Consider the following 67,354-nt stretch of genomic DNA (forward strand, 5'->3'; position numbering starts at 1 on the left):
TTCTTTTACACTCCTCTCTTTCTTTGATCTGGACACAAGGAAGGCAGGATGCTTCAAAAGTTGATGCACTTTCTCTGACCACTTCAGTGGAGTGCACGTCTATGTTTCTCTGCTAGTCCAGCTACAATGCATTTCTTTGCCCATGGGGGAATGCTGACTCCACAATGATCTGGTCTCTAACTGTCAAAATATCTTGTCTGTCCCTAAAATGTGTGGGTTTCCTCTGGTATCAGCAGGGAGGAAGCAGCCTGTCAAAGCAATCATTAGCATATCAGGGTGACAGTTAGCATGTCAGACAGTGTGCTGCAGTTATTAAAGCATGGGGTCTGCTAATAATGATCAGATTAAATCTTGTAGCTCTGATGTCATACCTGTAGTCTGAGTGCTTCTTGGTAGCTAAGTGCAGTCTCTCTCTTCAGCTTGGACTTGTCTGCATTTTGATATCCAACATCCAGGGGAGACCCTTGATCAGTTGCTCTAGAAGCAGACAGTTAGAGTGTTAAATAATGAGGAGGCCTGTGTAAAGGGGGGTACTGACAGTCACACAGTTATTTTGCAGTGGGAGCCCTCTTCTGGAAGAAAAACAAAACCATCTACTAATCTAAAAGCTTTCACACTCTGCAAATGGATTTTCAGTGTAAAGAATAGGGAAAAAAATGTTTGAAGTTGTGTACACTGAATTTATCATCTGGATAAATGAACTACAATTGTAAAAATGGACACTTACTCAGTGCGGCCACTGGGTCTGAGAGGAGGTGGTCTTTGAGGAGGACTGTGGAAATTCCCAGACTGCTGCACCCCTCCAGGCAGGTCATCTAATAAAGGAAATACAAACATACAAGATAATAAATACAAACAGATTTCAGTTTCATTAGCTATCTGCTGCTACCGTCTGCCAGCTCTTTTTTCCAACATTAAAATGTTTGAGAGCCAAGAGCAGGGCAGAAATTTGGCTGCTAAATTAAAATGGAAAGACAATAAATGTAACCAAACACATCAGCTGGATGAAGTGAGATCCATCTGGATCTGCTGAACTCATATCCAATAAACTGTATATCCCCTCAGTAATAAAATCAGTTCTGCTGTAAAATGAGATTTATGAATTGCTATGCCAAGTCCTCTTGGCTATTGATATGGCGATAAAATGGCTCCATAATAAATGGCAATAGTTCTCTACAGAGAGGTCTGGGAGTTTATTTAAGCCAATGTGAACTACTCCCATCTAAGGAAAAACTGCCAGATCCCACAAGTCACTTCATGACTGTGAAGACACTAGACACAAATATGCATATTTTATATTACTGCTGACCCTTTTCCAAAGCCTTATGTATTATTTTAGATTTGTTATGGTTTTCCTACCTCCGAACAGCCACTGGTTTCCATTCACTTCCATACAATATGAAAATCCACTTGCAGAGAGTTGAACCTTTCTTAAGATGCAGTAAATTATCCATAACATAACAGTGAACATCATGACTGCTTTTACACACAATGTGACAATGTTCATACCACACTGAAATGAATGCAAAGCAGTGTCCGTTTGATATGTGGGAAAAACACAATGCAAAAACACTACTGCCAAAAATGGATCGCAGTAATGCAAAGTATATTGATATGATTTAAAATAAAAGACAAAGAGGCAAAAACAACATAAAGATAGTTGAAATACTGTACTCTGATTGTAAGGAAGATTAGGATGTAATGGATTCCTGGTTCCATAGTAGTAATAAGCTGCATCATATGGAGTTTTGTAATTATTAGTCACAGTGTGAAGAACAGGAGGAGGAACACCAGCAACCCTGAACAAACAAAATCACAGAAACTACAATGAATTTACAGCAGAGTTGTTAATGTCATTCATGTATAGGAACACAAAGCAACAGTGAGCTACCTCGGGTTGGCCACCTCTCCTAGGATGTTTGAGAAGTCCCTGTGGTAGTCCTCATTAAAGTAGTCCAGCGGGGGGACACCTTGTGCTGCTCTCACTCCAGACCAAGGCATTGTCTTCCCTGTCAGCTGACTGTAGTCCACATGGGACTGTCCTGGGGGGCCTCTCTGTTCTGTGTCTTCAGTGTGTTTGTCATTAATTCGCCTTGTATTTGGGTCCTTCCCCAGATCTATGCCGGGCTTGTAGGGGACATCTTGTCTCCAGTTGTTATATTGCTGATGTACAGCCCCAAACTGCTTAATTCCATCAGGTTGGAAGAGGTGATGCAGAAATCAGGCAACATATATTGAAAACAACTCAAAAGGTGCCCAAAGGTGTTGCTCAAGGCATCATATCAACATAATATAATCATCATCTATGATAGTTTGTGACATATATATGTTAATTGTGCTGTTGAGGAATACTTTATCCAGATACAGCAACAAATGTAGGACTGATACAATTGCTGAGTGATGGTTGGGTTAAAGTAAGATGGGATCTTTAGACAATCACATCATGGAAGATGTTTCTAAAAACTGTATCAATTTTAGCCAGTTCTTGCCATTCTGCTGTACCTGTTTCTCAAGGTCTCTGACTCCGGGGGTAGCAACCCTCAGCTCAAGCTTCTTCTCTCTGAAATGTAAATCATCCCATCATTTGTGTCTTGTTGACTAACAGGCATGTGCCAGCAGAAACAACTCTAAAGAGTATGTTGATTCAGTGAATAAATACTCACCTGATCTTGTTTCTCTTCTGTTCAGCAATTTGTTTCAGCAGCTCTTGCTTATACTTTTCTTTCCTCATCTGAGAGGCCCCCTGCTCTTCTACTGCTCCTGCATGACAACAGAGATCCATTAACATACAAGTGCTGTCACCTATGATGCTAAAAAAAAGGATTTTAAATTACATCTGCAATCCCACAGACGTCAATATGTGTCTAGTGCATCAAGCAATAAGAATGGTATTTACCGATCATTAGTCCAGTAGCAAACTCTGCTTTATCCTTGCTGGTAGCAGGTCTAGATCTTGCAGCCATCATCATGCTGTCTGGCATTTGCCGACTATTAAACACAGATACACAGACAGAACCAGACACTCCACAAGAGCCATCCAACTACTGACAGCGTATAAGTTAACAGCACAGCAATCAGTTTCCATCTGAGCCACACTCAGCTACCATTTTACACTGCGTCACAGTTTGCCTGCAGAGCTTTCTGGTCTCAGAGAAAGGGAGTGAAGCCTTATTCTCCAATCAATCCAGCTCCTCTTATAGAACTGGGGGTGAGTAATTGTTTGCCTGGAGCTGAGCCAAGGGTCACTCCATCACCGCCCTGCATGTTCACAGCTTACTGAGAGGGGCTCAACTTAATGGCAAAAACGGAAACAGTGAAAGGCAATGGCATGTAAGAGAAGTGCTGGAGAGCAATAACTGAGTATGGCAGCAATGATCTATACCTGTCTTCTGTTACAGTTACCCTGTGTTGGCTCATTCAATCAGATGATTTTATTGATTAAGAAAATGTATGTGACTTTCCAGGAGGATATCATTGGCTGTCTAGCTCTTCATTGGAACACTGTTGTTATCTAGAATAATTCTGTTTCAGCATTACAAATCTCATTACTGCAGTCGACTAGAACTGTACAGAGAAATGAATCTTGCTTACTCTGACTTCCAATCCCCTTCATTGTTGTTCTGATCATGAAGACCAGGTGCCTCCATCTCCTTTATGTCCTGAGGAGCTCTGCCATAGAGACAGAAAAGACAGGTGAAGAGAAATGATATCATCATACCTGCTCTTCTGTCTATGATTTATATGTAACAGAGGAAAATAGCTCAAAATCATACTACAGAAAAAAAGCTACACCTGTTGACAGCTCTGCGTTCTCTGGTTCTCCTCTCCTCTTTGTACTCCGGCTCTGGAGTGTGTCTGTCTTGTCGCCTCCTGTGTCTGAACTCAAACTCTTCATCTTTGTCTGTGATTGGCTCCTCCTCAGAGCTAAATGGCTCTTTTTGTCTATGGAGTTGCCAACGCCTTCGTCTCCGATGGCCTGGACCCCAAGTCCCTATGCTTTTTCCATTATCCACTGTCTCAGTCAGAGTGGCAGCATCTCTCCTGGATGCAGGGCGCTCCCTGGGAGGACGGTGTGTGTTTGTATGGGTGTTGAGGATGGGCCGCGGAGAAGCTGGAGAAGAAATGTACACAGCATCTGAAGCTTGAATCTGTCCAGGCTGAAAATAAAAATGTGAAGAAAACTGAATATGAAAACCATTTACTTTATATCTGGGTGCTTTAACAGCACATAACAACAATCCTCTAATACAAACTAAGTATTTTGTTTAAGTTAAAGCAGAATTGTTATTATTTTTGCAAAAATGGAACTATCAATGTGTTTATTCATTATTCACATTACCTTTGAAATAACAGGAGGTGCTCCCCTCTTTAACCTTCCAATTTGAGCTTTTTCTTGTAGGAAGAGGTTGTATTCTTTTTTTCTATCCTCTCTTAGTTTTTCCTGTGAGAGTAACAAATTTAGAGTCATGTCTCTGAAACAGCCATTTTATTCAGATAGGGCACCAGCTAGATAATTTTAATGCTGTGTTTGAATCTGACTAATTAATAGCAATATAACGCTTCCTCCATACAACGTTGCATATATTAATTTGACAGACGTCGGTCTCACAGAGCAATGCATTTCCCACCACAACATTGCAAGGGACTGTTAATTTTTTGTAAATTTAACGACCCAGGTGGGACTTGAACCCACAATCCCCAGCTCCGGAGGCTGATGCCTTATCCATTAGGCCACTGGGCCACTTGTTTACCTCTGACACCCTCTTACACTTTGTTAGTGAGTAAGCACTTGTACACAAAAGCAGTTGCCATGGGACACAAAGCCCTTTACAAACAACAATACACTGCACTGCAGTATATCAATTCCATTAGTGTTGTGAGCAAGTTATGTCCACCCCAAAAAAGTCCCACTTTGAATACCATTGACAGCTACCTGTTACGTCACACAGAAACACACACACACACACACACACACACACACACACACACACACACACCTGAACTGATATTCTGTCATCAATAGGTAGGGAGAAACCCTGGGGTTGTGGATGAGGTTCACTAGTTTTCAGATCCTTTTTCTGGAGGAAGAACATGACAACAAAGGACAGGATGGTGAGGAAACACAGTGAAACATTTCTTAATGATTGTTTTCATATCATCATACCTTGGCAACATAATGTTTGTAGTCCAGTTGAAGCTCCTCCTTAAGTTTCTTCTTCTTCCTTTCATAGTCATTTCCCAGCAGGAAACTTAAGCCCAAACCTGGAAAATATCAAATATATAACACATAAAGTGTATGACACAAACCTATACTCAAAAAATGTTATCTGTTCAGTATCAGTAAGACTTGCACAATACCTCTGTCTGGATTGGGGGATATTATTTGTGCTGCTGATGCTGGAGGCATATCCACACTGTGTTGTTTATGTTACCAGCTATTGACTTAAAGAAGGTTACGAAGGTTAACACATTACTTAGAACATTCCGGAATTATTTGCGTTTTAAAACAACGTGGTAATCATCAGAGCACTGATATTTCACATAACGTTACCTCGATGTGCAAGTAGCTAGTGTATCACACTTCAGTGACGATGATACATACTGTATATCTTTGGATGTTTCCTCTTCATGCTCCTCGAAAAACTTCCCATCTTCCCTCCATTAATTACTTTGTACATCAAAGCTCAGCTGAAACAGAGGTCAAACGTAATATTATAACATTATTTGGATTTACAATATTTGCATTTACAGACCATACAGTGGCAAATGCTCTTGTCTAGCTTGTAAGCAAGGCGCAAAGCATCATTCCGTTGCTATAAGCAACCATGACACAAAAGGTTTTCCGACTAGAGGCTAACTAACTTAGCTAACACAAGGCGCTATAACAGAAAATATACCTAATACCCGTTGTTTGATAGTTGTTACATTAGAGACAGATAGATTCTTAAAATGCCTTAGCCCTCACCAAAAGTGAAGTGCCAAAGAACTGAAAGCAATAACCTCAATGGGGGATTCTGCTTCTCTGAAAAGCGCCACTAGATGTCAGTGCGTCCCCGACGGTTGGTTGTGAGTCTTCCCAGGACTAAACCATGCATGCTGGCAGAGGGGTAATTACGATTTAATATGACTGATAGATACGGTAACAATAGCTTCAGGTGAAATGTTATTTTTTATATTTATAGTTCCCTTTTAGTGTTAAAAATGTCATGTAACGTTACCATACAAACATATCAACGTCATGTTTGAGTAACATTATGACAAACGTCCCCTCCGATTGAACTTTGGTATATTGGTATCATTCACTGTCATGGCTACCTGAGCAAGTGGACGTTTAGCTTAGCCCTGTTACGGTATCAACATCTTTGGAGAAAAATACAATTTCTTCACTTATTGGGGGCAGTAATAGTGGTTTTAACGACTATTTGGTTGGCTTAGATAATTCATCATGGCGGGGAGTAGCACAGCTCAGAAAACATGGGAGCTATCTAACAGCATGCAGGAAGTTCAGAGCATAGACGAAATTTACAAATATGACAAAAAGCAACAACAAGAAATCCTCGCTGCGAAGCCATGGACAAAGGAGTAAGTACACAACAGTAAGGTGGTATTTAGCTTAGCTAGCTAAGTGTTTAAGTCATTCTTGATCTAAATGTCGGGATCGTAACGTTATGTTGTGTCACGGTAGTTATTAGAACACATGATAGCTTGGCTACAAACTAGCATTAGCTTGTTTGTCAACAGCGGTACGGCTAACATTGACTGTGTGGTGTGTATTTGCAAATGTATCTACTCCTTAACATTATCCCTAATATGCTTAATATATCTGATGTTGATTGTGTGTCTTTCTTTGACTCGTAGTCATCACTATTTCAAGTACTGCAAGATCTCAGCCTTGGCCCTGTTGAAGATGGTGATGCATGCCAGGTCTGGAGGAAACCTGGAGGTGATGGGCCTAATGCTGGGGAAGGTGGATGGTGAAACCATGATGATTATGGACAGCTTTGCCTTGCCCGTAGAGGGCACAGAAACTCGAGTCAACGCCCAGGCTGCAGCATATGAATACATGGCTGCCTACATTGAAAATGCCAAACAGGTCAGGCACTGTCTTCCATTAAAGGGCATCTCACAGATTTCATGTTTGAAATATGTGTTGGTCAGTCTGTCTGCTTGACAATCCCATTTTGCAGCAATAAAATGGAAGTGAGATGAACAGACAGAAATATATATTTTTAGATAAAACAGATGTTGATAAAATTGTCCTTTGGGGACATCATTTGAAATTGGGAAACATTTGAAGTTGGAAAAAAGGTAGTACATTGCAATATATCGCAGAATATTGCAATATGTCTAAAATCGCAATAATATCGTATCGTGACATAAGTATCGTGATGATATCGTATCATGAGGCCTCTGGTGATTCCCACCCCTATTGATTGCTACCATGTTTTTAATTTCGGGACTTGGGTTCATTTTGATTCAGTTGTTCAAGAAAACCTTTTATATTTGTAATACGGTCTATAACATCCACATTCTAGTCATATGATGAGATATATATATATATATATCAGATTATATACATTTGATTTGTCTGCCGTTAAATATGGTAGCCATTGCTTTATTATCCTTTGTTGTATTAGCCCATTATGGGCACTGTTGCAAAGCAATACGCAAGAATACTGTATGGTAATGTTGGAACTATTATTATTTTTTGCATCAATGTGAAAGATGATGTACCTTGATGTGTAGGGGAATAATTTACTGGTTTAGTCATAACCAAACATTCCTGTCTAATTATTTTATCTATGAACTGTTTCTCAATTGATTTTTAAATGTCCTATGTATATCGATATTGCATTATGAAATTATATATACTGTGAAAAAATGTAGTTATCCACATCTCACCCGTATCGTCCAATACTGTTATTAATTTCTAACAAGGCTACTACAAAATGGATATGAGTTTTTCTTCTAAAACCCCCCATCATACTTTAATTCTGTTGCCACATTGTCAGTTGTTTGAAGTAGCATATTCATAAAAAAAATGCAAATTATACCCTATACAATGCAGTGATCATACATTTGATCGATATTTTCATACTATCTATATTTTGTCACTATCTGTGGTGTTCTTGTATAATGGTGCGGTTATACCCTGAATAATAACCTACATCTATCCTATAATCTCTCAGGTTGGCCGGCTGGAGAATGCTATCGGCTGGTACCACAGTCACCCGGGCTATGGATGCTGGCTCTCAGGCATAGATGTCAGCACTCAGATGCTCAACCAGCAGTTTCAGGAGCCTTTCGTGGCCGTTGTGGTAAGACTGAGGAAATAGTAATACTTTTTATATCATACTAAAAGCTTCGTTCACCGTGATTTCTAATTGCACCCCATGAAAGTGATATTCAGGAAAGAAAGATTTTTTTTTTTTCTTTCTGAGTTTGACAATAATGCATGTGTAACTGAGAAGGTGGTGAGATTGTTGATGCATGAGTTGTAGGTTTCCATGTAGTACTGATGAATATTTTGCAATTGCAACCATATATGCTATTTACACTTCATTTGGTTTAGCAGTGCCTAAATGCCATGGGCATCATATAATTAAGTGTGTATTTTCAGCACACTGACAGCCATAGTAAAAGGCTCCTGGTGGCCGGATTTGAGTGGTCCCTGGAGGTTTGTGTGACCCCTGACTTAGTTTTCCTGTTCTACTGTATCTTGCGTTCTACAGATCGACCCCACTCGGACTATTTCTGCAGGGAAAGTCAACCTTGGCGCCTTCAGGACCTACCCAAAGGTAGAGCAACGACTGTTTATAGTGGCAATTCTCCTGAGGCTAGAATTCTAATAGTAATAAAATAATTTGCTGTTAATTATTATTTAATTATTATTATTATTTGCTGTACTATATAAACTAGAATGCATGATCATTTAATTGCTTGTCTATCTCATTACTTAAATCCGTATTAGTGTTATAATTATCTGGCTATGGTACAGAAAGTCTATTTTGTTTGTTACTATTTCTCAGCATTTCCTCTGTGGATTTTTAGGGTTACAAACCTCCTGATGAGGGACCCTCAGAATACCAAACAATCCCCTTGAACAAGATTGAAGACTTTGGTGTTCACTGTAAACAGTGAGTATTGATTTATATCACAGTGTTGTCACCATATTACAGATATGGATAGCAATACTTCTAACATATCATGTAAATTATATTTTTTTATTTTACCTTAATTGCAGTATTTTTAGAGAGTGTACTCTTTACTGTATACGTGGCTCATGTTATTTCTTTGATTTGTTTTATTTAGGTATTACGCCCTGGAAGTTACTTACTTTAAGTCCTCCCTTGATAGAAAGCTTCTGGAACTCCTTTGGAACAAATATTGGGTCAATACCTTAAGTTCCTCAAGTCTCCTCACGGTATGTAGGCAACTTCAAAAAACTAAATGTTCCCTAATTGTTTGACGTTTTGATTTATGGTTAATTATTACACTATAACTCATTGAGACATGTGGTCACCCGCTTGTGATGTCATGATTTATTGCTGCTGAGTAACCAAGAGTCCCTGTTTATTGATTTTAGTAATAAGCTTAATTTAAACTTTTTAACAAGAGATAAGTTGTAAAGTTGGACCCAACTCCAGTGATATAGATGTTGTCCTGGTTCACCGTGGATCCTCTGCTTTCGCCCCGCAGTTCATTCTAAAGATTGAAAGCCCCTCATGTGAATTCCCATTGTGGATGCAGTCACTCTGTCCCGAGCTTGACTAAACAGTCTAAATAGGCACCAGGCTTATCCAAACAGTTAGCTCTTTGGCAATCTGGATGAAGATGAATTGACTAGATGTCAAAGATGTGCTGCTTCTTGGGTGACAGGCTTTGTCAGTTGCTACAATGTCACCCTAGTCAGGGGCCCCTGTGTCATTGTGTTTTAATTACCTTTTCCACTAAAAACACGGCCTCACCTTAAGCAAACTTTTCACTGTCTTCTTTTCATTCACCACAACACACAACGTGTTCCTTCAGCTTGTTGGACTGATTTGTTGCTACTTTGCAAAATTCTTCTTCTTTTGGAAAATCTGTTATGTAGCTTTTGTTAATTGTGCACAAATTGGTTTGGGTGTTTATGTGTGCGTTTGTTGGATGGTCAGAACTCGGACTACACCACAGGCCAGGTGTTTGACCTGTCGGAGAAGCTGGAGCAGTCTGAGGCCCAGCTGGGCAGAGGCAGCTTCATGCTCGGGTTGGACACGCATGACAGGAAGTCTGAGGACAAACTGGCCAAAGCAACACGAGATAGGTAAATCATGTTCTTAGAAGAAAAAGGCTGCAAATGTTAATGTTAACTTATTTTATATTGGGCACTATGATTTTGGTGTTTCCTGTTTCTTACTGTATTAAAAGAAAAGTGGTTGATATTATTACTTTTAATCCATTTCATCATATTTGTTACTGTGTCATATACAGTATTTGTTGATTATACATTATTGTTGATTATACATTATTGTCCTTATGTAATAGAATGTTTGTGTCCATTTCAACCTTAAAATGATGTTACATGTTTAATTTAGGGCTACAACCAACATTGTTTTTTATCACTGATTAATCGACAAATTATGTTCTCAATCAATACATCTTGTTTCTATAATTAAGAATGCCCATCAGTTTCCCAAAAGATAACTTTTCAACTGTCCAAAACCCAAAGAGTTGCAGTTAGAATGATATAAATTTGTTTTTCAAAAAGAGTGATTCAAAAGATTAATAGATTATACAAATAGCTGATCAATTTTCTGTCAATCGATTAATTGACTTAGAATTAAACTAATGTATTGATCTGTATTAGATGTGTGATTTAAGAACAGAAAAAGACAAATATAAACTATTACATTTTTCCATAATTTTATAATAATCAATTAATTAAATATGTTTGTGATTCAAACTAACCAAAAGAGCATCAAAACTAAGCCGATTTAATCTGTTTATTAATACTGGTTTCATTAATATCTGATACAGAGATCGAGACACCTTCACTATGTATTGCTCCTGATAGTCTACTGATACCAGTGTATGTGTTACACCTCTTTATGTTGTGCCTGTTTTGCCGGGGTAATAGAGCTAATCTCCATTTTTCACTGTGGTTTGTTTTAGCTGCAAGACAACCATAGAGGCGATTCATGGTCTGATGTCTCAAGTCATCAAGGACAAACTCTTCAATCAGATCAACACATCTGGCAATTAAACCTGAACTACGAGCCAATTTGAATTTCACCTGGAGGTCTTGTGCATGTGTAGCACTTATTGGTTTATGGTTTATGTTTCACTGCTAAGGGTAGGATTATCTGTGAATTCTCTTGGGGGTGTTTTTAAAAATAAATTAAAAAGAAATAAAAATTAAGTTTCTTTTTTTTTTTCCTCCTAGAAGTATTTTAAGGATTATACAGTCAGACTCATGCAAAAAATAAAACATAAAACGTGCAACTTCTGCATGTTGGTATTTCATGCTAAACAACATTATATGGTTTTATTTCACTTTATATTATGCAACATTAAGCTGGGAAATTAAACAAATTCACGGGTGTATAAGGTGGACATTTGATTTCATATATTCAGTCATGTAAATATGGTACAGTGTTCTTAAGGTGTGAGGCAGTGCAGCATTGTTTCTCTTTCCCTTCATGCTTTGGCCGTTACTAAAAATCTTTTTGCATGTAGGGCCTGTGTTCTTCTGCAGCCCAACATTTCAACACGCACCATGGTTGTGTTTAACGCTCAGCCTAACCTAGCACTAGTCAGTCATTCAAGTGTAGCAGTGTCACAGCATTACATAATGGAACAACAAACTCAAGCTTCTGCATAGGCTCAAAGGGAATCGGCTGCCATGTGTGGGATGTCTCTGCGGAGTCACTCCCAGCACAGTTTGGCTTTCGGTGGTACACACTCCGGCAGAGTGGCCAGTTCGTCAGGTCGTGGTGTGGCAGTGATGCAGCGCAGAAACAGAAGCCGTACACACTGGAGTCTATTCACCCAATGCGTCTGCTCTCCATCGAAGCAGACACTCCCAAAGTCTGCCTTTTTTAACAGACAGCCCCTTTGGCCTGGGTTCGTGTCATGTCTTTTTTTATGGTATTGTAATGGCTAAATGTATATTTTTTTATGTCATGTATCGCAGAGAAGACAATCCCAGTGGGGCAGTGGAGGTGTCTGTTTTTTCTCATGCGCATGAGCTTTGGCACCTTCTTATAATGATTTTCTTTTACCATTATTTTTGCCTTGTCCTAAATTGGAGGGTGTTCAGTATAGCGGTTTAGGAAGAGGAAACTTATTAGATTATATTTAATGCAATTTAGGAATTTGAAATAGTTAAATGGGTTTTCTGCACACACACTGAATAGCTCATGTTTTTGCCAGATATTTAAATGTATTACATGGATGACTGTCACAGTGCTGAGAAAGTATTCAGAGTATGCACTTCTAAAATAATTTCACCTAATGTTTGGTCTTCCATGGTGATTTAAGAATCAGTGAAACATATTGAACTTGTTGGACATGTAAATATTGTGATTATCACCAGATGGACATTTGTATGCATGACTAAATGTGGAAAAGGAAAATGTATGTAAATTCTAATCAAGTCAAATTGTGGGCAGCCAAAAATCCACCACCAGTGAATTTTACCTTACTCTTTTAACATTTAGCAATGTTCTAATTCCAAAGTATGTTCCCCATTAATGTAAAAAAAAAAAAAAAAGATTTCACAGATTGCAGAGGAATGCCTTCTCTTTTGAACAACTGGGTGATTTGGCAATGTCTGATATGAGAGCAGAAGATTAATAAGACTCATGATTCATAGCTATGGGTAGCTACAGTATAGATCTAATGACCCCACTACAATCTGGAGATGTTATGTTTTGTTTGGCTCTCAGAGGAATTAACCCCACAAGCATGATCCTGTGTGTGAAGAAGTTGATCCCAGCTCAGAAAGCTGGAGGTGCTACACTTCCTCTCTGCCATGTGCTCCTGCATAAGTGGAGACAAGTCACTCCCTTACAGGAAACCCAGGTCTTGGCATTATAGATTAACACTGCAGGGGTCACTGGGAGAAGTTGACTGTGGTCCTGATTTGGTATGTGGCCTTGAAAGATGGACACTGCAAAGTCAGAAAATATGAACTGCATAAGCTTTAGTATACATTTAGTTAAAGTAAAGTGATTTGTTTTAATATATGTGTGATAAGGCAGCTGACTGACAAGACTTACAACCTACACTGCAAAATAGTTTGTAACATTCCTGTTAAATTCCAAACAAATGGTAACCAATTCATTTTTTTTAAAGCTATCAATGGATTGTAGAATAAAAAAGTAGAATTTAGTTTGTCAGTCCCTTTTGTCAAAACGATAAGTTATGTATAACCATTCTCTTGCTTTTATTTGCAATTATACAATTAAAATAAATAACAGAAATATATCATTGCTTACTTCCGCTTCGCCGGTGTTTTGTGAACCATCAGATTTTGTGACAATGCGTTGCTTCCGTGGTTTCCATAGCAACGTAATATTCTCAAACAAAACCGCCTCGCGGTTCGCTTTATCCCTACAACCTCTTTAAAACAGTTTAGCTAGCTCACATTTCCAAATTTTCTGAAGACCACAAGAGGTAGGAGAGTTGAGTTAATATTTTACATATGTCCAAATTCACCACAATAGGGAATGTTATGCTAAATGCAGTTATAGAGAATACGCTAACGTTACAGTGTTAGAATAGTTTTTAAGATAGCTAGCTAACTATGAATTAGCCATCGCTTTCTAAATAATCCGGGCCCATTTTAAATTCATAATACTACTGACATTTCTCTGGGCCTTTTCCAGGTGTGTTAACATCTTCGCCACCTTTCACTGGCTATCACTTTAGTGGATATTTCCTGTCCCTCACGTACTGCATCCGGACATGAGGACTATGTGGACTAGCTATATGAGTGTCGCACTTTGTTTGACAGTGACAAACTGCGGTCCCCGAGTCCCTGGAGAGGAGAGGTCCATGGGTGTATACGTTCAGTTAGCCTTTAGCTTCTGTTCAGCTCTGGTTTATTGATAAGTGCCTCTTGTCTCCTATAACTTCGGCCTGATGCCGTGTATAAAATACATGCTATCACATGTCTCTGCATTTCTCTACCTTCCACCATATTTTAGCTACACACACTGACTGCTGTATAATTAGCAGGTGGAAAGGCGATACATAATAACACCTATTTGCAAAGTAAAATCAAAGTGCAAGTTTCACATCTCAATGTCATGTCAAGCTAATAAACAAGCCCCATGGGTACTGAGTGAAAGGAAGTAGTAGAAGCTCAGCTCAGCCTGCTGGGGGAATTGACCACTCTAATTACAACATAAATTGAGTGGTCACCCAACCTTTGGCCTCTTAGCAAGTTTCCTGGAGAGTAGTGATCTTTTTTCCCCCATCAATTATCCCTAATTGTGAATTGGCAGTTAAGGTTTTAAGCCATTTAAAGTTCAGTACAAGGTTAATCTTTGCCTGTCATTTGTGATTACAAATGCTGAAGTAATGGGGCATTATGAAATAGTTATTCTGAGGAACATTTGTTTTGCTGCTAAGGTGTTTTTGTCCATTTTTCCCCGAAACAGACAGCTCTAGTCACTGTTGTGGGCTGAATGCTTGGCTGAAGCTGAAAAGATCCTCTCTAAAGCAGCGTCTGTGACGAGCTACCATGGTACGCCTCACCATAGATCTGATTGCTAAATCTAGAAACCACTTCAAAAAGAAAAGGGGGCTCTCCTTCCAAGACTACCTCAAGACACTCACCCACCTCCACTTTTTCAGCAGGAGTATAGAAGATATCGTAAGTAGCCCTTATGAAAACTGACATTTTAATTCTGTGTTTTTCTTCCTCTTATATGCCTAATTTTTTTTTTTTTCAGGGTGATCTTTCCATGTGTAGAAACCTCACTGTTCTTTACCTGTATGATAATCAGATCACACACATTTGCAACCTTGGCTTTGCCTCCAACCTCACCCATCTGTATATGCAGAACAACAACATCACTCGTATAGAGAATCTATCCAATCTGCGGAGGCTCTCCAAGCTGTGAGTAGACAAGTTTAACTGATTGTTGTCCTGTGCTGTGGTAATCATTTAAAGTCTAAGGTATGTCTGAACATGTGTTTGGTTTTCCTGCTGTGTAGGTATCTGGGTGGAAACATGATTGCAGTGGTGGAGGGGTTAGAAACTCTCTGTGAGCTCAAGGAGCTTCATCTGGAGAGTCAGAGGCTGGCACCAGGGGAAAAGTTGCTCCTTGACCCCATGAATCTCCTCTCACTGGCTGTATGACCTATTTTTTACACTGCTCAGTACAGAGATAATTTGAGAACAGAAGGATGATCCACACTCACTGAATAATATGGGCTCTCTTCATTTAAAATTATATATTTTTTAAGTAATTAAAAGGTCAGACGAAAGCCTAATTTCCTCTTTTTATACACAAGGATATGTGTGGTGTATCAACCTGGTAGGTTATCACATCAAGTTTAAAAGATCTCAGATTTCTCAGAGGCCAGTGATTCATGTAAAAGCAGTATTGTACTGGGTTTGATGATGTCAAAGAGACCTCTGTTGCTCTCTGGTCTGACAAATCAGTTAGGTCTGTTTACTTCGTTTACTGGCCAGGCCATGGATAAACACACCAAAAGTCTCAGCTTCTTGTTTGTTTTGATAATTAAAGAAATTGCTGTGCAAATTTAAAGAGTCCCAGCTTTTTATAAATGTGCCATTATAGAACTTCAAACCAAGATGAATATTTAGCAACAGCACTATCTAGAGTCTGATTTGGACACGATCCCGGTAGATCAGGCATATAAAGAGAACACATCTAAATGCCTAATCCAAATGGATCACAAGTGAAGAAAGATGAAAATACTGTAAAAAAAAAAAAGAAATTTGGCCACATAAAATAGTAATACAGTTAAAAAAAATTTAAAAATAAATATCTTTTGTGTGCTGGGTTTTCTCCTTTAGGACCACTATGTAATATTTATTTGTAATATTCATTGTATTAACTGTAAAATGAACACTTTATAAATCTGAATTCTCTGCACAGAAATCTCTTTGTGTCCTGAATATCAATAACAACAACATTGATGATATCAGGGACCTGACAGTGCTGAAGGAACTCCAGAGGTTTTCTGCTGCTGACAATCGATTGCACAGTATGGAGGTAAATATAGCTTCTTTTTTTTAGAAAACTAAAAGTGTCCATGAAACCAGTTCAGGACTTCTTCTCCAGTGTGATAGAGTTAGAAACTGGCTGCGTGATGTGCAGTCAAAGTAAACAGTACTACATCACAGCAATAGGCTATGCATGACATGGTGTATTAAAGTCAACATACCAGCTATTAGTTGATCGGGTCAGCATTACCATTGTTCCAAAGCTTTCTGCAGTGATGTGTGAAATGATATGGAGAACAGGGTTCTAAAGAACCAAATCCTGCAAATCCCGCTGTAGGTTCCCAGTCTCCATGACTCGCACAGGGTCCGAATTATTCAACAAATCAGCGAGCCATTCCCCTGAGACTTTTCTTGCTGACAGCTTTAAACAAGCACAAGTTTCTCTCTTTCCTTTGGAGGCTGATTTTTCCTCTCTGCCTCAGAATCCATTTGATACCTTAAACCACCAGTTCTTAACTTTATGGGAGATTCATCTGAGGCAGAGATAGGACTTATGCTCACTGACTGCCTTGAAAAATGACCTGCTTGTTTTGGGCTTTTTCACTGTCGGGAGGGCTTTGATTTATCAGTTTGAATTGATATATTAACTGAAAAGGTTGATGCCTTCTTCTTTCTTACTGGAATTTAACACTAGAATGACACATTGAAAGAACTTTATAATTGACTTCATTGAGGCTACTTTTTTTTTTCAACACAAGTGATTTTCTTTTGAGGACGTTGATGCAGGTAATTGCTGTACACGTGTCATTTTTAGCAGATATCTCCTTTAATTTATACAACCCGTCTGCCACTATTGATCCTGCAAAGACAGCCCTCCAAAGGATCAATCCCTTCTTCTGCGCCATTTGCTCAGAATTCAGAGGAAACATTATGGATTTTTAAAATAGATTATGACAGGCAGTCAGCTAGGGTGACAAATGGGGAGCATCTTCAGAGACCGTTAGCTGTGTGCAGGGCAGAGAGGACAGGGGAATCGAAGCCCTGGTCAAATACAGGTTCATAACTGGCCCATCATTAGTCCAGGCGAGAGAGCCAGCCAAGCTCAGTCAGTATCCAGCCTTTGCTGTTCTCCACGCCCCCGCGTGGGGGGCAATTTGGCGCTGGGCTGCTCTTCGGTGAGGGCCTTGTGAGTGACGGCCCTGACACGATCATTTATCAAAGCCTGGGAGCGCGCGGTGCTCAGGGGTCCCCTCTGAACTGATTGCAGCACGAGCTGGAAAAGTGGAAGCGCTTTGGCCAAGACAGGAAGGCAATGAACAATCAGAGCGTGTCCAGAGAGTATTCATATTTCCAGGCTTGGATTAATGTGCCTTTAGATAAACATACAACTGCAGGCAGCTCGCTGGAGGAGCCAGCCTCACACTGCCCCAGGAGAAAACTTGTAGTTACATGACACCGGCGACACTGTTTATTAAAATAGACTGATGTGTTGTTTATGCACTTACCATTGGGCCTTGTACTTCACATTACCATTCACTTATACCATGTCTTTACACATTTTCATGTTTGTATGTGATTAGCAATTATAAATAGGCATCATATATGTTTTAAAAGAAAGTTGTCCATTGTTTCCTGTTTAGTTACTGAGCATAGCTGTAGAGACACACTATTGCCATTTGAATCATTAGTGGTTAAAATGGAAACACCATATAATACAACATATTATAGGTGAAGTTTCTTTTTTTGTGTACTCTCAGGAGTTAGAGGATGTGTTCAGCCACTGGCCTCACCTGCTTGACATGGATTTGGGTGAAAATCCTGTGTGTAAAAAACCTAAGTACAGAGACCGCCTGATAACCGTGTGCAAAAGCCTCAGTGAGCTATTATTCATTCTCTTTCTCAATGGCATCCTAATATTAAAATGCACTTTATTTCTTTGACTTACACAGGCTAATAATTAAGACACTACTTAATCATAAAAGTAAGAATATACACTGTTTACTTATTAATTTCAAATTAAATGTTTGTTTTATTTATGCATTTGTTTTATAGAGGTTCTCAATGGCCGAGAAATTAAGGAGTTAAACAGACAGTTCCTTATTAACTGGAAAGCATCCAAAGAGGCCAAGAAGAAAACAAATAACAAACATTTGATTGGTGGACCGTTGAGCTCCTATCCCTCCCTAACAAGTAAGTCACAAAAATGTGTATTTTTTTTTTTTTATCTACCCTAACATCTTTGCCAACATTACCACAATTATCCTCTAATTTGAATCAATGAGATCAGATATAGTTTCTGCATGGTCACCTCTTTGATTTAATTAGATGTATTAATTAGTTAAGTGTATTAGAAATCTTATAATATAGAATAATATAGATAACCATAATATTGAGAAACCGCTAAAAACTGTCATCATTTTTCAGTAAAATATTGAAACCATATTTTTTTCTGTTGTTAGGCTACATTTGTCATTCTTTACTTTATTATGCTGGGTTTGATTTCACACATTTGAATTTGTGTGTATGTGTATGTGTGTTCTACTGGGACTCTGTTTATATTCCAGATGACTTTAACGTGGGTCAGGGTCCACATCCTGGTCACGTCTGCAGCCACGCTAACTTGCAGAGGTGGAAGCCGCAGCAGCCCCTCAGGTCCATCATAGTTCACACAGACCTCACTTAACGTCTCACTGCATTTCATTACTCACTAAATATAAAACCATAGACATCAAATTAGCAACGTTACAACCAGCTGTCAATTTGTTTACTACATGATGAAATGTACAAATAATGAGTGATGACAACTGCTAATAGGTTTGAACTCACCCCACATCCTGATTCATCTTACAATTCTCCCCAAATTCAAGAAGACATGTTTTTAGATTAGTTTCATTGTAAAGTGGTATCAGTTATTTTAATTTCCCTCATTCCTTCCTCTTGACAAATTATTTGCTATTTTGTGCTCATGTTCCCTTGATTAGCAGTGGTGTAATAGTGCTTTCAGTCTCTATTAATTTAACACAAAGGAATTGTAAGAGAAATCTTCTATGATAGCTGACCCATGATTTGATAACGCTTGTTCTACTTTTTTCTCTGATATTATAGGGCACAAAAATAAAAGATTCCTTTGAGCGGACGTCTCAATCGTGGGGCTGTCTCATCATCACCCATCTGCAGTCATGCGGATGCTTTAGACAAAACCTACCAGTCCACTAAAATCTCCACCTCCTCCTCCTCCACACATGCAGGACTAACCCTGCTACTGCCTTAAGCGCCTCAGTCATCATAGCTGCAGTGGATCTTTCATGCTTGTATATATTTAGCAGGGCACAGAACAGTCACTGTCACCCACTTGCTGTGATGTCCATAGCTGTAGTATAGTGAATTATAGTGGTTTAAAAGCATATTTTCAAATGTTTTGATTTGATCAGCCCCCTCAAAACTACATTTATATAAAGTAATTAATAGGCTGGAATTAATTAAGAAATTAAAGAGTAAAACAATGAATAATGGTTTGTGCCCATTTCTTTCCCTAACTTTCACAGCTGGTTTATTTCTAATTACATTTTTTGGGTCTGAGGATATAAATAATCTATCCACCTACTCTCAGTCCTACAGTTCCTATGGTGTGTGTCATTTTTCTTCTGCATGCATTTCGGCAAATAAGTGAACCACGAGATGCAGTGTGGCACAATCTAAATGATCACTCTGGCTTACAATTACAAGGCTTTACATAATGTAAAGCTAACACATGCTTCTATTCATACAACTGTAATAAATCATCCAGTCCTCTTTTTATAGCAAATACAGTAACAACGGATGTATTTATTGTCATCATTGTCACTAAATGTTTGAATGAGGATCCAGTGGGTGTGTAACTCCTGAAAGACGCGGGGTTATTAGGGAAACAAGCTTACTTAACCTTCTTTTACTTCGACTTATAATTAGTGGCCCGGAGCAATACTGTTACTCCATCCTTACAAAAACAATGTTTATTAAGAACAGTCCGAGGATATACATATTATGAATAATTCCTTTCATTAATTTCCCGACATCTCCGTTTGGAGCCTTGGAAATCAGAGTGATTAATTTATGAGTCTCACAAGAATTTCCTCAATACCTGCCTGTTGATTGCAGTGCTGGAGTTTATTTATTAGCTGTTCCAATAAGCTTGCAATTCAAGACACCCTGGCAATTAGTCAAATGTCTTGCATATCACCTTACACTTGTCAGCCTGTCTTCATGGTGCATTGCGAATAGGGTTTTTGAAACATATAACCTTTATTTCTGACCATGACGAGCACATTTTTTAGGTAATTTTGACTAACTTTCTTTCCGTTGCCACTTTTTGATAGGCTTATAAAGAAAATACAGTGTCAGATTCGCAGCCAATTAGAGTGGGATATGGCCTACCACATATCAGGGTTAAAGGAAAAGAGAGTCCTGCCTCTGGCGTTGAAAACGAGCCTCTGCTGCCCTCAGACAGAAAGAAGTTAGGAAAGGGTAAGAACAGTCTTCTCCACTGCGAAGGAGTGTTATGTGGTTAGTGATTAATTACGTCGGAGTGAAATACTTGTCCGCCGCTTTGTGTATCCAATAAATGAAGGGCTCCTGAGACTTTTACGCACACAGGTGAAGTATTGGATGAGCGTACGGGGACTGCTGCGCACCTTTACTGCAGACGCACCACTTTATAAGGATAAGCTGCACGTGGACTGGGACTATTCTACATTGAAGAGCAAATTCTCTATCCCATCGAAACCCTCTTTGGATTGCCTTCATGTCGTTTTTGAGAGATACCCGAGGTAAACTTAATATCAGAAACTGCTCTCATGAGTTTGTAGCCTACACCGTCACTATGCCTGGCAGGGACTTCGTTTTTTACTGCAGTTCCTTTGACATGTCACTGAGCAATCAGCACAAATTGGAGTCTGCATTGGTGTCTTAGTGCAACTTTGGACAGCTGATTATCTTCAGTCTGCTCTCTTATTTTGGCTTTTTAGACCAGGAATGGGTTGTCTGTTTAATTTGGTAGCACCATGCATGTTTGACAACAGATATTTCTTTATTAATGGACTGCAGAAAACTTGAATTATGGTTTAATAAATAAATGCAAAGGCAATAACTTAAATGATCATATAAGTTAAAAAGTTAAGTTAAAGGTAGAACAGGGCATATAGGCTAGACAGCAATAAATATGCCAATGTATCATTGTCTCTAAAATAGTCTTGTCAATTAGGCTATAACTTGAGCTTAATAAAACGTGCAATATAACGGCCAGGTTAAACTACATCTGATGCAATTCTTCAGGTCTGTAAGTGCACCCCGATGGCTGGAAGACAGGCGCTTCGAATGGACAGTGCTAATTGCTCCGGGGCGGCTGTGGATGACAGCCCTGCATCCAGTCCGAGCTCCAGTCCCAGTCCGGACGGTCGTCGGGAGCTTCAGCGGGCCAGGGTGCTCCAGACCGGCGGGCTCGGCGGCAGAGGACGCCCGGCAGCAGCTAACGCGGCGCGGGAGAGGAGCCGAGTGCAAACCCTGAGAACCGCGTTCCTGGAGCTACAAAGGACTTTGCCGTCCGTGCCGCCTGACACCAAGCTGTCCAAACTCGACGTGTTGATACTGGCCACCACCTATATTGCCCATTTGACTCGAACTCTACAAGAAGAAGGCACGGAGGAGGGAGAGAGCACAAAACAAACAGAGGCGTTACACTCATTGAAAGGTGATGGCTACCTGCACCCAGTGAAGGTCAGTAGCATTATAATAATAATAACAATAACAACAATAACAATAACAATAATAATAATAATAATAATAATATTAATAAAGGTATGCTATAGGTTCATCTGTTTTTTTTTGTAAATTACGACTCAGTATTTTATTGTAAATCGTTTTGTTTCTGAACGAAAATGATCACATATAAATCTACAATGCAAAATATTAACTTTTTAAACAGTGTACAGGCTACTTATTGATGTAACACATTTTCAAAGCGTGCAACATCATCCGCGTTGACCTTTGGGCCTATTTTAGTAGTTAATTTACTAACAAATGAAATGTCTTTACAGAAATGGCCCATGCGATCCAGACTGTACGTCGGAGCAAGCGGACAGTTCCTCAACACCAAACCTTCACAGTCAGAAAACCAAGGCCCATCGTCGTCCACCTCCCAGTAATGGGCTTAAATCATTTTGTATGAAACCATTTCATATTTGCATGAGTTCATGCTGTTTACTGTTGCAGCAGCATTATGCATTATGATTGTGGATCAGATTTTACTTCCACTAAATCCCAAGGAAGACATTGTAAATTAATATATTACGTGAATTTTATTGTATACATTTTGAGAAAACATACATTATGTTTCTCTGTTGTTATTTTGACTTATCCTGTTTGCCCTGCATTGTGCAGTTCCGTACATGTCCCAGCTATGATATTTGTAGAAATTCCACGGGGTAACGAGCCCGTCATGCTTGAGGTGTGCACTTTCAGTTGAAACATTTGCACTAAATGCATGTGTGAATAACTTAACATCTGTCATGTGAAGTGGTCTGTCAGAGAGTCAACAATGGAGGCTCTTCGTCTCATGTTCCTTCTTATTTTTACATGCATGGTTGTAAATGTGTTTGTGAATAAATGACTTCAGTGAAAGAAGAAGAGTCTCTAAGGTTTTGACTATAATAGAAATCTATGAAAGTGTCCTTTTTTCATTAGGTCTGTTTAAGAAGAAAAAAATATGCCAATTTTCAGTCCACATAGAGGTTTTCAGAGCATTATTATTGTTATTAGCCTATTATTATTATTATTATTATTATTATGCTGTATTATTCGGTATTCTTCTTGCAATTTAGGATTGTTCTTTTATTTTGTATTACAATTGCATTCAATCAAATACAGCGATGGTGCTCGCTTCAAGGCTAAATAAATAGTTGGTTTTAATGGCTCCAACACAAAATGTATTTGCAGTGAAGATTTATGACTGAAGAATATGCAGCAGTTTTGGCTGAGTAGGTTTAGATCACTTTAGAAATCCAATGGGCCAAACGATAATAAATATATGCATATCTTACATTAGTTTCAGCTGTGTTTATAGTGTCAACATGTTTAAGAAAGCAAACCATAATTACATAGGCCTATAATTTTGTACAAATTAAAGGCGTAAATATTAAACAAATTAGCCTCTTCCCATTTAACATTTTAACAATTTACAATTTCAGTGAAAGCTAAAGGGATGAAGTTGTGTTTTTTAACACTCATTAGAAAACGTTTTCTTAATTTGACTAACTGATCTGATCATATGATGCAGCTTCTTAAAATATGGATATATGGATAGGCAGATCAAAACATCTTTAAGAGGAAATATATAAATTGTTATTCTAGCCAGTTTGAAAGAAATAAGGGAGGTTTACAAAATGATTAGGTCGTTTATCGTGTCTGTTTTATCTGATCTTGTGAATTTCCACTATAGATAACTAATTCGTCACAACCTGGTGCTTTTATGTAATGTATTAATTTGCCATTTTGCTATCTTAAATATGAGCGTCAACTAAATAGGATGCAGCTGGTGCTGACAATATAATTATTGCCCCAGCTGTGCACTACATGAGCTTCAGTACGTACTGCGCAGCTCTGCGGCGCATTTAAGAGAGCTCGGATCCGGAAGTGCATTCTCTTGCCTTGGAGGAGACAACGATGAGCAGAGGCGAACGCTGCTCCGCATAACATGAGAAAACTAAAGAAGACCGTATCATGTTTAGTCTTCATTACGACGGTAGGCAACAGTGGGACTACTTTGTTTCCCCAGCTTTATTGTTTGCATGTGGTAGACGCGCTTTCCGGGCGGATTCGCAGTTAGGGCTAAAACACAACCATTGCTTATTAGCTAACAGCTAGCTCATGTCTCGGCCACGTGGGGAAGAAAAAGCGCAGCTCAACTCTATTTAGAGTAGTCTTCCTCATGGCACAAACCAAACACGTAAACCTAAGTTACTCGAGACCAATCCTATAATTGGAATATAACGCGCACATGCCTCAAGTTTAACATTACAAGTTAATTGAGTCTCAGAAGGCTGGCAGCGCAACGCACGTGGATTTGGATTTAGTGCAGGGCCTGCTGTTGAAGTTACACTCACGTGTTAATAGTATACCATACAAAACTTGTCTTAGCCTATATACAGGCAGAAAATAAAATGACTAATCGGTGACTTTAATGGATCTTTACAAATTACCTTCAGCCATACCTAACGTCATTAGTAAACCGGTTTCGATGTCTCTCGAGACAGGTCTCTCATGCAAGTAATGCAATAAATCATTCTATTAGACGGTTAAAAAGAGAACTCCCTCCGTGTCACTCAGCCCTGACCATATCTGGCTCTGTGCTTGGGTCAGTGGATGAGCTGCTGGTTAGGGAATTGTCCTCCCATTATTTCACTGGGCAAAGTCATCATGGCTCCCTCGGAGGACGTAAGGTCGTGACAGAGGTGGTGACGTGCTGTTGAACCTGCGATGTGTTAGCCAGGCTCCCAAGCTGGGTTCCGCAGCTACCCTCTGACCTCCGGGTGATCAGTCATCTGTTCTCGCTTTATTGGCTATTTCTTAAGTACATCCTATTCATGCAAGTGGAAAATCAATATTACTCCAGGGATTAATTATTTGTGGTTTGGAAGTTACCATGACAGACTTGAACAGATATTGTGGGAAAATATTGCTTTTTTTTTTTTAAAGATGACTGAAAATGTGCATTAACTTTTGGACCTTTGTGTTTATTTATAGATGTGTGGATGAAGATGGAACATTTTATCTGTGATTGGTACACCTGGTAAGGTTATTTCTAGATATCACTGTTAAAACAAGATTGCAGGATTGGTCAAATGTGCTTTGAAGCCACTGAATTAAGTGGAATCTGTTATATTTCAGATGTGGAGTCACCATTGTCTACCACAGATGGCCAAATATTGGTTTTCACCGTGTGGACCTTAAGGTGAGCTTCAAGTATTTGACAACTTTTGGCTGTGCTTTATGGTTACGGCCTGTTCTGCTGCTGGAATAGTGATGACTTCACATTTTGCCGTTTACCCATCAGACAATAAAGTGGTGAAACTGTGACTAACTGAATCACCAGCATAATGAGATCAATTGGGACTGGTTTTGCTAAAGAGCAAATATGATGTGGATAATGGCATTTAGACTTTAAAAGGTTTCTGTCCCATTTTTCCCTTTCAGCTGCTTCAGGAGTCACCCTGTGGTCAGGGACATGCATCTGATTTAATCCTTTGTCTCCTGTGCTGATCTGGAGGTGAGTTCCTTGCTACAGTATTTTGTTGTATGGATAATGCCACTGGGACAACAATGTCATGTTTAGTTCACCCACAAGTAACTTTTGTCCTGATGTAAACTGGACTTTGGAAGGCAGTCCTGCATAGCTTAAATGAGTTTCTTAATGTTGAGCACTGGCAACTCTTGCAGCTGGAATAGTGATGAGATTACCTTTTATGCCGTTTACCCATCAGACAAGAGAATGGTGAGATTGTGTCTACTGAATTACCAGCTGCATTAGTTTCACTCAGCCAAGTTGTCCAAGGATCTAAGTTTTTTTTTTTTTTTGCATGCACCACCATAATGGTGTTTCATGTATGATGGTAAATGTCTCCTTGAATTATGGAATTGCAATATGCAGGCTTGAACAATCGACATTCTCCTACAGATGAGCAGTTGGTGCAGCAGTGGAACAAAGACGCACGGTGTCTGCTCCATCTTATGTGGTATGTAAAGCCCATACTGAACTTGTTTGTGTCCCAACTTGTCAAGACTGGCGTGTTTGCTTCATGTCCTGATAAAGAAGTAATGATGAGTTCACCTTTGCCGTTTACCCATCAGACCACACATGGGTTGCTGAGAATGTGACTAACTGAACTAAAAGACAAAGTGGTGAAACTTACAAATCACTGGATGTTTTGTACTGATTTACGGTTTATGTATTAAAATTTCTTGGAAAGGTTACGGGAGCTGTTGGCTGATCAGACAGTCTTGTGGGGTAGCCTAATTTGAAAGGTAAGTACAGAACCCAACTTTTCAACAAATGTCTTGAAATCAGGTTTTAGATGTTTAGATTAGATTTATACCCCAAATTTAACACTAACTGCAGTTTTTTAATTGTCCCATTTGTGTTCCAGTGTTGCTGGAGCTGATGGATCACCAGTTAGAGGAAATCTGGAGATTTGTTTTTTTTGGGGTGACACCCAATCATTAAAAATAACTTGCTGAATCAATTGTTTCACTGCATATCTTTTTTTATTTGAGATGTACTGTATCTAGATCCTAAAGATCACCAGTGAGTAACTATGAAGGAATGAATTGGGGGGGCTCGTATCATATCAATTAGTTGTGATATTGTGCTACCTGTGTTTTGAACGTTGAGGGCTACTCCTCTGTGATGTACGTGTCTGCTCCCGGTGCGTAGGCATAGATGAAGCGTAGGATGTTCTGGTGCAGCTCATCCAGGGTCTTGTCTCTCTTGTGCAAACCATCCACATCTCCCAGGTCACAAGGAAACACTGCGTCAGGTGGAAGAACGAGGGCGGAGGCCCCTGTAGGAAGAGGCAGGCATATTTTGAAACTGTTACTAGCCCTCCTTATCGCTTATCAATGACCAATACCCAGGGCCAGGATGCAAATGCGGTTAATGTACAGTAATTTACTTAAATGTTGACTATGCTTTAACACGGCTTATGAACCAGTCAACTGCATGGTTTAAATGGAATATAGGACAAACTAAATAGGATGAGTACTGCATTTGTATGTATTGGAATCTTTAAGGAGGGATGATTAAATTACCATGCCTGAGAGTGACTGAGTTTTCACAGAGGAGCACAGCAATCACGGCATCTTCCTCCTGTACTTGTGCTCTGAGACACAATTTGCAGTGGGCCTCGGCCAAAGAGATCCTTCAACAAAAAACGGTAAACGATTGCCAGTAGATTTTTATTTATTAATCTGAAATTTGTATAAAGTTGGATGGCAACAGAGGTAATCAAAACTGCTACAGGCCATGTACAGGTTTGAAATGTACAGCTTGACATTGTCCTGCAGTTAAACATTTACTTAGTTTTAGTTCCACATAAAATGTCACCACAGTGGGAATTAAACATTTGTCATAACCAAATGAGAAATTCTCCACCTAGTGGATTAATGGACATTACAGTGACACAAGCTTCACACTGGTTGAAATGTAAAATGGCAAGCAATTGCATTTTTGCAGTAGAGTGCTTACAGTAGTTTGATGGAGGCCACAGATATCTTGACACCCTGACTCTGTGTTCGGACTCTACGGCTGGCCATGTAGTAACCGTGGATGATTTTCTCTGCTCCAGCGCTGAGCTCCACTTGCAGAGTCAGTGCATGAGCTACCAGCTGGAAGGTATAGAATTTAGGACAGTAAGTGTAATTTAAGGTCGATGCAGAAACTCTTATCAAGTCAGTGTATTTTAATAAAGTAATGCAGAGTTCTTGGTAGCAGAACATGTTAACCTTGTGGTAGTCTTGAGTAGAAAACTCCCAGCAGGATGGGTAGAGGGGTTTTCCAGGCTGCACTGCCTGCTGGAGGGTGTGGATGGTCTGAGCAAGCAGGGCCTGCTCTCCCACCGTATCCCTACACTGAATGACCAGGCCAAAGGCATCTGCCAACTGAACTGGTACGGGACCCATTTCCTGCTCCGAAAGAAGAGAGGCCATCGGAGAGCTGTCTAATTTCTAACATGCTGTTAACCTGCCAGGACAATATGCCTTCAAGTCAGAAAGTAACTGGAATCTTAACCATATCTGAAACTTCTATTTGACTGGTTATAGTCTATTGTTAACCTTTCCCCTCCCTGCAAAAGAAAAAAACAAAGCATTGATTATCCTCAAGGGCCATGCTGTGAAGTAATGTTTGGGCAGGGCACTTCCTTCAAGGAAAGTAAATAGTTTCAATTTCCTGTTAGTACCATGTTGGTTAGTACAATCTACAAACATCTGAGTTGAGTAAAATGGGACATTTCTTGAAGTCAGTGTTTTGTACCACACAAACTTAAGTTCTGCTAACATTATTTTCCAAAAAATCTCCATTCAGACCTGCTAGTGCACATTCAAACCATCTTTTAACTGAGCTATACAAGAGTAACGCAACACCATGTTGAGTTTGAACCCACTGCTGTTCCCAGTAGAGTACAGTCTGCCCTCCCAGACCGTCGAGAGGCATCCGTGGCGTCTGCGAGGGCCCAGAAGCTGCAGTGGACTGGGAAGGAAAGCTGCTGGTCAGCATCCTCACCATACTTCTTCCCTGGGATGAACACAGCCACTGTGCAGCTCTCCAGAACTGAGAAACATGTAGAGAGCGGGAGAGCATTGTACAGGTAGACTAGCTTTTTTTTTTGTGAGGAATTATACATAATGTGAATCGCTGACAGAATCCTATCATTATAACGAATGCCATAATTTATTATTGATGACTTTGGTGCTCTACCTGACTGAATAGCATCCAACTTGTCCTTTTTGTAACAGCCCAGATCTCCCAACATGCAAATGCCACCAGTGGCTAGCAGGGCGGAGCCAGCATGGATGTTAGCAGTGCCTGCTCCGTGTTCGTCCCGGGACAGAGATGCAAACATCTCCCCCGAGGCCTGATGCCTGACCCCTCGACACGCAAAGCTCAGGCTGTACGTCATTAGTCTGGCACAAACAGGGGTAACGAAGGTTATATCTCAGGTTTCATATGCAGTGTGTCCACTTCGGACGTTCAAAGTTGGGTCAAGCAGACCAACTTACCTGTCTAGTATGAGAGTGTCAGTGGTGACAACTAAGAGATCCAAGTTGTGATATGTGTCTTTTACATCTGCTCTAGTCTGCACTAAGCTGAGCAACAAGCTCAGCTTTAGGGTGTTGTATGTGCCTGGAGGAGCCACGTCCAACCCAAAGCAGTGAGCCACAATGGCAGAAAATCTCCAGGGAGAACCGGCTGTGGCCTTCAACAGTTCCTGAAAGCTGGCACTGACTTTGTGGGGATCTGTAGGTAGAGGTAGAGAGATGTTTCAATATGGTGATGAAAAAATATGAAAATTGTTTAGATTCATATACTGTCAAGATGTGCCAAGATTCACATGTTATCAATATGCCTTTGGCTTGGATTTCTGTGGATTTGGAGCAGGACTTAAACTGCCTTACACTCTGGCTCCCACGGTTGGACGCTATTTGCCTCTACACTCCAGGTAATGCTGGGCCACTGGTGCACATGCGCAGGAATGCCTAACACCCTGTAGAGTTGACCGACTCTCATTGAGTTACACAGCTCATCTGTATGAATAGGGAAAACAAAGCAATAACATTCAAAGGGGTTGTCCTGTGCTGTCTGGTGATTATTGTAGAAACATGCATGCCACCTACAAACCACTGCCAAGAGAAACAGAGGGAGGCTTTTAGAACAAAGATTTCTCTGTGTGCGAATTGCACAGCCAGCTAATGAGTGTTCCTTGCACTTATTAACATATGTGTTTAGTAACGGGAACCCAGTGTATTGAATTCCTCTACAGGACTGGGTCAACAGAATATGTTAATCCTAGTGCTGAGATTTGCTAAGCTCCCAGGGGTTCTGGCTGGACAATGTTATTAGAGGGGACAGAAACACTTAATATCCCACCATGAGGCACTGTGTGCGGCTGGCTGCACAAAAATCTATTTATTTGAACTCTCCCCCACTAAGTTTGTGTTCCAAAGTGAGCCTCATTTAGTAAGCCAGAGAAAATTAATGACAAACCTCGATACATCGGACTGTGTGTAAATATAAGCTATTACAACCACATTATTCAGGACTGGGAGTGACTGTAATGGATGAGAATATTACCAACACATAATACCCTTTAAAATTTTGAGGGTATCAATCTAGAGTACAGGATCTACTTTAAGATTTTACTTGCAAATGAAAACTGAGCCTTTTAACCTAGTTAAACTTAACTTAAAGTGCTCACTTGTTCTATGCTGTGCAAACAAACTGGTTGATGGACAGTCTCTGCCAGTCTCCATACCAATGTCATTGCTCTGCATCTTTTAGCTGTCATACAGTATACTGTCAAACCAATGAAATAATCCAGGGGGTATTCATGTCTAACCCTCTTACAGCAAAGGCTTTGATGATTCAAGTTTGAATCAATGTTTATTTCATAGGTATGTTAATGGTAAAGTTAAACAATATCACAGACTCTTAAATGTGACAGGGATGTCTTTTTATACTCCACCAGAGGGAGATCAACTGATTGTGTGCTGATTAGTTCAGAAGTTGTAAAGGAAAGTAGTCCTGCTTGTGTTCTGCAGCTGTTCTCAAGATTAAAGAGGCTTGAAGATGCCAAAAAAAATTCAACTCATGTTTGAAAGATCACAGGGGAACTTGTAACACTCTGTACTGTTAATGGTATAATTTTTTTATTCTTTGTTGATTATGATGTGCTGTAATACATGCTGCTAGTGCCGACTCTCTCTCTTAGGTGGAAATAGGCTTAGCTATTAGCTTTGTTTCCTCTTAACGTTTTATGTTGCTACAACAATTAATCAATTTGTTGGCTGGGTGACATTGTAATAGGGGACAAAATTATGCAGTTATGGAGTGGCCTGTGTTTGAGCAACATAAAATCCCATACAATCTGTAAACTTGTCTAATGTAGACCTACCTCTGAGAAACAGGGTGACAGACTGGTACCTGAGTGAGCTTTGCTGATGGGCACTGAGAACATCCAGTGCTTTGATGTGGATCAGCTCCACGAGCTGTTTGTCTGTCTCCACAAAGAAACATTTGCAAACACAATCAATGCACAGTTTTCTTTTAACCTTGTGTACCAATTCAGATGTCTCCATTCCAGTGGCATTCAGAGGCATCACTCTCACCTCCCAACACTCTAAACTTAACATCTTCTTTCAGTGGGGAGCTGCAGATCATGCAGGTGAAGTTGTTTCTCACGGTAGCTGACTCTGTGGCTCCAGGTGCATGGACACGAATGTAGTGAAACCCTAGAGTCGCCATCCAGGGAAATGAAATTAAAAGTGAGTCCAGTTTTAAGTCTGTGAATGATACTTGCCAGAGACATTTTGTGTGTGCAAACCCAACTGACTCTGATCGGTCTTTACAGTTAGTACTGCTAGATGCTAAGAGAGGTGACAATGTGTCTTCCTTGCAGTGACTTACCTGTAGAGCAGGAACAGTCATCATTAATGCAAAGGAACCTGGCACCCTGGGTGTATTTCGTGACCCTTGTCATGGCAATGACCAGGCCCTCCATAGAGACAGGCCTCATGGGCCCGTACCCGCGAGGAAAACTACAAAGGTCCATCGTGTACTCGGGGAAGGGAGGCAGATGTGTCAACTTCAGAATCACATTCACCTCAAAGGGAACAATCATATGACACATTGTTACAGGACTGTGTCAGTACCAGTGATAAAGAAACCGCTATAGCTGCACCAATTTATTCATACCTGACTCTCTGTGTGTATTTTTTCAACAAGTGAAAGTGTCTTTATGGCCAGGAAGCAAACCTGAATGAGGAATTAGGCAACTCTAGTTAACCTCATAGTAGAAGATCAAATTTTATTTTAGCTAGCTAGCTCATAGTTTTCACTTACAGACTGAAACAACGCTGTTGCTCCTATGGGATCATGCAGAACACGGTCACCCAATACAGGATCCACCTCTATCACATCAGAGGGATTCACACTGATACAAAACCTGTAGACTGCCTCAATCTGCTGGGGGTCTGGAAAGGAGGGGCAACGTTGAAATCCTAGCTTGAATGTAGTAATTTTAGCTTTCATTGCCACTAACTTAACGTTAGGTTAGCTAGGTAGCTAGCTAGCTTTCCATTTCCCTCTCAGCGGGCCTAACGTTACCGTTGAATGTTTTGCAATCTTCGGCCAGTTTCTGAAGGCCACCACTTCTGTCTAAATAGACCAGAACTGATTCTTTCAACGACAAAATGTCAGCCATTTTAACTTAGTGGTAAAAAAAAGTAGTACGTTTTTGTTTTGTTTGATTTTTTTAAGAAAGTAGCTAGTAGCTACTTTGCTAAAGGTAACGTTGGCATGACGACGTTCACGTTGCCATGGTGACCACCCAGCAGCTGAAGGACTAGAATTTGGTGCGATAAAATGATGTAATAATTTCGTCAGTTACTACAACAAATGCATTGTTACTAATAAATACACAAACATCTCAGACAACTTTTAATTGATAGTTTAGTTTTATTATTGCAGTGCAGGAGTATACGCCTAGTTAATTGCCAGACGAAGCAAAGCATTGTGGATTTCTAATTTCTGCAATTATGAATAAATGTTATAAGGCAAAGCAAAACAATAAACACAAATACAAAAAATCTAAACAAAAAACGATTCACTAAATATTTAAAGACAAACTGAAAAGTAACTGAAGAAGCAGAAGACATGTTTTTCTTGTACAAATGTGACCTATAAACCAAAATGCTTTATTCAGTGGTCTCTCAAGTAATCCCTAGTTCCAGCTTAGTTAAAACGATGATGATACATAAGTGTATTTTTACAGTAATTACATGGATGAACACACTTCCATCAGACAGTCAAATAGTGTGATTTTAAGTCCAGTGAATTCTTCAAGTTTTTTCAGAAAACTGCTAATTGATTTCATTTAAGGGACACATTTAAGGCTTTTTTAGAAACCACCAGAAATAACATTAATAGAGGATGGCTGTCCTTAGTTCTTAAAAATATCATCTGTTATGTATATATATATTTATATAAATACAAACTGGTAAAAAATAAAGATTTTCTGGCAAACTTTGTTCCAACCAAAATCTGTGTTAAGTGCTGTTTTGTCTCAGCTGAATGCTTTGGCTTCATAGAACAAGTTAATTCATTGTATAAATTCTTCCCTTTAGTCAAAAGAAGTTATGATGGTTAAGGCAATTGAAGACCTCATTGGGAATGTTTCATAGGAAAGAGTCATCTGAAGCTGGCGCATAAGAGAAGCCCACAAAGGCGTCGTCGGCCTCCATTACACTGGCGTTGACTATGGAATGGTCTTGAGACCAGCAGACGGAGTTGGGGACCATCTCATCTGTGAACTCAGGATCGAAGTTTGTGATGTCACAGTAAGAGCTCTGTAAAAACATTGGGGAAAGAGGGAATAAAACACGGGTCATATTAGCGTTCATGGAACAAATTCGGAATACAACAATACAGTTACAACTTGATTTTACAAAGTGCTTTAAAATGAGAAAGTCAAATATTCTAAACTTCAAACCAAAAATCAACAAACAAGACTTAAAAGAGAAAACTCCCAAAACCCCACTTGAAATTAGGTCTATAAAAATGCATTTTCGTGAGGTAGTTTACCTAATTAGGCAACCTCCACTGTTAATTAGAACAATACAGTAGAATCAAATACAAGAGCATTGCAATTAAGTTTTTCGTCTTCAGTTTTTGTTGACGGACTATCAGAGAGGCGTTCATTCAAATCTTTTGTTAAAACAAATATTTACCACATTCGGTATAAATAGGGGAGGGATCTTCTTCTGTTCAAGGTCATCCCAGTTGATGGAGGAGAAGAAGCTGTGTTCTTTTATCTCACTCTGAAAATGTAGAATAAATAACTTAACATTCATTTTGTATTTATAGAAAGTTAGATGAACAAAATTGAGTTGTCTGCTTTCTGTCCCCAAAGTCATGTCAGAACTAAACATGGAGAAACAGCGTTCAGTTTTAATGCACCACATGTCTGGAATAAACTCCCAGAAAACATGCAGGTCTGCTGCAACTCTGTTCTTTTAAATCAAGGCTGAAGACTTCTTTCTCTTATACTGATGTTTTAAACTGCCATTTAATGTTTCAGCACTTTGAACTGAAAACGTTGAACGACTTCATTTGTAATGTATTTACAGAAATTACATGATGTACATCGATCGGCCACACGAGGGAGCCCAAACATGAGGAACTCTGCTGTACATGTAGTGTCTGTATCTGGACAGTGTAGGTGTACTATATAATCCCACTCACAAAGTCTTCCCTGGACCCCAGTCTGTGTGGGCCGTCTTTCTCCAGTAGGCCCTGGAGAAGAGACCAGGCTGTGCTGGACGCCCCGGGGCGCATCACTAACGGTTTGTGGAGAATGTTTTCATACATTTCATGTGTGTCCCTGCTGTAGAACGGCGGCTAGGATATGAATGGAAAAGAGACACGTAGAGGCATGTATGGGAGTGTGCAATAAGGCGCTTTGACATTTAGCACTAAAGCAAATTGTCCAATTGGCTTTGGTTGACCAGCACATCACGTTAAAACTAAAAAGGGTTATCCATAATTGTAGTCAAGACTGCCTACCAAAGAATGAAATAATACTAATCACTGTTAATTGTGTGGTATACTGCAACAAATGAGTACAATGCATTAGGGATATTTGAGGAAAAGTAGGCTCAAAGTTAAAACTCACCAGGCCGAAGAGCATTTCATACAGCACTGACCCCAGACACCACCAGTCCACTGTATTATCATACGGCTGCTTCCTCAGGACTTCTGGGGCTAAGTACTGGTCAGAAGGAGCACACAAACATAATAATATAACATTTGCATCTTGCTTCTGGTTAAAATACACCATCCAAATGTTTATCAACTATTTTTGCTCATAAAAGCCTATTTTTCTCTCTAGAAAATGTGATTCATATCTCGACACAGACAACACTATGGCCTCAAGATGGAATACACTCATACAATCATTAACCACACTTCAAGTCTGTTAATGATTATTACTTTTTGACACTGTAGGTGAGACTTCTTTGGAGCGCTCTGGTGAAAAATTGGTAGTAATCAGACATGTAAACATCCAAATAAATGCTGCCATACCTCAGGTGTTCCACAAAATGTAGTGGTGGTATCTGTCTGGGAAATGCCTTCCTTGCACAATCCAAAGTCTGTCAAAATGATATGCCCCTTTTAAAGAGAGGACACAGGGACGTTTTTAGACAACATGTGCCACACAAGCAGCTCATTATCCCCAGGGACTGAGGATTCTATTGTTGCCCAGGAATGTTGGCTGCAGTGTAGCTCAGTCAGTCCCATTCACCGTTCCCTCACTTTCTCAATAAGGCTAGGCAGGAAAATCATTAGTAAGACCTAATCCAATCACACAAATTCTGTCCAGCTAGAACTGGAAATGACACTTGTTCACTGGTGGTACAAATGACTGGACTGGAAAAGAATGAAATGTGTGCTGTACGGTCCCATGTAATAAATCTGCAGCCAGTGTTGAGGCACTGGTGTTCCATACGCTTAAATAAGTATTGTATTGTCAACATAATAACTAACTTGAAAAAAGTAGGTGCTGTGCAATCCAGGTATATTCAGTGTAAGTACTGCTAGAGTGGTTGTACATCAATTACACAGCAGTGTTTGGTTAAAAAACAGGAAAACTCACTTCATGGTCAAGGAGGATGTTTTCTGGCTTCAAGTCTCTGGACAAAAATGAACACAATTGAATGAATTTAAGTAAATCAAACACATGGCCGTAGCCAGCATTTCGAAACACTGAGGTCATAATACATTTTTTTTTGTATTATATATATTTATGTAACTATTTAAATATACATTTCACTACATTGCATTTCCCTATATGGAGATCTAAATGCTACTTCAAATAGATCTCTATAATGCCAGGAACATAGATTTGGTGAAGAACTCTAAAGTAATATCAGAATCAGCCTTAGAAAAAAGTGTAATTTGTGTGTAATTGTAGAATATACTTTTGTTTTCAGGTAGTTCAAGCCCAAACAAACAGAAAATGGTAGCTACCGCCCTGAAGACACATTATCATGTGAGTGAGGCCAACATGTGTCACACACATATGTTCAATTTTATACATTGTAAACTTCATCACACTCAATGTCTGATTTAGTATGTGTATAAATGGCAACTAAAATATTGTCAAATTTTTTAGACCTTAGTTATGTTTAGGAGATCTAATTAATAATCTTAACACTACTACTAAGCCACTAAGCATGTGCTCTTAATAAACCCTCAACATACCTGTAAACAATGTTGAGAGAGTGCAGATAGCCCAGTGCACTTGCAATTTCAGCAATGTAGAATTTTGCTCTGGGCTCTGGAAAGGTCCGCTCTTTTTGAAGATGGAAGAAAAGCTGAAATGAAAATGTTCTGTTAGATTATTGGAATGCATTATATGGCAACTGTATTGTGGGAGAATACACCACCATGAGAAAATCAAATAATTAACCATGATGTGACAAAGTTGCAAAAATGTATCTGATTTTGTATACAAATTATCTTTATTTAATAAATAACTCGTCTGGTAAGTGTAAATACTGAACTTTGTAGTCAACCTATTCAGAAGAAAGAGGCAGATTTACTGGGCTACAGATTGTAGTTAGTCACTCTCACATAGTCACACATGACAGCTTTAAAATAGCTGATCACACTTGAAGGAGAAACACAGGATTTCACACTCTTGTGTGTTCAGTGTGTGATCTCTAATGGGATTGTTAACAACAGCAACAGTGCTGCCTTGAGGAATTTCATTCAAGCTATGTAATACAAGATTTCCTATATTACTGACATCTCAGTTTTTCTTGAACTTGTGACTCGTTTCTGTGTGAGCACATTATTCACAAAACTACTCACTTCTCCTCCATTGACGAAATCCAAGACAAAGTATAACTTGTCTGTGGTCTGGAAGGAATAATGAAGGCCAACCAGGAAAGGGTGTTTCACATTCTTTAGCAGTACGTTGCGCTCTGCCATGATGTGCTTTTGCTGTTTGGAAGGAGTGATTTATAAGAATTATAATTCACTTTTGCATGCCCTAAAAATGGATAGTCATATTTGATAGTAAAATTACCTCTTTTCTGTTGAGAATGACCTTTTTCTGTAAAACCTTGACTGCATAATACTTTTCATCATGTTTTCGTTTTGCAAGGAAAACCTGCATCACAAGGAAAAGAGAGCATGTTGAACACTGTATCAACAGTGTAAACCAGAATAATTCCAGATCTGGTTCTCACTTCCTACATGGAAAGGCCAACACATGCAGAACTAAAACTTGTTGCTACCCCAATAGAAAAACATTTCTAAACAAAACAAATGTAACTCCAAGTACGAAAAAAATATATCAGGCAACATGATTCTTTCTACATAATGAAACTACTACATTGAAGACATACTTTATCTTAACATATTCATAATTTGTGTTTGTACCCGTAAAAGTTCTCGCTCTGGGATGAACAGAAAGCAACTTTACTTTCCAGTATTGTATTGTTCACATACCTTCCCAAAACTCCCCTTTCCTATGACTTTTAAAAAGTCAAAGTCTGTGGGCTTGGCACTGAAATAAAAATGACAGCACATTAATATCTGTGCATGTAAAAATGTATTATATGTGATCACACAATTGCAAGTTTAATAAAAACAGCAAGGCAGCCTGCTTTGTGCTACATCATTAGATTTTCCTAAAGTGTATTTGAGAAAACATAAGATCAGATAGAACTTTATTCCGGGGAAAACTGTTGTGCAGCAGTTGCAGTACAAAGTAGGAAAGAGTGCAAATATAAATACAACATATCAAATATCAATAAGTTGCTATAAAACAGTTGACAGTAAACAGGTTGAACATACTGTGGATTTCCAGAGGGTCCCAGGTTAATGTTTCTGGAGGTAGAGTTGTTCTGTTTAACAGCAGAGAAAACATTACCTAGATTAGGCTAAAACTGAGACACACTCAACACTGATTCACTGCTAAGGACAGTTCTTGGATCAAAGAAATCAGTCCTTTATCTGTACTACAATAGCAATCTGTGTTTATTTTTAGCCTAGATAGACTATTGAAGGTAGAAGACCTAACTTATCCACTATATCTGGGCTATCCAGCACATCAACAGAAAAGACGTGGTTAGACAGCAGGAAAACAAAAATATACACAGATTAATAGAGATATTGATCCATTGGTCAGTCACTCACTTTGTCGTCTTCGTCCTCAGAGGCATCAGAAAAGTTTTGCATTTTGTCCATCAGTAGAAAGGCCCTCACGTCTGGCCTGTAAAGTTTAAAACGGACCAAGCAGTGAAATAACAGAAATAAAGTCACATCAGCAAGTTAAGCATCACAAAGCAGAACATTCTCCATCTTTTTTTTTTTAATTTAATTCACGCCAAGTGTGAAGTATGGCTAAACAAATTTGATATGATTAGATTTTTTGATTCAGATCATTGAAGCCATTCATCTTGATAATGTCAGTGATGTAATGTAATATAATGACAGTGAGAACACGAATCAACACTTACTGGTTGCAAAGCTGAGGATGTGAGACAATTCGCTTGATGAACTCATGCAAACCTGCTCTTCTTTGCTTGATGAACTCTTAAAATAAACTTAAAATTAATAATCAAACACTAGGCAAAACAACATGGATCGGGCAAAACAATAATTTGTTTAACATCAGGTACTGGGATTCTGTTTTGCTGCACATGTCATACATCAGCCTAGTGAACACTTACCAGGTTCAAAATTGTCCCCAAATATCCTCTTGGCAGGAATTTTCAAATTCATAGATGGAAACTGTTTCCTTAACTGCATTAAAAGATAAAGAGAGCAACAGAGAAAATGATGTAAGGGTTGGGAAACATCTATGGTCACAAATGTCAATGTGAACAGCATGTCACAAAATCCGGTAAATCAAAAGAATGAAACACTCGTGAACAGGATTATGCTAATGTGTTAGGTGAGGCATATGGTGTAAAATCAAAAAAGACATTGTTCCACCACTCACTGTGTTGTAGAGTTTATCAAACTCTGCATAACGCCTGAAGACAAACCATTCCTGTTGTCCAACATTGACTATCACTTTATAAACCTGAAATAAACGGGCAAGGACAGTATCACATGCTAATACGGTCTATAAATATCATGTTATGCTAATTTTACAAAATTACCTTTGTAGAATCGATTTTTACTCAGAACTGTATACTGAACAATGAACAGAATTTTTGTACGCACTGTGTAACGCTTTTTCTTGTCCCTCTGCTCGTTGTGGCAGGGTATGCTGACGTTGGGGAGACTGGGTTGCTCCTCCATCTTAGGGGCTGCCGGCATTCAAAGGTGCAAGGTCATAAAGTGACGTGTCCTCCTCGAGATGAGACTTCAAGTATACAACTGGCCCATCGCCATCATGGGTCACTGCTGCAGAGGAGAAAAGAGAACAGACCACTCTGTCATTCAGGAAGTGAAACTGGTGTTCTTCTCCTCTCGACACATTTCAGTCTGCAGCGTTTATGTTGTCTACACCTGATATGATACTTTATCCCAGACTATAACTTTGTAAGCGGTTTCTAATTTATTAATTTGATTCCTCACTACGGTTTTGTTAGTTGCTTGCTTGTGAGGGCATTGCTGGTTAAAAGCATCGTCTTCTGCGCACACACACACACACACACACACACACACACACACACACACACACACACACACACACACACACACACACACACACACACACACACACACACACACACACACACACACACACACACACACACACACACACACACACACACACACACACACACACACACACACACACACACACACACACACACACACACACACACACACACACACACACATGCTGGGTCTGTGACATTCTCCCTTGTTCCAGTCAGTAGAAAGGTATTTTTACATAACCTTCCAGGGGTCTTTGAAGCTGGAGTTACACAATAGGTTAAGAGTAAGACCCCCGGAGCTGTTGTTCTCCAACGTTTAAAGAGAGAAATAAAGCTTATTGCTGAGGTGTAATAGACTCCTTCCCCTGACAACAGTAGCAACAAAAGGTGAAGACCTCGGGGCCCTGAAGGTGAAGAAGGGGGTCAAGTTCATTACTATTGCAAAAAGTCTAAAAAGTGAATTATCAATTGGAAAAGGTGTTATCTCCTGTATTCAACTCACCTGAGGACATATTAAAGAACTATTATATATAGGGAAAATATTAATCTAAATAAAATAGACACACAGAGGCAGATCTCTCTTTTCCTTCATCATGAGTTATGTAAATGTGTCGGTTTCTTTTACAACAAAGCTCTTTGTCCGCTGCTCTGACTTGTCCATTGTTTTTATCTCAGTGAGGTCAGCTTAGTTTGTTCAGTAGTTTTTGTCTTTCTAACCGCAACCCTTGTTACTCTCACTGTTGTTTAGTCACAACACACGGAAAACTGGCTTTGGGTCAACATTCTCCTTCTGCGTAAGGATCTTGAATGCATCCTGAAGCGATCTCTCATTCTGCTCACGTTGGGGTGAGGGTACAGCAAAAGAGCGTCCCTCTTTAAAATGCATGTGTGCGATCAGGGAGACCTTCATGCCCTCTTCATTCACTAGACTCTTTTTTTTTTTTTTCTCTTTTGTTCCGTTCAACTTTTTTCAATTTCATTTTCACCCGCATGCATTAAGACAAACCACAAAGAGACCAATAACATAAACATTTCCTTTATCACAATTGTCTTTACTTTTAAATCGATAAACTGTTTGGTCTATGAAAATAAAGTCCATCACAATTGTTGAGAGCCCATGGTGACATGTTAAAATCTCTTGTCTTGTTCAACCCAAAGATATTCATTTGATGACATAAAACAAAGAGACACTGAAAATCCTCACGTTTAAGAAACTGAAAGCAGAGCAGTTTTGGATATTAAGCTTGAAAAATGACTTTGAGCAATACACTGATTATCAAAACAGTGGCTGCTAAATGTACTGTCAATTGATCAATTAATAATTTAAACTCATGTTAAAACTGTATCTTCACCGGCAACATGTAGATGACAAATGTTGGCTGTATTTACCAGTTCACCACTCCATGGAGGAAACCGTCAGATCGGTTTGTGTTTTTAAAACCTGGCTTTTAAACACAGAGAGCTGGTGAGGTTTGTACAACTGTGGCTGGTGCACATAAAAAAAATGGTTGGCTGTGTCCCTGAGCTGCTACACATCTGTGCATGTGTTCATGGTTAAGTGACTCTGTACGTCACTGCGTAGGACCTGCTTTATAACATTCCAGAAATACTTTTGTTAACGGGAGAATTAACCTACAACCATCTAGTACAACTTACATTTTCAGCTGACACTGCTACTCCTTCCTATGGAATGTTACAGCTCACCACACCCGCTCACAGACATTGTCAAGTTTATTTATAAGAATTGAAAACAAAGCTTGGAAAGGCATACGGAGTATAAGAAGGAACACAATTAATGTTAAGCACATTTCCTAGCTGCAGTTTAAGCCCAGCATGCCCTGCATTTTCACCACAGCATGAATTAACTTGTGCTGACAGGCACAAATATGCTGGACTACTACACAGGATCAAAAATAGCATTCTTCCTGCTTAGCTCAAACACACATCCTTGCATGTGGATATCCTATGAGGATGTTGAACATGTTTTTTTTTCTACGTGTGTGGCTGTGTATCATGTGTGACAAGCCATTTTAGAAAGAAAACAAAGCACAAGTCCCCCTACAACGTTAACTCAGATGTGAAAGCTCAATCAGGCATGCATCCACTGATAAAACTCGGAAACACAGACCGTTGCAAGGCGAAATGGTTAGTGAAGATGAAGAAACAAAGACCTGAAATAGGAAGGCAACCTATTTCATCGGGGCTGTCAATTACAACCTTTATTATGTAGGGCTGCCCCCTCTTAGTCGATTACGGTAGTCGACTAAGGGAGTCAACTTTATTGTTCTTAACGTATATTATTTCTTTTCTGTCAAGCAATTCTAATTCTATAATTAGGTTTAGATTCTGGTCTTTTCATAGTCAAGATTTAATAATAAGCTATTGCACTGATCAATCCCTACACTGTTCTTGTGTTGATGGGACGGTTGATGTAAAAACAATTTCCCCCTGGGATTATTAAAGTATTTCTGATTCTGATTCTGTTCTCTTTTGCACTGCCACCATTGCACACAGTCTACCTTAGCACCTTTAACTCTTTAAATTTCTGTCAGTGATTTTTATAACTCTTTAATTTTCTGTGAGTGATTTTTATTTTATTTTTATGTATGTGAGATATATGTGTGTATGTGTTTGTTGTGTTACGGTTGTCTAAGCTACTGGATGCCTAAAATTTCCCTTGGGATGAATAAAGTATCTATTTATCTATCTATCTAATCAGTCATATTGGTCTTAGTCAACTAAGATTTCTTTAGTAGCTTGATTAGTCATTTTTTATGCTTTTTTGATCCTTAATGACTTCTTTCCGAAAAACTTATGAGCACATCTCTGGTAAACACAAGATTTAACAAGGTGCTTTGCATGATTCTTTGTGGAGAAACTCAGTTTCACAGATCTGTCGATTAAAGGTCCCATGGCATGAAAATTTCACTTTATGAGGTTTTTTAACATTAATATGCGTTCCCCCAGTGGCTAGAAATGGTGACAGGTGTAAACTGAGCCCTGGGTGTCCTGCTCTGCCTTTGAGAAAATTAAAGCTCAGATGGGCCGATCTGGAATCTTCTCCTTATGAGGTCATAAGGAGCAAGGTTACCTCCCCTTTCTCTGCTTTGCCCACCCAGAGAATTTGGCCCACCCATGAGAGAGAGACATCATGGCTTTCAAGCGAGCAAAGTGGCAGTTGGTCAAGGCTGTTTAGGTTCACATCAAATGTTTAAACATTGACAATGCACCTAGATTAAACAGGTTGGACACATGCAAATCGTTATGTGTGGGATAAACTGAATAAAATAAACATTATTGTAGTTTAGATGTTTCATATTATAATGCAACAGAGACAGATCTCTGATTGAGGAAGTGCAGCTGGAGAAGTGTGAGGAGCATGAACTCAGACAACCCTGGTGCGTGCAACTGACCTCAGCATCTGGACAAATTCCTAATCTGACCTGTCTCACTGATATCCACGTGCAAACTGTGGTGCTGACTTCCTTTTAGAATCAGCTTGTGCACTGACAAAATGACAGGTTCATCAGCCTTAAAAAATTTGAGATCAAAGAATGTTAGACGCTTTATGGGCAAGCATAAGCAACTTCTCAGCATACCAGGTCTACCGAGATTTGAACTAATGTTGGTTGGCAGTTTTAAATTCCCACACCACAGTTCTCACAGATGTAGCTCTCAAATAGTAAAATGCATCTTGCCATCTTGCATAACGTGTATTGTTATACAAATACATGTTCTTCATAGCAACCTGTTACATCAAGGAACCAGTTGTGAACCTCCTCAACTCACAACAAGTGGAAAGTAAGCAGATTTCTACACAACAGAGTTATAATATTGTCAGCAGGGAACAGAGGAGAAATGATAATCAAGAAAAGCATCCTTCTTGTCACTACAAACTTATTAACTGGGCTATATATAATAGCATCACAGGAGGAAAAACATTAATATACACATCACCCAACTTAGAAATGGTTGTGTGCCACCACTGTCTACACCACACAGCTGAATCAACATCCAATGTGGATGGAAAATCATTTTCACAGCATATGAGGTCTGACACATGATTTCTACAGGCAGAGAACAATTATATGGGGGGAGTATAACACTTCCATTGAACACAGCATTGGGAAGGCCTCGCCTGTTTAATTTTGGCTTTGGGCCGTTTGGTATGCTAACACCTGAGGCTAGGTGTGTACTTACACTGGTACCATTTTTTTTTTTTAAATCTCAGCATGGATTACGTGTATTACAGGAACAGCCTACCTTCTCCAACCGAGGAGAGGAGAACAAAGTGAGCTGGAGGAGGGAGGAGCTGAACACACACGAAATGAAAGGTTTGACATGCTCTAACAAGCTCCCATATGTATCACAAACTGTAAACAATACAGCAAAAGCTTACAATTACACATCTAACTACGTTTCTCGGGTGTGCTACACAGCAACGCTAACTTTGTTTATTATGTTTTGCTTCAGTTGAACTTCTGTTTAGTGTTGTCTTCGAGCACAAAAAGTTAATATTGTGTAATAGCCAACAGTTATCCCTTTACTATTAACGTTTCTTCCGAACAACGTTTTGTTTCTTATATTGTTAACATTACAGGAGCTTCGTATGCTAGGTTGATTACCCTAAAGCTAACCAACGTCACGTTAGCAAAACGAGAACAACTTAATGTTACGTGAACATCACGTACCTTACAGTATTTTGATGTGGTGTTCATCTATTTCCGTAGCTAGGTCCAGTGAGAATGTTTCGCTCTACAGCATTTCATCTGTCAGTACAGATGAAATGTTGTTGTAACAAAAGCCCCTAAACCCCCAAAGTAAACGTGTAGTTTCTTGCTGTCCATACGCGTCTGTCAAGTAAGTGAGAGAAGCAGAAAACATCAGTCTTTCCTGGCCGTAGAAAGTTCGAATGAAATTTGTCACGGGACTTCACAACTGCAACCGCTAGCTATCATACCAGAGAGAATACACACTGTACTTCCGGTACCGCATTTCAAAACATAACCAGAGAATACCATGGAGAAAACACACGAGGTAGCCAAGTGGTGGAATGTATGTTGCTTGTACATGAACTCAAATACAAAAGTACAATGTTGTAGTCCTTGTGCTTTTTTGTGAGTATTTCCATTTATTGTTATTTTAGAGAAAAACAAATAGTACATTTTAGTCCACTACATTTAGACTACAACTGTAGTTACCAGTATAGGAACATACAACTATTTTATGAATGATGATGCACCACAATGATATGCTACTTACACATGAATATTAATGCATTGATATTATATATCCAATAATTTGATATATAATAATATAACCTTCACTGTATAATGTGTAGGCCTACTTTAGCTGCTCATATTCTGCAGTTTTACGTTAGTAAGATTTTGAATGCAGGACTGTTAAATCATTTTTATATTGTGGTATTTCTACTTTTACTTAAATGTTTAAAAAAATCGGAGTTTATATTCCTCTAATGATGGCTGCATAAACCCACTTCAACACTTATCTCTGTGCATTGTGTATGTATCTGATCATTTCAAAGTACATAAATTAAAGTGATTTATATAGGAATATACCATGTAAATAACATAATAAAGACACAAGGTCCATAATGTAGAACCTGTATACAGGCCCTTGGCTACATTGAAATGAGGTGGTATTGTAATTGGTGGTGCATATACAGTAGGTCTACAATTACCAAAAACAGGTTTTTAGGGCCCCTGAGAGTCTCGGTGAGCCTAGCTGGTAATCCAGCTCTGCCAATTATATACATTTCCTTCTGCTCTGTACAATATGGTTGGATGGTATTTACCTAAGGAGTAAGTTAAACATAGTGGAAGTCTTATCAAACTTAGTTGAGTTTTGTAGCTTTTAGTATTTAAGGAAGACTACAGAAAAAACAATCTGTTTTTAAAGGCGTTTGATACTTCTTGTATCATACTTATCTAGATATTAAGGAAACAGTCGAAATACTATCTTTTCTGGTCCTGGCTAACGCCGCCATGCTAACATGCAATAACTGACCTTACCAAAGGACCAGGCAAGGGGGCCACGGCTGTTTACAACCACCTTGACAGACCTATATGACAGAAACCGCAAGTTTGACTTCCTCATAATGGAAACATGCAATTTAACTTTGGCAAGAAACCTTGTAGTGTGTTCAGCGGCTGTAGCTGACCAACGGTGAGTCATTTTATTTCAAGAAAGTTTGTCTGTCAGTAGAGAGGACAGCGAGGTAGTGGTGTTTCAACGGTTGTTGCAGTAATTTTAAAAAGTGTGTGTGTGTCAGTCAGGTACAGAGCTCCACGTGAGCACAGGCTTTTATGACAGTCAAGACAGCCAGCATCTAACGTTAGCTTCTCTGCTACGCTGTGGAGTAATGTCTGGCTATGAGACTAGCGTCTAGCAACATTGTTGGATGCTGCATTCTCAACCTGGCAACCAGTGAACTTTGAGTCTGGGGAGGTGGGGTCGGGGGACCACTCTCTCCAGTATTTTGAATTTGGACTGCAGTAACTATTTTAAACGCTAGCTGTTAGTATTACATATTGCACCTTTAATGTAATTACTTGTTTTGAATTGACATAAATTGTGCTTTTATTTTTTAGAAGCATAGTAAGTAATTTCCGGCCTTATTTTGGTGGGCTTAACACAGCTGACTCAGGATTGACAACATTGATAAGTGAAATAGTTAAACAGTGTCACCTACAGGTATAAAGACGACATGCCTAATATCCAAAAAAATCGTCCACATCCTACCTTTACCGCCAGAAAAATAAATGAATGGATTTAGAACTACGGAATACCTTAGAATGATGACACAGTGATTATACAACATTAATTGATAATGAATGAATTACAAGTGACACGTTTGAGATAATATCTCAGAATTATTAGGTGCTTCATAATTTTGACCAACGAAAAATAAGAAATATGGTTTTGAACTTCCGGTGTTGAACTCTGTTTAACATTATTAGTAGGCCTAGTCAAAATCCATACAGACGCATTGCACCACATCCCATAAAAAAAGGCTATGTCCCGAGTCAACCTACCTGCTTGGAGCTGCGCAGACGAATAATAACCAGAGATGTTGTGATGAATTAAAACGAATAGTGCACCATGTGAACGTTATGTAACATTTGAACAGAACACATTTTCAGTGGTAGCCTAAATATAGTCATTTTGGCCTGATATGCATGAAAACAATACACAGTGCAGATGTCCACAAGGTGTCAGCAAAACACAAATTAAAGGAGCTGCAGAGTGCACTGTTAAAATGCAAGACCTATCTGTCAAAAGAAATATTGTGTTATTATCTATGTAAGAGTTTGAATGCTGTCTATATTGTCTATAACTTCTGCATGGATCTCAAGATCTCGATCTTCTCAAATATTAGCCTACCCAATTGGGAATCATCATCATAATTTCCCTTACAAGGAACCACAATGATGTAATGTAGCCTAAATTCAAAAACCTTGGCCTTATGAAACAGCCTAAGGTGGCATGCACAGTGTGCACCATCCGGTAAAAAATAAGCTATATTCCATGTGCGATATCTGCTTCTATGAATATGTGTTGTCAAATATTAACACAAAATAACATCTCAGCACTGTGGATTACATGGACAAAATTAGAGATTGGATTAATCGCGCTTGCTTCCAGTAAAATTATGGGGCTGGGAACCCCCTGAAGGGCCCCCGAAAGTCCCCGCACCCCTCTTGGAGCCACACTACTGCCTTGATGAAAAGATCCATTCTGCTGCAGAAGGTGACAGTACAGTTGTCTGACTCAACGCCCGCCTCCTCAAATTGCTAACCAATTACACACGAGTCTCGCCTCATGTCTGCCCTATAAGTTTCGAGTACCGACTCCTCTTTTCATAGCCCAGTTTATAAACCAATCAGGAGCGAGGCCGCCTGCGCAGTGGGCTGGGCGCGAGAATCGGCGGGATGGACAAAAATCATAACGCCAAATGAAGTAGCGACCACTGGTAGACACAAGAAAGATAGAAAAAGCACGGACAGCAGCGAGTAATGCAAGTAGCGTTAACTTCTTAGTCTCTTCTACTTAATATCGGCTTTTTATGTTGCGATATTGACTTTTCAAAAACACTTCACAGAAGAAGACAGTGACGTTTTTTCTTTGGAAAGATGTTATCGACAGAGAGTAACGTTAAGGCTTTTCCAGAAAGAGCGTAATGTTATGGACTGTACATTAAGTTAGCTCACTGGCTAGCCGAATACTGCTAGCTAGATGCGGCTGCGTCTCAGAAGAAACCAGCGATGACTTACAGCGATTTCTATGGATAAACATATATTAATGTGGAATTTTAGACAGCTGCCAAACCACAGGTTCATCTTTGAAAAGGTTCAATCATCCTACCAACTGTCATGGACAACGTGAAACCACGCAGGTGAGTCAGTGCCAGCAATACTAATGCAGCGCTGTTTGATTATGAAGATCTGTTTGCCCACTGTCTCCAGTGCCTCTATGCACTGTTAGTAAAGATAACATCAAATAGGTGATGATACCACTGTCCTGGTCTGTGTCACACTGCTAGTTTCATATTTGAAAGCATAACGTACACTGAATGTGCACCTGCGCAGTCATACTGTAACGAGGTCCACCAAAGAGATTTATGAATGGTAACGTTAACTGATAAAGTACCAGTACCAGTAATAAATATATGATAATGGTTAATAACTTACCTCGCCCAGTAGCTGTTGTTTTCTTAATAGTGTTGGAATAACACAGTATACTAGACTGCATAATATGTTTGCTATGCATGGGAGGCGTGCAGCCCATTGTCAAACAGCAGTTATGCAACAGCAGCATCCTTGGACACACATCACTTGAAATCACTTGAGATTAGTTAACTTGCAATCAATATAACTGGTAAGATATTGTTTTCTGTTAATGAGAAGACAAAAAAACACACATTTACAGCTGTATCATATATATATATATATGTGTATGTGTGTGTGTGTGTGTGTGTGTGTGTGTGTGTATATATATATATATATATATATGTGTGTGTGTGTGTGTGTGTGTGTGTATATATATTAAGATTTGCTATCATTTCTTCTTCTTAGAGCACTTTGAGTTTCAAAAACCCAGTGCCAAAAAGTACCTGAGAAAACAACCAGATGTGTTGGTTTGTGATTAGACTTGATAAGTTACTGGCCTGTTAAATTAAAGTGACCAATGTAGCAGCGCATTGATTATTTACATTCATCAACAGCCAGGTACACATTATTTGCAATTAAGTGTTATTATTATTATTATTATTATTATTATTCATATTAAAAACACACAGTTAGTGCTAATACGATAAGTGAATTGATTGATTAGTTTATCAACATTGCCAACAAGTTTGATAATCAAGAAATTATTTTAGTCATTTATCCTATCATTTATATATTATTAACACTTACTGGTTCCAGCTTATCAAATGTGAGGATTTTCTGCTATTCTCATTTTTATCTCATTGTAAAATAAATCTTTTGGTTTTTTGGTTTAACAAAACAAGCTATTTGAAGATGTGACAATAGGCTGTGGGAAATTTTGATTAGTATTTTTTCATTATTTTCGGCATTAAGCTTGAACTAACCATTGACTTGTTTGTATCTCATTCCTATCACATATCCCATCCTTGTGTTCCCCTCTGGTGAGAGATGGGTGGCTCTTTTCTCTCACAATATGAACAGCTCAGGTTTTGACCTGTGGAATACAAATCCTGTATTTTACAATATCCTATGAACTGTTTATGACTGATGAAATATTACTTAATGCAGCAAACTCTGACAATGTAATGTTTGGTACATTGTTGTCTATTTGTTTTACTGCTACGGAGGCCTACAGCTGATACTACATTTCAATATGTTGTTATTTCTCCAAGTGCAAAGAGGTTATATAGTCTGCCTGTTTTTTTTTTTTAACTTTTTGAACAACTGGACCGTTAGGGCTTTGCATTCCCCTGACCACACCCCAGTGCACCGCCTTCTCCATCTCACACACACTCACACACCTCTGGAGGTGAAAGAGCCTGTTGATGTGGGATCGCCCCTTTCCTCCACCCCTTGTTACTCCCCTCCTTCCTGTTCAGCCATAGGTCCAGACTCACTTTCCCACTTCTCTTTGCTCTTGAGAGGGAATCAGGCCACGCCAAAATTCAATTGCCATGTTCAAGTTTCCATCCTGAAGAAGACCTTTCATGCACAGTCTGATACAAGACCGTTTGTGTTTAGTTAAGTGCATGCATGATCGGAAAGGTCTGCTTCATAGTAACAGCTCTCAGGAACCAGTGACTTAATATCTCCTCTATTATCAAACTCTTCTCCACTCTCCAGTACCACAAAGAAAGTGTTGCCCAGCAGCAAGTTTTATGGGAACACATAACAGAAGTACAGTGCTACCTGCCAACTTCTTGTGTGAGCAGAGAGGAATTTCATGTTCTTGTATGCAGTCACGTATAAGCACAAGTTGTTTCTTTACTTTTTATTCTGACAAACCCATTTCTATTCAATCCATCATTATACATTATTTATTTAATTAATCATCTGATTGTTTATCTATTCCCTTATAGCTTATTTGAATCAGCATAGTCGTTAGAATGAAAGCAGAGCAGACTATTGATTAACATTTAGTAAATTTGTAATATTTACAATTATTTCTATATATATATATATATATATACTTTCTTGCTGTAGTCTTATGCATATCATATATTATATGCTGAATAATGGTTACAGTGATTAGTCATCAGTGGCCACATCTTTTTCCACACTTCTTTGTGCATGCATTACAGAAAGGAACCGAAGCTAGTTAACTTGAAATATTAATTTGAAAAATCGACTCAAAGCTGAGCCTATGTACACGTAATAGTTAATCTTCTTGCACATTTCCCTACTACTCCTTTACCATGAACCAGTGGCAAAGGATATCATTTACAAGCAGAGAGCTTTGCATGTTTACATTTGCCTAAGCATATATTTTTATAACTAATCTGGATAAATTTTTACTAAGCATTTGAATACATTCGGTACTGATAGAAAAATAGTGATTTCTATGCAATACCAATACTATATTCATATCACTGTTCCTGTATACAGTCATTGACCTCATAAAGAAAAGTTTTGGCTCCTCTAACAAAATATGCTCTTCTTTTACTCCCCTTCCACATTTGCCCTGTGTATTTATAGCAATGATGAGGATGAAGAGCCACACTCCACAGACCAAGAGAATAAAGAGAAGAGCAAAGATAAAAAGACCCTGTGTAAAGTAAAATGGTCCCGAGATGAGGTAAGTTTATCAGAGGCACATGTGAGGTCTGGACGTAAGGGGCTTTTGTAGGTTATGTGAGTAAAATGGGGACTTTGTACCACATGCGATTTGTATTTCATCTTCTTGCAAATTCGAACTTGTTTAAGCGTGTGCTCCACAGGAGTACATTATTAGTCACTGCTGTTATTTTATTAAATACTATGATGAAAGTCGACAGCGTGTTAATGTGGATGACGGAAGTTCCTTAGGAGGTCTCTTTTTTTTCCTCCCCTTTTCAGGATGAAAAGCTGAAAAAACTTGTAGAGCAGCATGGAACTGAATCCTGGAAACTAATAGCTAACGTTTTTCCAGTAAGTATGGAATGTAATGTGTCTGTATTTACTGTGTAATGAAATCCAGGCAAAACTTATTAGAATATTAAGAGAGTAGTATCTTGCTGCTTTATGCCATATTGGTCCATCTCTTTCCATTCTAACACTTAATGACCACCCAAACCATTTATAGTAATCTCATAATTAACATCGTTCCTCAATGGGATGTTTTTAGCAGTGATGGTAAGTCATGGGTGCAGAGGCAGCTGTCAGGAGTAGATGTAACTGTGTAGTGGTGTGGTGTAATGATGTGTTGTGCTCTGTCACAGGGGAGGACAGATGGTCAGTGTCAGCACCGCTGGCAGAAGGTGCTCAACCCAGAGCTGGTGAAAGGACCCTGGACAAAAGAGGAGGATCAAAAGGTAAGAGGAGCTGGGAGTTTCCTGTGCTTGGATATAAAGCAGATGACAAAATTGGTAAATGATAGGGGAGACAAAGAAAAAGAAGAACACAATGCAAACAACAAATGCTACAATATGCAATGTATTTTTTACCTTCAGGCTAACAGGGCTGTGCCGTTGTGCAAACATACTTCCCGCAAAAAACTTTCTTTCCTTAGCTTCTGTTTCTCTTTTTTTTTGCAAAGTAAATGCTCCACTACTTCATCCCTAATAAAACACAGACTCTCTCTCTTAGTCACTAGTTTTGAGCCCAGCCAGCCCTTCTTTGTACAGAGTGAAGCTGTAAAATCTTCCCCAGCTCAAAGATGAACAATGCATTCCTTAAATGGACCACGATTCTTCAAGAATGTAAAGAATGGCGCCTCATTCCTCCAAAATCTTGGCATCATAACAGAAATACAGACCTATTGATAACAGCCTTTGCTGCCAACGATGACATCATAACATTTTTCAGCCTTGACAGAAACAGTCAAACAAACTGTGCTGCTGCTGTTGCCACAGGCAAAGCTTTTTGAACACTGCTGCTGCTGTTGGCTATCAATGATAAAAGTAGAGCAATGTGATTTTCCTCTTTATACAAGCTTGTAGTTGAACTTGAATGAATCCAATTAGGGCCCTACTCGAGCCATTAATAAAATAAAAGTTATGACATACATTTCTTATTACAAAGAAATAAATACAGCCTACTACTACTTACAGCAACTGCAGAGTAACGCGCCATGAGTAGGATGCTGGCGATCATGGACAATGACCACCACCCACTACACAGCACATTAATTAAACAGAGGAGCATGTTCAGTGGCAGACTTCTGTCACTGTCATGCTCAACAGACAGGTTGAGGAGGTCCTTTGTCCCCAGGGCCATCCAACTCTCCAATACCACACAAAAGGGGAGGGGAGAAATGGACTTTTCAGCATGAGCCTGTCTCTCTCAGCCCCTACCATTATATCACTTTGTCTGCTGTACACCTGACTGTCTTATAGGCTATATTAGCCCTCCTACACAATCTGGACTGTGGTCATAACATCTACATCTTATAACGTATTCCCTGTTATATGTTGTTCTGTTAATATTTTATAATAATAAGCTATTTCACTGTTCACTTTGCACTACCACCATTGCACACACTCTACCATAGCATCTTATTATGGTCATTGCATCACATGGTCAGTCCATACCAGACCTTTGCAATCAGTTCACAAATTGTTAACTATTTAAATTTCTGTGAGTGATTTTTATTTATGTGAGATATATGTGTGTATGTGTGTTTGTTGTGTTATGTTTGTCTAAGCTACTGGATGCCTAAAATTTCCCTTGGGATGAATAAAGTATCTAAATATCTTTCCTTTGGGGACATTTGTGCAGGTTATTGACCTGGTACACAAGTATGGCCCCAAGCGTTGGTCTGTGATCGCCAAGCACCTCCAGGGGAGGATTGGAAAACAGTGCCGTGAACGGTGGCACAACCACCTTAACCCAGAGGTGAAGAAGTCTTCATGGACTCAGGAAGAGGACCGAATCATCTATGAGGCCCACAAACGCCTTGGCAACCGCTGGGCAGAGATCTCCAAGCTTCTTCCTGGACGGTAATATAATCTTGTTCACACATTGCACATCTCCACTTCCAGTTTGAGTCATGAAACAATGTAATTTGCTCAAATATTACTGATCTTTTCTCCAACAGGACGGACAACTCCATCAAGAACCACTGGAACTCCACCATGAGGAGGAAGGTGGAGCATGAAGGCTACCTGCAAGATGGCAGCAGGAGTTTCACCTCCTTTCACGCTGGAGGGAAGAGACGCCACCACAGGTCGTGCCCTCCAACTCTAACAGAGCCCCAGCACTGTGATCACAGTCCCCTGCCTATACCGGAACCCAACCAGGTCCACTTCCCTTCTACACTCCATACCATAAGGTGTTTTGATTTCTTGATAACTTTTTATTTAAGTATGATTCTTTGCATTTTAGATGGGGGGATTTCCTCATGATCCTCACAGTAGACACTTGATGGAAGGTCTTCCCGATAATTCTGGCTTCATATCGGTGAGTCTTTGTGTATTTCTTCGCCTGCTATTGGGAAAACTTGTCACACTCTTTATTTTCTGGACTTTCTGTAATTATCTTTGTAATCCCTAACTCTGGACTTCAAATCAAGCACTTGAATGTCTTTTTTCACCTAACATTCAAAATCTCAAATGCTCCTGTAAATAATTTATGTGTTAAATCTGTTTGGTTTTTTTTTTTTTGTCTGGTTTTCTTAACTTCTTCCTTTTTCCTCCTGTCCTCTCAACCTCTCCTCCCTGACGTTTGTTTATTTCAGCCATCCTGCCTGGATGATCCTGACAGAGAGCAAAGAATTAAGGAGCTTGAGCTGCTGCTTATGTCAGCAGAGAATGAAGTCCAACGACAAGTGCAGTGCAGAGGTCCACGTGTAAGAACACACTCGGAATGTGTGTTTGCATACTTAGCCAGCATAGCCTGCGTGTGTTTGTAGCCAACATACACTGTAAAAAGTCATTTCAACATTAAATGTATTATCTAATTAAACATTGAGTCTTAAAATCAAATCAAAGTGAGATTACGAGAGACTATTATGAATTTTCTTGAACCAGGTGATATTTTCTCCCCTTTACACTTAACACTTGTTTATAGAAAATTCTCAAATCCCATCTCCTCAGTGGACTTTTCCTTGCTTTAAGGAAAAGAAGATTTGAAGACTTCCTTAGACCAAATGGACTTTTTGCAGTGTATACATGTGGAAAAGAGAATGGCACACATGTATGCGTGTCTGTATCCTGATTTTCTTTAGTGTTGCTATAGTAACTACCTTCCCCATCTCGCTACTCATTCAGACTGGCCTGTAGCTGTGCTTGGTAGCCGCCCTACCTTCCCCCCTCCCCCATTACCATCTTTCCAAACATGAACCTGCTCCTTCATCCCCTCTAGTCCTCACCCCTAGCCCACTCTCAGCCAGCAGTTTGAACCAAGCACTCTCCTCTGTCTCTTCTCTTCCTATTCTGTTCCTCCCTGACACTGTTTTCACATTTAATTCACTCCATTCTTGTAATGTGTCATTCTTCACAACAGTGTTTTCCACATTTTTCTTAGTCACAGATCATTTCAAAACTGATGCAAATTTAGAATAATTTTAGTTGACATCTACCAATTTTCACACCATTAATTTAGACACAAATCTGTTGCTGGAGCCAGAGATGTAACACCAGTATTCTCTCATCCTGCCCCCTTAGAGTTTGGAGCAGTACTGGTCTGACAGTGTGTCAGATGACACATTGACTACAAGTAGCAGCAGCCTAGAGGAGCAGGCGGAGAGGAGGCCCTGGAGGGGCCCTCAAATCCCCCAAGGACCTCCACCACAGCTTCCTGTCTCCCCCAGCAAGTTCCTGGCTGTAGAGGCCAGCACTGTGCTCTCTACCCTGCAGACCATACCAGAATTTGCAGAAACCATGGAGCTCATTGACTCAGTGAGTAACCGAAGGAACGCAACAGAGAACAAATACATTTTAGTATGAATATGTTGAACAAAGTCATGAATGTATTAAAGATATCCTGTAGATGTGTTTTGCTCTGCAGGACCCTGTTGTATGGAGCGATGTGGCCAGTTTCGACTTGTCGGAGACAGCGACACCACCCAGGCACAACCAGGCAGGCTACACCACTCTCCTGCAAGAGAGGACGATTGACAATTCAATGGGCTACACTGTCAACACTCCGACTGCCATCTCTGGTCACAATAAGAACTGTGCTTCATTTGGTCTGGGCAGTGTCACCTCCCTGACTCCTATCAACTCATCCAAACCCACCCAGGCATCCATTGGGAGGAGGAGGAGAAGAGAGAGGGGGGAACCGTCTCCTTTGTGTGACAGGACCTGCTCCTCCTTCTTGGAAAATATCTCAAATTCTCCCAAGAAAACACCCACAAAGTCACTGCCATTCACCCCATCACGAGTAAATGACATCTGTTTTTCTTTTTTCACACACCCTAATCTTCGCTTCAACTGACTACTTCCTCCTAGAGTTGAGGTACTGAGGTTGCATTAGTCATGTGGTGAATGTGCCTTTTCTGTCTGTTTCCCCAGTACTGCAACATATCAGGGGCGGAGCATCTGAATCTGGATAACCCCGCCCTCACCTCAACTCCCGTGTGTGGCCAAAGGTGTCTCCTCAACACGCCGCTCCACAAAGAAAGCACACCGAAGCACCAGAAAGAGAATGATGGGTAAATAAATATGTAAAGGTATTCCCACAAGAGCTGGCATGAAAGCCAGAAGTTTGCTATGCTTTGTGGGAATTTTCCAAAATAAATCTTAATTTAATCAGATTGTTAGGAGGAGAGTACTCAATGTGTAATATTCTCTGTCAACTTTATAGTTCGCGGACCCCCAAATTCCGTAAAACTGTCATGATTCCAACCCCGAGGACACCGACTCCCTTCAAAAATGCTTTGGCTGCCCAGGAGAAAATGCACGGGCCACTGAAGATGGAGGTAACAAGTCAAATTTGGCTGTGTGCATTTTACCTGTATGTTTTCACACTTTTATTTATCTTTTATTTATGATAACGTTGTCTCAATTTTGTTTTTACAGTATATGGCTGTACGATCTTGTCGTTGTATTTATGTGTGTGTTTGTGTTTTTCAGCCACAGTCGTTGGCATTTCTAGAAGAAGACATTCGAGAAGTTCTGAAGCAAGAGACTGGTGCAGACATCTTTAACAAAGCAGACGTGCAGCCAGACTACAGAGCATGGAAACATAATGTATGTGTAGCATGTACATTTTCTTTAATTATTGAAATATACTAACCTGCTCTCTGTTATTTGAAGAAACAAACACTTAAAGATACACAAACGTTAAAAGTTTTTGCTGAGCTCAATTGTAGTACTTAAACAAAACTGTATAGCTCTACCCTATATAGAACTACAGCATTTACTGTAATTTGTATCTTGGTCCTTTGATTTCAGATTGATGGCCCAGCTAGAAAGGTGCGCAAGTCTCTTGTGCTAGACCCCTGGGGGAAAGACTGCCTAAATGTCCAACTCTTTCAAGAGCAACTCAACAACGCACAAGTAAGTCACAATACTAGTTTCAAATCACTGGTTAAAACCCTGTAGCTAACTGAGAAAACTAACTCATTAACTACCACTGATATGTAAAGGAGTAGTAAACTGTAAACCCAAAGAGCTACTCAGAGGCTAGTAGTGAGGTGTGGTTGTACTGGAAAACTGGTTTGTGTGTGCATACAGTAAGTGTATGAATTTGGAATGTAGTGTTGTTGCATACGCATTCTTGGGCAGCTTCTGGATATTTGAGTAATGGCCAAATGTTAACATTTAGAATTGTTGGTAATAGTAGATATCACTTTAAAATGCTGTTTTGTACATGAATTAAGTTCAGAATCGTCATTTCTATGTATTGTTGATGTAGCTACTGTCAACCTCACATTGCAGATGCCAGATGATAGTCTACTGACGGGCTCTTCACTGGGCAGCCCAATCCCTGAGCAAGAGGAGTGTAGCCGTTCTTTAGTCCCCGTTTATCCTCATCACCTTACTAGCCCCCGGATGAAGAAGCTTCTTGCCTCCCACAAAGCACCAAAACACGCCTCTGTACAGGTACGTAAAGAGTCTTTAAATAAAACCATTGATGAGAGTGTAAGCTACTTTGGCAACCATTGGTAATCGTTGGTTGCCTTGTCTGCAGGTGAGTGAGTGGGAAGCAGTGGTTTATGGGAAGACAGAGGACCAGCTGATCATGACAGAACAGGCCCGTCAGTACCTGAACCCTTACGCGTCATCTGGCTCTACCTCAAGGGCCCTTGTGCTTTAAAGCCGTCCCCTCGCTGTGCAGGCAACACTACTACACCGATCCAACGACTAAAACCTCCACTGAATCCTGTAAGAGACAATCCAGTGAAGACAAATTATTTTATGTTTTATTTTAAAGCAGAAATGCACTGCCAAGGACGTCCACAAAAAGGCATGGCTACTGGTTTTGTTTTCAACACATTTGTAGGTCACTGTCCCAAGTAGTTTCTTGTGTATAGGGTTGGCCTGTATTTTCCTTTAGAATACACACAACCTGGCAACGTAAGCAGTTTTGTACAGATATGAAAAGACTAGAATTTCTTTCTGCACTAGTCCGTAATGTTGAAACAACCTGCACATAAAGTAGGCTGTAGAAATAGAGTGTTTATTACAATATAAACTACTCTGAGTTTTATATTGTTAATATATTGTTTAAATGACAAGAAAGAAAAACATTTTATAATGTAACTCTACAAATTGTGTATCTCCTCCAGCTTGTTTTGCTAAACTGCCCCATTGCTGTTGTCAGATAAAAACCACGTACTGTACGTGCATAAATTCTAGCTTTTTATTGACACCCATGAATTTTTTAAATCACACCATGGGTTTCTAACTTGACAAATACATTACAGCATATACAGTAATGTCAACCATCGCTTTGATATTAGAGAAACAAAAATGCAGTTACGTGTTTTTTTTGTGACGGCAGTGTTACATTGCTGAATGCCTATCTACGGTGATGTGAAGTTTTTGAGGATGGAAATAAGAAACTGTCAGTATTGCACTACTGAGATGATTTTGCTGCTGAGAAAGCAGCAGTATTTTAAGGGCAAACTGGATAGCACTTGTGATGGTAACACGTTTCCTTTCCGTGGCCATAGTGTCTGTCAAGACATTGGTTGAATGTATTTCATTGCAATGTACATGTGTAAGAACCTCAAAAATGGAAGGGTACCTTTTAATGTTTATTTTTGTTTGTTTTATTTATTATCTGACAGCTCTAAAGCTTAGATATTAATATAAATCGGACACCATTTTAAGAAGTTTAACTTCGCTGACAAAACAGCCTAAAAACCCTCACTTGCTCTCAAACAGTTCTCTCTGTCACAGAAAATGAAAAGACAGCATTGCTTTGACTGACCAGTTTTCATTTCATCAGCGTTCTACAACAAGCATTTGGTCGAGAAGGATTTACTTTTTACGTGAAGGCTGTAGGTTTTATTTATTTAATTTCTACTAATTTATTTATTTCTTTAAAAAAACATTTAAGAGAAATTATTGAAGAATTTTATTGTTTTTCAAAATCAGGATTGGGCTACCATTCAGATTCATTACTCCAAGTTAGAAGAACATGCACTGCCACTAATTATATACGTTCATTTTTTATTTTTATTTTTTTCCTGATCAGGCAAGATCTAGCAAATAATCATTGTGTAGTTGTATGTGTGATCTTGTAACCTATAGATAGGACATGGTTTTCCTTTGATTCAAATATGTTCTTTGCTATTAGGTAGCAGGACTCCATCTCCGACTTCTAATCATAGACAAATTGCACTTTTTATTCATCATTTAATTTAAATGTTTGTTCATTCTGATGATGTAGCTCTTGTCCTTTTTATTTTATTTTATTTTGTGTGTGTGTGTGTGTGTGTTAGACATTTGTCTCCTTGTTTTGTAATGAATGCTGACATTACGATCCTGCTGCTTGATTTTAACTTTCCTCCTGTTCTGCTGCAGAAATGTGTGCTTAAATACACTACATTGAAGCCTTACTTGAAACGTTTTTAGACAGATGGCAAAAACGGCCAAATTTGATCCCTGCAGCAGCCAGTGTCGCAACAACCTTGTATCCTGCTGAAATGCCGTTGAGCAAGACCCCAAACCCCTACCTGCTCACTCATTATCTGACACTGCGTTAGAACAAAGTGCTTAAAATGTATTGTAGATATGCACGGATTTGGGTGTGATTCTAAAGAAATGTACTGCACTATGCTTCCATGTTAACAGGCTGATTCATGTCATTTTTAACCATCCTGAAACAGTCTATAATCTGGTGAAGTTAACACTACAGCTATAAATGGTCTTCTTTGTATTATCGGCATTAGCGGATCCAGCATTAGGTATAATCTGGATTATCCTGCATTTGAGTGAGAATAAGAAGGGAATCTTGTCAGGGAGATCAAGTGGAAAGATCAGGAGTATACAATACACAAATCTGAAACTGAAAGTAGAGTAATCTCCACATAAGACATTGTTTCTGGTGGCTGAGATGTGTCTAATCTGTATATAATTGCATTATATGTTCTGTTTGACTTGTGTTTGTACATTCCATTTGTTAAATCCAGGTTAATATGTTTGTATGTTAACAATATTTGGCCATGTAACATCATAGGTTTTGAGGGAATTAAGTACATATACAGGATAGTAGCCACTGTTATATACTACTGTAGTTATGCATGAGCAATACACAAGATGCTGGACTTTGCTTTAATTGACAAGGACAAGGTGAATCACAAATGTAACACTCGCTCTGTATTTTTGTAGCATTTTTCAGTTGAAATTATAACAAGGTACCATAGAAATCCTGCCAACTGTCTTTGTAACCATGTACTTAATTTGGAAAAATAAATGCATATGTTGCATGACATCTATGGCATTTAGAATTTTATATGTCCACATTCTTGTTTTTTAAAGCGGAACTTTTCTCTCTCTGCCAAGTGCCCCTGCACAAATTAGTATAGGTTACATGGTATTTCCCACATAATAAAGATTTCTTATGATCCTTTAGTTTTTTCTGACATGCTCACAGCAGGCATAGCAGCCTCTAAAGCTCTTGCCAAAAAATGAATTCCTTGAAAGCCAATGTCTTGAGGAAAATCCCAATTCTCCACCTTTAATCATAGTGTCACTTTTCCCCAGGTGGAGTTGGCGGCCATGCGGGTGAATTTTTTTGTGTGTGGGGTTGACACCTGATAGAGTGGTTTAAGCTGAACCCCCTGTCATGTGTGTATGTATATGTTGGGATACTGTCAACTTGGCCTGGGGTCCAGGGACACGAGCCCCCTCCACCAGAACAAGAGGCCTCTCCACAGGGTCAGCTGCTGGCCCTAAAGGGGCCCACTCACCCATGACTTAATGCCCCCGGACTCCTTTGTCCTCGGGGCTGTTGGTTTTACGGGCCCATTCACTCAATTGCCCCCCAAATGGAGGGAGGCAAAGGACGTGACGTCTTGCCTTATGCTGAAGGAGCATCAGCGCACATGCATACAAACAATGTGCACATAAACTCACAGGCGCCGCATGCACGCCATGTCCACTTAATCAATCTGTCCTCCCTTCGCTTTCATTCTTATACAAGATGGTCTTTTGTTCTTGAGTGACCCGCACTAAGAGTTGAAAGATGTCAGGGACCTTTTGCCACTTAATTGGTTAATGGCAGCAGCTACTCCACCTTATGCTCCATGCATGTATTTAAGGGAAGATAGTGACTTATTGACATGAAAAGACATACAGGTTGTATGCAGACTAGACTTGTTAAATGTACAAAGCTGTTATTGGGAGATTTATTAAAAATGAATTACATTTTTCATCTTTTAATTAAATATACTGTAAAACTTGACACGCCATAGTGCACCACCCATTTTTAGTATCCAGTACAGGTCTGGCACCCTCTACAGCTCCAGTCCTTGAGTTAGCCATTATTGGACTAAGTAAGGTGTGTATTCATTTTCCTGTCCACCTTGTACACTGAAGACATGAAACAGAGACTGCAGGCGTCCGACCAAACCTCCCCTGCCTTCCTCTTCTGAGCACACACCCAACAAGCAACACACACACACACACACACACACACACACACACACACACACACACACACACACACACACACACACACACACACACACACACACTGTTTGCCTTTGTATATTCTAGACAGCAGATGGCAGCCCATTATTGGGCTGACAGAGCAGTCATCTGGCAGGCACCATGTTACCCTTCCTCCCCCTCTACTCCCCCCATCCTCCGAAGACACCCAGCACAGCATGGATAGGACACTTTTAGGCGGGAGAGTCCATAGCCCTGGGACTGTGTGTGTGTGTGTGTGTGTTATAATTGGACACTGGCCTTTCCGCCCTATGTAGGTCACTGTTTCCATTTGTGTGTGTCAGTGTGTGAGGTAAGACAGACTCCATTTGAGTGGGCATTTGCCATGTTTTGAAGCAACAACTACAGTGGATGATTAACTTTAATTTAAGTATGAACGTAACTTGCATCTGCACACTTCAGTGTGTGACCTCATCTGAATTTGAATGAATTACTTCCAGTCATTAATCCATTAGACTCCCAGAAGCTGGTGTATTTAAGATAAGTGACATATTTGCTTCTATACACTTCCTATCCATGCACATATTGTACAGTTTATCTCATTAAGGGTAGTACACATTATTTCCTTTCATATCCTGTTATGTGGTAATCGTAGGTCAGAATTTGAAAGTAAACATGCAATATTGTCAATAATTTCCTCCCTCTATTTAAAAGTGAAAGTCATAAACTCAAGATGAGCTGTAACAGTGTTGGCAGTGGAAAGGCTCACACAAATATTCTCCTCATGAATCAGAGTTTGCTCAGAGGACCAGTGGTGCTGTCTCTTTGTAACATATACAGTGTTGCCTGTGCAAGACATGCCGCCCAAACACTGGCCCCAGAGTGACTGCCTCCTACAGCCTTTATTACAAAGGATTATACAACAGTGAATATCAAATGGAGGGGGAGGAGGAGGAGGAGTGTGTTTCCCTACGGAGGTCACGGCCATGGTTAGGGATTAGGTTTGGTGTTTGTGTCCTCGGGAAGGAGGAAATCTACAGCCCACCCTATAGAGACCCTGCTACGGGGACATGCTGGGAGGCACCACAGATGAAGAAGCCTACATGCGACTTCTGAGAGCTGCTTTAGCGTTGCCAGGGGAACCGGCTCAATCCTGGTCCTGGTCCTTTGGCGAGGCTTTTAGCAGGCCTCAATCACACTTCCTTTCGCTTGAGAGAGTTTTTTTTCCTTCGGCACTGTTAAATAGAAGGGAGGCCCAGTGTGTTCAAAGGAAAATGAAGCATGAGGTAATATACTGAGGCATGTTTCCACTGGAATAAAAAGATGTTAGCCGTAAGGGTTTACTAGTTTTATTATCATTATAACATTTACATATATTAAGCAGCAAATATATATATATATTTACACATTTCAACAGATTCACATGAAGTTGAGAAAAGTGAATGATGGAACAAAATGCGCACAGACAATGGAAAAAACATTTCTCTTAGGTAGCAGCATCAAAGTTGTAGAAAAAATGCTACATTTGATCATTTAAGCATTTTATTGCTTCATTGGTTGCCACTAACTACTATGTTACTTTACACATATGAGCGCATGATTGTAATTATATATTTATTATATATTCAAAGCGCAAGCCTGGCATCGGATCTTGCCATGCTAAAAAATAGAGCAGAAAACAGCTGCTGCTCAGCTCTCTGTACATGTTGCACTTGTGGACATGCCCCCATTAGTGATGTCACATCAGGCATTAGTCCATCAGATGTAATGAGCAAAACATCTTCTGTGACATCACCGATTTAGGTTTGTGCACTCACAATCCAACCTCTTGCTTCTAGAAATGCAGCCAAGTGAAGAGTACCTGGTATGGAAATGAGTACCAGCCCACATCAGGATATTCAAGACCTGTCTTTTCACATTTCAGAAGTTCCTCCATTCACCCACATACTCCCCGATGCAGCCCCACCAAAGTGAACTCAGCTCAGCCATCCAGGACAAAGAGGAGGGCCTCTTAGTCGCCCTCGAAGGCCCCGTTGGTGGCTCCCTGGCATTCACTCTTTTTCCGGCACTTGGACAAGATCCTGTGGAGCAGGCCTGGGGATCTGTGTGTCTGAGGTTGGGAGGCCACGGGCTGAGGCTGAGGGATCTGGGGCCTCTGTACCAGGAAGGGGCCCTCGCTCTCACCTTGGCCCTCATCCAGCACCACTCCTCCTCCTCCACCTCCTCTACTCCCCCTCCTGAGTGCCTGCCGAATGTGTCCACTGGGGGACAAAGAGGAAATAACAAACACAAAGGCCCTGTTTATTCCTCATGACCTAAATTCCACCGCTAGCAGACAAGACAGGCACAGAGCTGTACAGAGGGCTCTGTGTGGTGGTGTGCGTGTTTATGTTAGTGTGTAAGCAGGGTTCAGTGGCAGGCTGTCAAAAATAAATGCCCCCCCTACTGTCAAATAAACTGCAAGAGAGATACAGTACCATATAGGACAACTTTTGCTACACTGAATATAGCATTGATAAAAGGTTTCGTATTTGACGATCCATCATAAATATTCCCAAAAGATTTTGATTGAGCTGTCAAACATTTTCATATCATTTCAGATGGGAGACTAAGGTACAGGGTCTTTCCTTTCCCTCCTGCTCCTCTTTAATGAGATGCAGTGCAGCGAGAGGGGATTGACTAGATGGTGTGTGTGTGTGCGCGCGTGTGTGTGTGTGTGTGTGTTTGTGTGTGTGTGTGTGTTCAGGAGGGTTAGTAATCAGTGTGCTTTGTCAACTAATGAGGGACGAGTGGGGCCACCTGTTCAGGGGTGCTGGGCGGAGAGCATGACAGGATTTGGGGATGGGGGATGTGTGGGGGGGTTCAGTGGTGGAACAGCTGCTGGGTGCTGGGTGTGTGCATGATGTGTATCAATGCACTTGTTAAGGGGGTTGTGTTTGTTGTTATGGCTGCTGCATGAGTTTTACACTTACTTTCCATGTCTACCGCGTACACGTGAATCATTGTCCCAGGCTGAGCTTCTCACAGATAAAGTCCTCCGTAGGGCTTTGGGAGGGAGATTTACCTGAGAATATAATTAATCAGGTGCGTTAGAATTCCTCTGGTATCTTCTCTTATCTGGATGATACTTTTCTTTTCGTTAAATCACAGTAGACAGCTCAAACTCCTAGACTGGGCACTACATTTCCCATTATGCAACTCAATAACGCCTTTCACTATACCCTCCCTGCCTCCTAAATGTTATTTGAAACTCCAGTTTGTAATGCAGGCTTTTGGTTGAAATGTTTAAGCCAACACTGAGATAACTCTGCAAAAAGTGCCTGCAGAGCCATATTAGACATTATCCATCATTAGACCTTATTTGTGAGAGTTTACCACTCAAATAACTCAACAAAACATCACAGATAGAAACATCTCAATTAAAATCACCTCAATAAATAATAAGTTTTGACTTAGAAAATAATGTACGATCCCATTGCTCACAGTAACAAGCTGATTGAGAAACTAGGTCTCCATGGTGTTTAAAAACTACACTGTTGTGGAGGAACAGAATAGAAAAGAATAGAAAGTACAATCTGCCTTCCGACATTAAGCAGCAACAACAACAAAGTCCAGTAATGCTGCATTGCTGAGCACATTCATCAGTCAGCCAACCCAACCTGGCTCAGCTCCATCACACAGGAGGCGGGGAAGTAGCCCTGCTGGCCGTCCAGCAGCCGCCCAAACCACCTCTCCTCCTCATGTCTGGGCAGCACCAGGATAACATCACCCAGAGACAGCTCCAGCTCATCTGGCCAGTTGGGTCTGTAGCTGTGCACCACTACCATCTAATGGACAAATGGAGAGTTACAGCCAGTCATTTTTACTTTGAATTGTGTATCTGTAATATCATTTTACACTGCATTTAAATAGGGTACAGTTTGTTGTATTCCTCTTTGTTGTACTGTTAAAAGCTGTAGTCACTGTCTATGTTTGTATCTGCAGTCCTCAGGTTAGACACGGTGAATGGAGAGGATTATGTGTCAAGACTCAGAGATTAACTGCTGTGCTGTGAAACAGAAATCTGGTTCTACTCTTCATTATCTGTTCCTCCTAAATATGGTCCATAATTTGTCAGAGGAATTAGATGAATTAAACACATAATGGATCCACAGGAAATTGACCGACTTTACATAACATCAATGTCAAACTCATATCAATCAATCTCCATCATATATAAGACTTACAAAACATTAATTAATCAGTTTTGATTCATATTTCTGCTGTTTAAGACCCACATGATGTTAAACTAACAACCTACTGCCAATGATACATTTTGTCAATGCATATAAGATGGATATTTGAATGAAGGAGAATGTTTAACTTGCCTTTTCAGCTTCTGGTCTGTATCGATACCTCCCTGTTAACCATTGAGAGTGGAAATGAATCAGCGAAAAAGGTTAGTTTTGTATGCAAATGTGAATAATAATTTCTTTACATAAATGCATGTACATAAGCATCTCTACAACCCTGTCCTTCAGTAAACGAACAGTACATAGGGAGAGAAAACAAACAATCTAACCCCATTATTTATTCGTCATCTGACATTGATATGCCATCTCATTCTCACTAACAATGAAAACTGATGTCCTGCTAAGCCACAGTTCACTGCAGATATGATTCCACTCACCTTGAGGAGCAAGGACAGTGGTGATGACTTCAAAGTGTTCATTGCTGTGCATGTAGATGCGCTGCATTTTGAAGATCTGACACTTGCACACTGATCGAAGCTCCTGCACTCTCTCTGCACTACCTTAAAATAAATACAGCTGACTAATCCACTGCAGCACTGACTGGAGCTGGGCACACGCAACAACACGTCCTTCCTACAGGGAACACACACAAGTACAGCACAAGACTCAGGACAAATAGTCCTAGGATGAAAAGTGTGTGATGATTACACTAATAGTTGTTTTTTTCTTAATTTTGCAGATTAGAAATTTCACCACATCAAGATCTATTTTCATTATTTTTTAGCTCAGCAATAGAATAAACAGCAATCTTCATCTGTTCAATTCAATTTTATTTATAGTATCAAATCATAACAAGAGTTATCTCAAGACACTTTACTCAGAGATCATGCTTGACCACCTCATCTTCATGCCAGCGCCTATTGTTCTTTGACCATCTGGTCATATGCGAGGGAAATTTAGAGGCCGCTGCCACTGCTCGCCTGACGTAGATGAGAATTCATAATTTCATCTCGTCAAGAGCGCTTGATTGATTTAGGGTTATTGACTGTGTCCCATTTTCCAGTGGCCTGGGTAAGCAGGGACCAAGATGAATGGGCTTGGGACAGGGTGGCGGACTGCTCAACAGATGGTGATTGAACCCTCCCCACACACAAACACACACACATCACGTTGCAAACACACACACACACACACACAGCTCCCCTCTCCCGCTCTGGTGCGATGGAGCTTGGCTGTAAGCTTGTGTCAGTGATTAAAAAGCATCCATCAATAACATGAGAGATCACTCAGCCAGACAATAACATCTGAGCAGTGGAAGTTTGCTGCAAACCAGCAGCCATTATAAATATGCCATGTTATTTATCTCTGCAGAAATACTTTAATGACTTACGACAAATCTATAGAAGACTGGTGCATTTTATTTTCCCAATCTATTAAAAACAATGTTGAAATCCTGTCAGTAGGGCTATGGGTGAGCTTGTCTGTGCACAGTCTGAAAGTGGAAACACCTGTAAATGGATGAGACAACTAATCTCATTATCTTTGGCCTCAGTATTCCTGCAAAACACATGGTTGGACTGAACCCAGAGGAGTCTCTTTCAAAACAGGTAGCACATGAATACATATCTGTACAAAACAAAATAACACCAGTTAGAGTAATATGCTTACTAGAATGACAGAGAAATAGTATTCAACGTGTTTTTATGTACCTACTGTAGATTGTGTCCAAATGTACTGAAGGGGCAA

General features: G+C 39.8%; 8 protein-coding genes, 1 long non-coding RNA gene and 1 other non-coding gene across 20 annotated transcripts in view; 5 read left to right on the top strand and 5 right to left on the bottom strand.

Annotated features, from left to right (window-relative positions):
- LOC120552366 (centrosome and spindle pole-associated protein 1) overlaps nt 1-6,103 on the bottom strand; it is a 13,852-nt gene extending 7,749 nt beyond the window's left edge. The window contains exons 1-16 of one of the 6 annotated variants that reach the window (XR_005637989.1): nt 5,966-6,103; nt 5,603-5,688; nt 5,359-5,442; nt 5,165-5,262; nt 4,998-5,078; nt 4,340-4,441; nt 3,793-4,157; nt 3,592-3,669; nt 2,897-2,988; nt 2,664-2,760; nt 2,503-2,560; nt 1,892-2,181; nt 1,675-1,799; nt 728-815; nt 372-477; nt 1-28 (exon numbers count right to left, since the gene is read on the bottom strand). The exon at nt 1-28 is cut by the window's left edge and continues 120 nt beyond it. Coding sequence is in view for 5 of the 6 variants with exons in the window: in XM_039790381.1 (XP_039646315.1) it covers nt 1-28; nt 372-477; nt 728-815; nt 1,675-1,799; nt 1,892-2,181; nt 2,503-2,560; nt 2,664-2,760; nt 2,897-2,988; nt 3,592-3,669; nt 3,793-4,157; nt 4,340-4,441; nt 4,998-5,078; nt 5,165-5,262; nt 5,359-5,407 (1,657 nt within the window). In the remaining variant the exon portion in view is untranslated. Of the gene's footprint in view, nt 29-371; nt 478-727; nt 816-1,674; nt 1,800-1,891; nt 2,182-2,502; nt 2,561-2,663; nt 2,761-2,896; nt 2,989-3,591; nt 3,670-3,792; nt 4,158-4,339; nt 4,442-4,997; nt 5,079-5,164; nt 5,263-5,358; nt 5,443-5,551; nt 5,730-5,965 lie in introns of those variants that run through there. The other 5 variants (XM_039790381.1, XM_039790384.1, XM_039790382.1 and 2 more) reach the window with 5 other exon arrangements.
- trnar-ccg lies at nt 4,669-4,741 on the bottom strand. The gene has a single exon. It is a non-coding gene; the product is annotated as a tRNA-Arg (tRNA).
- A 177-nt stretch (nt 6,104-6,280) lies between the features above and the next one.
- On the top strand, nt 6,281-11,384 carry cops5 (COP9 signalosome subunit 5). The gene is made up of 8 exons (XM_039790387.1): nt 6,281-6,582; nt 6,859-7,093; nt 8,190-8,318; nt 8,733-8,798; nt 9,052-9,137; nt 9,313-9,424; nt 10,155-10,303; nt 11,152-11,384. The coding sequence occupies exons 1-8, from the start codon at nt 6,446-6,448 to the stop codon at nt 11,240-11,242; spliced, it is 1,005 nt and encodes a 334-aa protein (XP_039646321.1). The 5' UTR covers nt 6,281-6,445; the 3' UTR covers nt 11,243-11,384.
- Nucleotides 11,385-13,514: 2,130 nt separating this feature from the next.
- On the top strand, nt 13,515-19,690 carry ppp1r42 (protein phosphatase 1, regulatory subunit 42). 2 transcript variants are annotated; one of them, XM_039790389.1, is made up of 9 exons: nt 13,515-13,656; nt 14,646-14,860; nt 14,940-15,106; nt 15,205-15,343; nt 16,116-16,232; nt 17,941-18,058; nt 18,236-18,373; nt 18,748-18,835; nt 19,289-19,690. In XM_039790389.1, the coding sequence occupies exons 2-9, from the start codon at nt 14,729-14,731 to the stop codon at nt 19,299-19,301; spliced, it is 912 nt and encodes a 303-aa protein (XP_039646323.1). In that variant the 5' UTR covers nt 13,515-13,656; nt 14,646-14,728; the 3' UTR covers nt 19,302-19,690. The 2 variants fall into 2 exon arrangements, with proteins under 2 accessions (XP_039646323.1, XP_039646322.1); XM_039790388.1 differs by having other exon boundaries at nt 18,748-19,690.
- An 892-nt stretch (nt 19,691-20,582) lies between these two features.
- Nucleotides 20,583-22,855, top strand: LOC120552371 (transcription factor 24-like). 2 transcript variants are annotated; one of them, XM_039790394.1, is made up of 4 exons: nt 20,583-20,686; nt 20,790-20,988; nt 21,494-21,934; nt 22,255-22,855. In XM_039790394.1, exons 3-4 carry the CDS (start codon nt 21,512-21,514, stop codon nt 22,360-22,362), a joined length of 531 nt encoding a protein of 176 aa, XP_039646328.1. In that variant the 5' UTR covers nt 20,583-20,686; nt 20,790-20,988; nt 21,494-21,511; the 3' UTR covers nt 22,363-22,855. The 2 variants fall into 2 exon arrangements, with proteins under 2 accessions (XP_039646328.1, XP_039646327.1); XM_039790393.1 differs by having other exon boundaries at nt 20,611-20,988.
- Nucleotides 21,730-32,235, bottom strand: mcmdc2 (minichromosome maintenance domain containing 2). Its single transcript, XM_039790390.1, has 15 exons — nt 32,091-32,235; nt 31,827-31,957; nt 31,680-31,739; nt 31,392-31,587; nt 31,094-31,216; nt 30,880-30,981; nt 29,384-29,512; nt 28,988-29,225; nt 28,686-28,891; nt 28,372-28,538; nt 27,713-27,892; nt 27,456-27,595; nt 27,020-27,129; nt 26,585-26,772; nt 21,730-21,841 (listed from the first exon to the last, which is right to left on the bottom strand). The coding sequence occupies exons 1-14, from the start codon at nt 32,185-32,187 to the stop codon at nt 26,606-26,608; spliced, it is 2,046 nt and encodes a 681-aa protein (XP_039646324.1). The 5' UTR covers nt 32,188-32,235; the 3' UTR covers nt 21,730-21,841; nt 26,585-26,605.
- On the top strand, nt 23,825-26,459 carry LOC120552372. The gene is made up of 7 exons (XR_005637990.1): nt 23,825-23,957; nt 24,959-25,004; nt 25,103-25,166; nt 25,409-25,481; nt 25,890-25,947; nt 26,182-26,236; nt 26,359-26,459. It is a non-coding gene; the product is annotated as an uncharacterized LOC120552372 (long non-coding RNA).
- A 186-nt stretch (nt 32,236-32,421) lies between the features above and the next one.
- On the bottom strand, nt 32,422-44,616 carry sgk3 (serum/glucocorticoid regulated kinase family member 3). 2 transcript variants are annotated; one of them, XM_039790392.1, is made up of 17 exons: nt 44,364-44,616; nt 39,225-39,407; nt 38,998-39,081; nt 38,726-38,798; nt 38,513-38,588; nt 38,190-38,265; nt 37,848-37,897; nt 37,500-37,557; nt 37,075-37,158; nt 36,858-36,989; nt 36,246-36,358; nt 35,638-35,674; nt 35,067-35,153; nt 34,657-34,752; nt 34,227-34,382; nt 33,713-33,802; nt 32,422-33,331 (listed from the first exon to the last, which is right to left on the bottom strand). In XM_039790392.1, the coding sequence occupies exons 2-17, from the start codon at nt 39,318-39,320 to the stop codon at nt 33,161-33,163; spliced, it is 1,479 nt and encodes a 492-aa protein (XP_039646326.1). In that variant the 5' UTR covers nt 39,321-39,407; nt 44,364-44,616; the 3' UTR covers nt 32,422-33,160. The 2 variants fall into 2 exon arrangements, with proteins under 2 accessions (XP_039646326.1, XP_039646325.1); XM_039790391.1 differs by having other exon boundaries at nt 44,359-44,615.
- Nucleotides 44,617-47,570: 2,954 nt separating this feature from the next.
- Nucleotides 47,571-60,196, top strand: mybl1 (v-myb avian myeloblastosis viral oncogene homolog-like 1). Of its 3 annotated transcripts, none has more exons than XM_039790899.1 (16): nt 47,571-48,083; nt 50,872-50,971; nt 51,232-51,303; nt 51,594-51,686; nt 53,092-53,312; nt 53,411-53,612; nt 53,698-53,772; nt 54,050-54,160; nt 54,978-55,211; nt 55,303-55,695; nt 55,827-55,966; nt 56,119-56,233; nt 56,388-56,504; nt 56,709-56,813; nt 57,195-57,359; nt 57,448-60,196. In XM_039790899.1, exons 1-16 carry the CDS (start codon nt 48,061-48,063, stop codon nt 57,571-57,573), a joined length of 2,292 nt encoding a protein of 763 aa, XP_039646833.1. In that variant the 5' UTR covers nt 47,571-48,060; the 3' UTR covers nt 57,574-60,196. The 3 variants fall into 3 exon arrangements, with proteins under 3 accessions (XP_039646833.1, XP_039646834.1, XP_039646835.1); XM_039790900.1 differs by having other exon boundaries at nt 55,321-55,695; XM_039790901.1 differs by lacking the exon at nt 54,050-54,160.
- A 2,708-nt stretch (nt 60,197-62,904) lies between these two features.
- LOC120551907 lies at nt 62,905-66,234 on the bottom strand. The gene is made up of 5 exons (XM_039789488.1): nt 66,046-66,234; nt 65,744-65,775; nt 65,036-65,203; nt 64,349-64,440; nt 62,905-63,637 (listed from the first exon to the last, which is right to left on the bottom strand). The coding sequence occupies exons 1-5, from the start codon at nt 66,110-66,112 to the stop codon at nt 63,388-63,390; spliced, it is 609 nt and encodes a 202-aa protein (XP_039645422.1). The 5' UTR covers nt 66,113-66,234; the 3' UTR covers nt 62,905-63,387.
- Between the last annotated feature and the right edge of the window lie 1,120 nt (nt 66,235-67,354).

The sequence above is a fragment of the Perca fluviatilis genome, chromosome 22, assembly GCF_010015445.1.
Source record: "Perca fluviatilis chromosome 22, GENO_Pfluv_1.0, whole genome shotgun sequence".
In the NCBI taxonomy this organism is placed as follows: Eukaryota; Metazoa; Chordata; class Actinopteri; order Perciformes; family Percidae; genus Perca; species Perca fluviatilis.

Bases quoted from the DNA above. Each gene is read 5' to 3' on its own strand.
- cops5 (XM_039790387.1), top strand. From the start codon at position 6,446: ATGGCGGGGAGTAGCACAGCTCAGAAAACATGGGAGCTATCTAACAGC. The intron at 6,583-6,858 runs GTAAGTACACAA...TTTGACTCGTAG, and splicing joins GCGAAGCCATGGACAAAGGA to TCATCACTATTTCAAGTACT. The intron at 9,138-9,312 runs GTGAGTATTGAT...TGTTTTATTTAG, and splicing joins TTTGGTGTTCACTGTAAACA to GTATTACGCCCTGGAAGTTA.
- ppp1r42 (XM_039790388.1), top strand. From the start codon at position 14,729: ATGGTACGCCTCACCATAGATCTGATTGCTAAATCTAGAAACCACTTC. The intron at 14,861-14,939 runs GTAAGTAGCCCT...TTTTTTTTTCAG, and splicing joins GCAGGAGTATAGAAGATATC to GGTGATCTTTCCATGTGTAG. The intron at 15,107-15,204 runs GTGAGTAGACAA...CCTGCTGTGTAG, and splicing joins CTGCGGAGGCTCTCCAAGCT to GTATCTGGGTGGAAACATGA.
- LOC120552371 (XM_039790394.1), top strand. From the start codon at position 21,512: ATGGCTGGAAGACAGGCGCTTCGAATGGACAGTGCTAATTGCTCCGGG. The intron at 21,935-22,254 runs GTCAGTAGCATT...ATGTCTTTACAG, and splicing joins GCTACCTGCACCCAGTGAAG to AAATGGCCCATGCGATCCAG.
- mcmdc2 (XM_039790390.1), bottom strand. From the start codon at position 32,187: ATGGCTGACATTTTGTCGTTGAAAGAATCAGTTCTGGTCTATTTAGAC. The intron at 31,958-32,090 runs GTAACGTTAGGC...CCTCCTTTCCAG, and splicing joins AGATTGCAAAACATTCAACG to ACCCCCAGCAGATTGAGGCA. The intron at 31,588-31,679 runs GTATGAATAAAT...GTTCCCTTTGAG, and splicing joins AAATACACACAGAGAGTCAG to GTGAATGTGATTCTGAAGTT.
- sgk3 (XM_039790392.1), bottom strand. From the start codon at position 39,320: ATGCCGGCAGCCCCTAAGATGGAGGAGCAACCCAGTCTCCCCAACGTC. The intron at 37,159-37,499 runs GTATGTGAACAA...CTTGTGATGCAG, and splicing joins GAAAGGGGAGTTTTGGGAAG to GTTTTCCTTGCAAAACGAAA. The intron at 33,803-34,226 runs GTGAGTGGGATT...CTACATTTTCAG, and splicing joins TGGGGTCCAGGGAAGACTTT to AGTGAGATAAAAGAACACAG.
- mybl1 (XM_039790899.1), top strand. From the start codon at position 48,061: ATGGACAACGTGAAACCACGCAG. The intron at 53,613-53,697 runs GTCCACTTCCCT...TTTGCATTTTAG, and splicing joins CTATACCGGAACCCAACCAG to ATGGGGGGATTTCCTCATGA. The intron at 57,360-57,447 runs GTACGTAAAGAG...CCTTGTCTGCAG, and splicing joins CAAAACACGCCTCTGTACAG to GTGAGTGAGTGGGAAGCAGT.
- LOC120551907 (XM_039789488.1), bottom strand. From the start codon at position 66,112: ATGCAGCGCATCTACATGCACAGCAATGAACACTTTGAAGTCATCACC. The intron at 65,776-66,045 runs GTGAGTGGAATC...AATGGTTAACAG, and splicing joins CACTGTCCTTGCTCCTCAAG to GGAGGTATCGATACAGACCA. The intron at 65,204-65,743 runs GCAAGTTAAACA...TTTGTCCATTAG, and splicing joins ACAGACCAGAAGCTGAAAAG to ATGGTAGTGGTGCACAGCTA.